The sequence below is a fragment of the Magnolia sinica genome, chromosome 16 (assembly GCF_029962835.1).
Source record: "Magnolia sinica isolate HGM2019 chromosome 16, MsV1, whole genome shotgun sequence".
In the NCBI taxonomy this organism is placed as follows: domain Eukaryota; kingdom Viridiplantae; phylum Streptophyta; class Magnoliopsida; order Magnoliales; family Magnoliaceae; genus Magnolia; species Magnolia sinica.
The window spans coordinates 59,564,248-59,635,903 of NC_080588.1; the positions used below are offsets into that span (position 1 = coordinate 59,564,248).

A 71,656-nucleotide genomic window follows, 5' to 3' on the forward strand; every position below is an offset into this window, starting at 1 on the left:
CAATTGGGCTGAATCAAATGCACCATTCATCCATTGTTAGATATCATTATAGTGCATGAAAAAATGAAGCATATCCAAAGGATCATCTGGACTATACCACAAATGACTTTGGTGATAATAATTTTCGTAGTTAAACTTTTTAGTGGGCCACCATAGCATTTATTTTCCATCCATACTGTTCATAAGGCCACAAGGACCTGAACAGGAAAGGAAAACAAATATCATATTGAATCAAAACTACTGTAACCTAAAGGTGTTTCAATGGTGGGCGTTCAACACCACTGTTTTCTGTAGGGTGGTCCACTTGATATTAAATCTGCCTTATTTTTTTCTTCTCAAGCCTAAGGACAAGCTTACCAAATGCATGGACGGTTTGGATGAATCACATATAATAAGGTGGGGTCCACATAGGTGGCTGTCCACCAAATGAATAAACGGTTTGGATGTAATATAAACATCAGTGGTGGGGTCCACATTAGTGGCCCACCAAAGGGTTGAATCTGCTTATTTTTTTTTCGAGCCAAAGACAAACTTGCCGGATGAATGGACGGCGTGGATACAAATATACATCAAGGCGAACTCCACCCGTGCAGATGGTGAATGGACGGCGTGGATACAAACAATATCACGGTGGGCCACCCGTAAAATGGATGGACATCGGCTATTACGCTAGCTGCAGACGTCAGCTGCAGAATACATACATATATATTATATTATAATATAACTTAATATTGCATGAACTGTAAAGAGCCACCGTCCAGACCCCTGGATATTCTGGACGGTGCTGATCTAGCGCCTAAATCATGGTGGGCCCACACGTAACAGTGGCCCATCATAGCTTTTGATATAAGACATTATATATATATATATATATATATATATATATATATATATATATATATATATATACACGTGTGTGTGTGGAAGGTGGAAGTGTCAACGTCCAGCGTCCAGAGACGCTGGACGGACGTCCTGGTGGATGAAACACATCCATCTGGTGGCCCCACGCTGGCAAAATAGACGGATAGTGTAGGTATAAAAACACTTATATCAAGGGTATGGTCACCGTCCAAATCTGCTGGACGGTGCAGATGTAATAAATACCTCAAGGTGGGCCCACATCAGCGTGGCCCACTGGTTTAGGACCAAACTGATATTTGTACTTTTCCTTCGTGCAGTCCTGCTGGACGGTGTGAATAAAACACCAGCGTCAAGGTGGGGGCCATGTACACGTGGCCACCAGCCACGCACATTGAGGCGGCCCCATGTATGGATGGCATGGATATAATACATACATCATGATGGGGTGCATCAGGGTGGGCCGCACATATCAAAAGAGAGGAAGAGAGAGAGAGAAAGAGAGAGAGATGGTCGTGAGAGGGGAGGGACCCCGCCACTATGGGCCCTCCCTATACATGAATACATCAAGATGGGTCCTACATATGTGGGCCCTCAAATCATAAAATCAACAAATAAGAGCACCCACCTTTGATCTCCTCGGACTTTTCCTTCCACCGATGCAATCTAGAGCTCCAAGGGTTGGATTTTAACGGTTGAGATGGACTTTGGAGGGTGGGGATGAGAGATAGGAAAGTGGGCCACACCAAGGTTCTCCATGGAAGACATGGACGTTGGAGTTGCTTGTTTTTGGAGAATGAGAGAGAGAATGAGAAAGAGAGGGGTGATGGGAGAGAGGGATGGTGGAGTGACATGAGAGGTAAGGTGCTTGTTGACTTTTTAGGGTTGCTTTTGTACTTGGGCATGGTGAGAGTAATGGGTTGAGTGATGGGTGTACTTTTGACAAGTGAAGTGATTGATGTGATGGATTTGATAGATTCTCTTGTGATTTGCAATGCGCGCTATTTCCTCGAACTGAACGCTGGCCCACATCTCCTGGTCGCCTCGGCGCGCGAGGCGCGGCATTGGAACCGCAGTGACGGCGCGGTCACAATGATACAAGTCTTAAGCCGAGCCGACTTAGATCGACAAGATGCAACTCAGGGTCGTGCGCAAATGTCGATTATAGGTCGCAGGTTGCCAGAATTCGACCGAGAGGACTACGGAACGGTATGGGCTAGGATACGGGTCTTACATGGAATCCTAACTTCAGCCCTACGCGAAATCTCTTGCCATCATTGAGCATGGGCTCTAAGATGGCCACCAAAGAAGGCTTGAACTTGTTGATCAAACACTTCAACATGGTGATGGTGGGTTTATTTCCCACTCCAAGCTAGTGGTGGATACGCTCAACTGTTTATGATGGTGGGCACCAACAATAGTGCGGAATTCTCGGCGGTCTACGTCGGCCTTTCCATTTGTGTTAACATGGGCCTATGGAGGGTCATAGTTGAATCCGACTCCAAGCTGGTGGTGGAAATGCTCAACCGTGTCTCGCAGGTGGGGTGGAAGTGGGTACATTGGTCAGCCCGCATCTCTACCCTTAACGGGAGGGGCCTTTTTCGATTTGCCCATATTAAGAGAGAGGTGAACGGCCCGGCAGATGGCCTGGCTCGGCTAGGCAGCAAGCTCCAAGGTAACTGGTGTTTTAATGCTATGAGGGACCTCCCCCATGATATTATGGGCAGGGTGCTGTTAGATAACATCAGGTTGGGAGCCATTAGGGTGATGGATCATGTATAGCTTCCTTTACGATAGGTTGTCCAAAAGTTTTTATTTTTTTGTGGCTCTTGGGCAACCCGAAGTACAATCTCTGTATCTTTCTTTGTTGATATGAATCCCAGGCTATGCTTAGCCTGCTTTTTGGAAAAAAAATTCCCACTCCCCGGTCATTCCATATGAGCATACTATCGATGGGTGCTTTTCTTGGACAATGGACCTCCGTGTTTGATTTTGATTAATTTTTCTTTCAATAAAGAAATAGGTGTTGTGGAAGCTCTGATTTTATAGTGCCCCATCTTAGCAGATAGCCTACTTGATCTTCTGTAGTAGGCTATAGGGGATAACGTGGTAGAAACCACAGAGTTCCTTATAGATTGAGGGAAGGGGGGTTGCTCTTGAGAGGGGGCATGGCCAGTTGGAGCATCTGCTCTGAGAGGAGATGGTTGGTGCCAAGGGAAAGGAGAGCAGGGGACCTGATCCTCAACGAGGGTAGGGTTGGATGGCAAAAGGTGGGTATGGGATAGAGGTGAGAGTGTGGAAGGCAGGGGAGGGATGGGAGAAGGGTGGGGGAATCTGTTGAAAAAAGGAGATAGATCCACAGCAAGGTGGACTCCCCTGCTCTCCACACCCTTACGGGCTTTCACCAAATACCAGACGACACCATCATACTCACACTTAGTGCCCAAAGTTGTATAGCTTGTCTTTAGAGGGCTATCACCATAAAAAAGGGCCTTAAGTAGATTTGGAAGGAGTTGCTGGTCAAGCACAAGGGCCTTGTGTAGATTTGGAAAGAGTTTTGGTCAAGCGCGGGAAGCCTATTTGAAGGGGGCGAATGGATTCTTTGGACTGATTCCTAGGGAGATAAGACAGGGAATGGATCTTGGGGGGCTTTTCGGTGAGGGGGAATTAGGACAACGAAGTTGGTGCGAAGTGCTCTGTAACTGGGTGCACTGGGGAGTTGAAGGGAGTGTATAAGGCACCTGGGATTGGCTCTCAGGATTGATGGGAGTTGTTTGGGTCCTATCATCAGAACGCACTTGGTTAGCCATAGCCTCGGCCACTGTAATTGGCGAAGTTGCGGCAATTATGTTGAACGGATGGGAGGGGTGAGATTGGAATGTCATCTTGGATCGGTACAGTTACTAGACTTGGAATTTGGGGTGAAGTGCGGGCAACAGGGGTGGTTGAGGCATTTTGTCGAACAAATGGAGGGGATGGGATTGGGGACAATTCCCGGTTAGGAGCAAGTTCCTGAATTGGAGAATTGGGTAAACTAAGGGCAACCTGAGTGGTTGATGGATCAAATCTAACATGAGGTAAGGGGAGGGTTGGCCCAATCTCCTCGTTTGTAGGTTGGCTTGAAATTTGTATAAGATGGCACGGGGGGATAGCTGGGTGATAGAAGACCTTCTCCACCCATTCCTTCATTGTGAGCTGCACCATAGGGTTAGAGGGCCCAAGAACCCCGACAGATTTCGAAAAGGGAGAGTCCAGCAGAGCTCAAAATGGGAACTCTAAGCCAGACACAACTAACTCTAGGTTTGTTTATTTCTCTACTGATCCTAAGCTGCTGCTTCACAGAAGGATTTCTTATATGTTTGGCCCCTCATATTTTATGGCTGTCTTCTAACTGACCCAAATAGCTGGGACAAGGCTATGATGACACTGATGGTCGTTTTCTACTTGTGCCCAGATCTCAGAGCTTGGTATCTATCCTGCTGTCGATCCTCTTGATTCAACATCTCGTATGCTTTCCCTCCGTATTTTAGGACAAGAGCACTACAATATTACTCGTGGTGTCCAAAAGGTTCTCCAGAACTACAAGAATCTTCAAGATATTATTGCAATTTTAGGAATGGATGAGCTCAGTGAAGATGATAAGTTGACTGTGGCTCGTGCCCGTAAAATTCAAAGGTTCCTGAGTCAGCCATTCCATGTTGCTGAAGTGTTCACAGGTGCTCCTGGAAAATATGTTGAATTGACGGAATCCGTTGCCAGCTTCCAGGTAAGGAATAAAGAAATTTTGCCTCGTTGAATGGGCATTTATTTTCAAGTTTTCTTTTTCTATCTAGAATATGAATATTAAGAAATTTGGACCAGTGGAAGATTGGCAGATAGCATTAGCGTATCCTCATCCTTCTCTGTTGTCTACATTTAACGTATATATTGTTCTAAAATGTTACTTGTAGAAGCATTGTAATTTCATTGTATGTGCATTATAGAGGTATACAATTACCTATAAGACAAAAGGAAGAAAAAAGAAGAGTATAAAGTTCTGATGTGGCTCTCTTCGATAGCAATGAAAAGAATGTCACTGCTAAATTTTGTGATGATGGGTCACACCAGCAATATTGCAAATGTTAAAGTAGCTCCAAGTCGGGTCCATACTCCATCATCACCATGACTAGTCATATCCATGGAACATTTTTCTCTCAAAGTTCGGAGTTACTCGGGTAGGATTTCTTGTTAAAAGTGGTGTCTTAATTGCCTTTGAAGATTTGTAGTTGGCAAGCTAAGTGACTATTGAACACAATGTAGGTCCCGCCTGCATTGCGTTCTGATGGTGGCAACAATACCTTTTATGTTTAGTGACACTTAGATTGTAGCCAAACCTGATTTTGGCCACAATTATTTAGTTCTGTGACCGCACCATCCACAATAGGGCCTCCAGATGAATGGACTGAATGTACGGATATTAGAGTGCTTGATGACTAGCTTAAAGTATACGAGCTTTAATGTTAAGCTTCAGTGACACTTTTGTTGTAGCAATTGCTTTTTGACCACACCTGACAGTAGCCAGTGTAGGCCTGACAGATAATGAGCTTTTATATTGGCACTTTGTGTTGGATGCTTTGCATTCCCAATTTATTAGTAAATTATTAGTTAGTGTGTTGGCCACAGACAAGTACTTGCCTTTCACGGACTTGTGTTGAATCTAATTATTTTCCTGGTCAAATTGTTTCATACACAGCATACAGATTCTATTAATTTAACACTTGGCTCTTCACTTCTTATCATGTCTTTTAATGCACATGGTTTTGTCATGGTTGACAGGGTGTTTTGGATGGGAAATTTGATGATCTTCCCGAACAGTCATTTTACATGGTGGGAGGAATTGAGGAGGTCATCACCAAGGCTGAAAAGATTGCCAAGGAGTCTACGACCTAATGGGCTGGTTTTCCTGTTTTAATGAATAATTTGATTGATAAAGTCAAAGCCTGTATCCAAATTTGCATTTTTGAGGTCACAGCTATTTGGCTTTCCATTTTCGTTTTGACAGGATTGTGTTAGTTTCAGGAAAAGAGCGATGGCTGGCCCTCAGGGGCGCCTCTTTTTTATGTGAATAAAAAAGAAGCGGACATGTTCATAAGTACTTGTGTTGGATCATTGAATCCCTTTCATATGCATTGGCTTCTGGTGCCTTTTTTGTTTTGTACCAGTCGGTTGGATGTTTTATTGGTGTAATTGTTTTTTTAAGCATAACTGATTTCTGTTGACAATTTAGACAATGCAGAGAAAGGGCTGGGGCTGGGCCACCCGGTGACATCTATTGCAGGTGAACGGCCCAGCTAGTCAATCATGTTACTATCAGCTTCCATTTGAGATATGCTGAAACCTTCTGTGAAATTTGTTATTACGTAGTAGGTTTAGCAGGGAGGTTTGCATCTTTTTCAAAGTTGTGATCCATCCTTTCATGTAATGGCCCATCTCAGGATGGTCTATGATCATCAAGATCTATTGTGTTGAAATCTGATAGATTCCGACCGTTGTTTCAAGCGAATGTTTACCTTGTGAGGGTATTGAAACTCTGATAACCTGGCCAAGTGGTTCATCGAGGTTGGACCTTACCTTACGGATGAGATGCGTGCATCACCACATGTTGTGGAAGGAAAAGTGATTTTCTTATCTTGATTTGCAGTTGGGTGATGGTGATAGCTTGGCTGAACCAGATGGTCCAATGGGTATCTTATGCCTGGCATTTGTTGTGACCGTTGTGTAACAGCAAACGCTGTCATGAAGCAGCCAAGCTATAAAAATGTGTGAAGTCCAGATGTAAACATACCATGGTGTTTTCTTTTCAAAACGTGCACTAGATGAAACTGTTGTATTGTAATGCTGTTACGCACTTAGCCAACTAGATCATTCATCTTATAGGCTATGTTTATCCTTTCAACCTTTGGTTTCTCCCATCATCTGCACCGTGGAATCCAATGTGTAGGCTATGATTTAAAACTTGCATTGATTGGATATTCGTAATTGTCTGTTTCCGTGGTGTAAATTAGGCAGGTTATTATCATATATTAAATTATTGGGGGTATGCTCAGGCCCTTTTTATGGTAGGGTGAATGGGAGATCAGATTACCTTGTTAACTAGTGTCGGGGCTTGGGGTCCTAAACATCACCTAAGGTGGGGCCTGGATCAACTATAAATCACCCAGTTTACAGGTCCAATCATTAAATGGGGCCACATATGCATAGAAAGAATGGATGATTTAAAGACACTTTGGGTGGCTCCTATTTAATTAGTTTGAAAGCACGGTTAGATTTGCAGTAATGTTCCCATGCTTACTTAAAATCATTTTATATTGTGCGACTCTGCATGGAAGGGAGCCCCCCCCCCCCAAGAGATTGGCCCATTTCAACCCTTTGGTCACATTATTCCTTAACCAATAGGGTCGGGCTAGATCAACCACGATCATAGCCAGGTTCATTTCAACTCCTGTCAGTTCCCTGGAGCGATTCAGTTGTTACCACTAATGGGGCTACATTGATGTACACGATGTATATCCACGCCATCCATCAGTTTTTCCAGCTAATTTTAAAGGTATGGTCTGAAAAACATAGCAAATTCAAATCTCAAATGGACACCACCACATGAAACATTGATGATTGAATTCCCATGATTAAAAGCTTCCTAGGCCCACCATAATGTTTTGATAAGGTCACCATAAACACAAACATCAGCTTGATCCAAAACTTTTGTAGTCCCAAAAAGTTTTTAATGGTGGGCATTCAAATCCCTACTGTGTGGTCCATTTGAGATTTAGATCTGCTTCATTTTAGGTAACATGTGCTCAAATGAGCTGGAAAAACTGATGGACGGCGTGGATATACACCACATTCATCAAGGTGGTCCCCACGGTCAGGGCAACACTATCTAACTAACATGTTACCCTGGTCACACCTAATCCACTCCCTCCAACACTATCTAACTAACAAGTCACTCACCACTCCCCAGATCCATTACTCAGAATGGAATGGCTCTCACACTCTCACCGGCTCACCTCTCGCTCTCCCCTCTCCACCCTCATGCCTCCTCCATGTCTATCCTGAGCCCACGACTTAACCTGCGCACCCGCCGAACCTTCTCCTCAATCTCCGCCGCTGTCTGCCAAGACACCACTGTCTGGACCCAAGCCCCTCTCACCCTCATCTCCCCTGCCGCCGAGTCTCTCTTCCACGTCAGCATCGACGTCTCGGATTCTCCCGATCTCGCTGCATCCCACTCGCGGCCCGGGCAGTACCTGCAGCTCCTTGTCCCTGATGCTGCCGAGCCTGCCTTCCTCACCATCGCCTCACCGCCTTCTCTCGCTGCTTCGAAAGGCGAGTTCGAGTTCCTGGTAAAGACCTTCGCGGGTTCCACTGCCGAGCTTCTGTGCGGTCTCCAGAAAGGAGATGTGGTCGAATTGAGTCCGGTGATGGGGAAGGGATTTGACGTCGATGCGATATCACAGCCGGAGTTGTTCCAGACAGTGCTGATCTTCGCGACTGGGTCCGGAATCAGGTATGTCAGATTGAAAACCAATCTGGGTTTTGTTTATGGAAAATTTCAGATGTACCTCTGTATTTGTTGTGTAATTACACTGATATCCCTACTTCTCTTCCAATTAAAGATGCACACCAATTTTTTCGAGATAATTACTTTTCTATACATTGATAAATCAAGCAAACATTCTATTCAAGATGAAAATTTGTTCATATTTTACTTCTAATTACTCTCCCCTTAACGTTGCGGGTTGAATGTCCACCATTGATTTGTTCTCTTTGACGATCTTGGTGATCTTAAAGGTTTGAAAATATTCCATTCCAGGGAGTATCGTGCATGACCGACCTTAGTGGGACCGGTAATGTTGGTGGTTTTGATCACTGGGCCACTATCTCACTTGTACTAACTAACAACCCAAATGGTGATATACATACTCTTTGTCCAAGCATTATATAATGCAATACAACATAGGACACAAGATTCGGACCAATTATTTTCTACAGGGCCATTGAACACAAATCAAACTAGTCCTGATTGGGGTGTATCTAAACACATGGAACAGATGAATGGAATTGAAACCCTCATTATTTTATCTCCAATGTGCCATGGTTTAAAAATCAGTGTTTGGACAGGCCCTTTCATTGGTGGTGTACAAATGAACACTAAAAGATGGAAATCAGAAACTGCTCCCATTAAGCAAGGAAATGTCAATTTATTAGATGGTCAGGATAATCCAATCATAGGAAAATTTATATAGGGGCCAATTAAGGGCTGAGCCTACAGGACGCTTGGTTCAGATCATTATACGCATGTTCCGCATGTGTGTTACACAATCTAGAGGCACAAAAATGTTATGCCTTCAGAGGCAGGTAATCCGCTAGTAATCTGCTCGCAGTTGATGGTGACATTGATCGCCAGTGGGGCGTGGGCTGTTTCTTATTTAATTCTGTTTGCAGTCCATTTGAAGGTCACTAGTTGGATGGTCATGATGATGCAAAAGGTGTAACTTTTGGTCCTTGACCTAACCATGGTGGACCCCCTGAAATCAATTGTCCTGCTCTTGTACTGGATGGCACATGTTCTGACAATAACATGGCATAATTGAGCAATACCAAGGAGTCTTTCTAGGGTGCATGCACCTGTATGTGTGGCTACAAATGGAGATGGCATTTGAACCGTGAGTCAGGTGATTCACACTATGTAGATGGCCTGGCTCAAATAAGATCAATCCACACTTCTGGATAGCTGAAAGCGTTTACTGAATGTGGATCAGTGGAAATTTTTTTAAAACAATCCATTTTAGTATTAGCCCACCTAATGAGTAATGAGGTAACTGACCAGGTTTTTGTGCCAGGTCACCTATACAGTGGGGATTACCTGATGTTGTCCTGCAAAGATGAAAGATCAGCACATGTGGTCATGTGGCCAGACACGATCTGTACAATGCATGTGTAAATTTGGACTTTGGGCAGCCATCCATTTCTCTCAATACATGTGTGGTCCATCTGATAGCCAAAGTGGCCTAATTTTTGGGCCATGGTACTGTCACAGAAGGCTGGCTAAATGAAGAGCTTGCACGCACTTGCCGCTACAACACATTTCTAGAGAATTAGATCCAACATCTCAGTAGCCATCTTCAGCCCTACCCACAACACCGGGGTGTTGAAAAAGGGTATTTTAGTCAGAAAATAAAATATTTGCTTGACTAACTATCTTGGAAAAAATGGTGTATAAATTTAGTTAATAGCACAGTGTCTGATGCAATGAGCAGGCATTCAATAACCTCTTCAGTCATTCTTGAATAGTTAATTCAGTAGCTGACATAACTATCTTCAACTTAGAATTTTGAGAGTATGTAATCACACGCCTCATTGGAATCTTCATTGCAGAGTTCCAAGGATCCATATTAAAGTCGATCTATAAACTGTTGCTGAAGTCTTTCTCCCTTACCAATTTGTTCTTCCTGATCAATATGTATCCGCATATGGCGTGAAAACGGGCACTGTATTATGAAGGGTTCTATTTTTCCACCCTTTTCCACATCAAATTTCAAGTTGAATAAGAATTGGAAAGTCCTGCTGTTATATCCTATTTAGCATTTGGATGGAGCCCTTATCTCATCAGTCCACCACTAAAAGAGGCAAGATCCAGAGTTCTAGACTGTCTTGTCAACATTTCCAAACACCATTACATAAACTTCATCTGGATTAGCGAGAGTACATGATGATTATAACGAGGCAGAACTAAAAGCTCATTTGGAGGTTTCCTGCTTATCGACTGCAGTAATGTCATTTCCTGGGTTCTCTCATGGGTTCTCAACCATGGAGGTACATTCATTTTCCATGTGATTCATGACATACAAACATATCCTCCAGACTAAAGCTGCTTTTTTGCCAAGTTCATGAAGAGGCTAACATGATAGCTGATACTTTAGAGAAGAGAGGGTCTGTTGAGAAGTGTGGTTTGTATTGGGGAATCTTTTCCTTGATGTATCCTTCTCATCTTCACATCATTCTCATCATCATAGAGTTGTCCTAACTTTTAGGTGTTGGGGTTCTGATTTCTTGCCAAAATTTAAATGATAGCTGCTTACCCTACATCAACCCTCCTCTATCCAAGCTGGGACTAGATGACGCATTGCTACCTGGTAGAGTTATTCATAAAAGATTTCACCATTCATAAAAGTAAAGGGGCTGATATGTATTTCTTATCTAGTGGGCTTATAGTGTTTGAATAGATAAGTGGGCATGTCTCCAACCTTTTCATTTTGTAACATGTTAGAATCCGACACATGGAATGTAACTGTTCTGTTTCATCCTTTCATGATCTGGTTTTTATTTATTTCTTGTTGGCAGTCCAATCCGGTCCCTTATCAAGACAGGTTTCAATGCTGATAAGAGATCAGATGTACAGCTTTATTACGAGGCTAGAAACCTCTAGAGAATGGCCTATCAGGTTCGGAAGATAGAATTCAACATATTATAAATTTATTCCTCAAATATTTACAGATTTCTGCAAGCCATGAAAAACTATATATATATATATATATACACATGTTTATTTATTTACAGGTCTAACATAGGTTCTTGCACTTTTCTCTGACAATAGGATAGGTTCAAGGATTGGGAATCTTCTGGTGTTCGAATCGTACCCATATTATCACAACCGGATGATAGATGGAAAGGTGAAAGTAGCTATGTACAGGTAGTATTTTTAATCTTTTAATTTATTAGTTGATATCAACATTTGGGCTCTACTTATAAGAAGCAAATCATAATTTCTACATCATTCTAATTATCTTTGAGTAAATATCTGCAGGTTGCTTTTGCTAGAGCCAAACAAATATCCAACCCTTTGTCCACTGGTGCAGTTCTTTGTGGGCACAAACAAATGACTGAGGTTTGTCTCCTTTTTGAATTAAAATGCTTCTGTTGGTAATTCCAGTTAGAGCTTGCCTTAGTAGTTGCAGTACTTGTTCGATATGTCTTTTGGTTTGAGGTGTTCACCAACAGGGTCGTTTGTTAGTAGTTTCAAAAGTTAAGTGACCTACCAAGGTCCATGATTTGTTATGGTTTAGGAAGAGAAGTCTTGCGAACTTCTTTGTGTAGCTTGGTTGAGATGGATTCAATTTGTTGTTATGGATAATTACCGCAGGAGCTCAATTGCTACCTTCACCTATAGCTAACTCATTTTGAACTTTCTCACCATGGAGTTGCTGTGTACTTGTTTTAAGAAATTGAAAGATCAATTTGATAATTTACATACCTGTTGCAGTGGCATGTTCTTTTTTCTCTAGGGAAGCATGCTGTCAATGTGTTCAAGTACTTGAGCTTTGGTATAGTTGCCTAGGTATGTAGTCTCATTCCAGGGGTGCTCAAATTTGGGCTGACTATACTTTCTGCTAGATGGCATCATGAGATACACTATATGGTTGTGTTGGTGGAAGGTTCCATTAACAGCTAGTGGCTGGCGAAAAACTCTAAGGCCCTGTTTAGGGTCATGGAATGAGACTATGGATTTGATAAATCCATGAACTTGTCAAATTCATAGATTTGCATTGCGTTTGGAATTGGCAAATCCCAAAATCCACTGTTCGAAAATCAAGCAATAAATCCTTGTATTTGAGAGCATTTATGGTGATGTCAAAGCATTTATTGCAATGGAATAACTTTTATTGCTTTTAAGCAAGTCTCCCATTTTGTGGATTTGCAAAGTCTTTAGTATGTTGGGGGATTTGGATTTGCCCCAAATCCATGGATTTATGTGGGTGTGGTTTTGGAAATCCACGAATTGACAAATCCTCATCAAAACACCAATAGAGGAGATTTGAAATCCATCGATTTTACAAATCCCCACCTCAAATCCCTCACTTAAATAGTTGTTTGTGTTGGGGATTTGCCATATCCATGGATTTTCGATATTCACACCTCCATAAATCCGTGGATTTGAAGCAAGTCCGAATACCCAAAAATACTAAGGGGCTTTTTGGAACGTGGGATTAGGTGGGATGGAATTGCATTTGGTCCCATGCAAATTCCATCCAGTGTTTGGAAACGACAGGAAGGATGGGAGTAATTGAGGTATCATTTCATCCAGTCCCAATAGTAGATACTGTAGGATTTCTGGTGGATTTCGAAATCCACTACATATATGGGCCCCATGTTGATGCATGTGTTTTATCCACGCTGTCCATCCATATGCGTCATTCCAATGTGACATTTGAGTTGGATATGCATATAGGTGACTAGCATCAGTTGTGAAATCTGGTCCATTGATTACAATTCCATGGTCCACCAAATGTCGGTTTGTGTATGGTGTTTTTTGCAAATGAAGAATTTGATCCCAAACGGGGGATTGGACGGTCAAAATACCATGGTATTTCTAGACATGCAATCATTGTGCAATAATGGTGTTAATTCCATCTAATGCAATTCCATACCGATACCATTTAATCCCTCATTCATATGCCCATAATGAAAATAGGATGCCCACAAACTTGTGTCAATCCAACCATCAAGTGGCCACCATGTGAATTTCAAGGTTTTTGGGTGGTTGTCTAGTCTTTTCTATCATGTGGCCCACATGATGATTAGATCAATGTGATTTTTGGGTCATCCTAGTTTCGTGATGGGCCAACCCTGTTGGATGAATTGGATGTCATACATACACCATGATGAGCCCCACGTGCATCTAGTTGCACTGTTTTTCATCTACAACTCACACATGAAACCTTCCCTTTAGTGCCTGTTTGATTTTCGAATTACAGAGGTAATTCCAGGTAAATGGGTAATAATTATTTTCCCCTGTGTTTCCGATTGATTTTCCGAGGTGATTCGACCGCCGCCTTTCATTTATAGCACTTCTCACCCCACCCGATGAAAAAAAGTTAAATTGTGGGGCCCACCTTGATGTTTTTGTATTATCCACACCGTCCATCCCTTTAGCCAACTCATTTTAGGGCATGAGCCAAAAAAAATATGTAGATCCAATCATCAAGTGGACCACACTACTGGAAACAATGGGAATTGAACTCCTACCATTGAAAGCTTCTTAAAGACCCTGGAAGTTTTGGATCAAACTGATATTTTTGTTTCCACTTTATCCATGACTGTGTGACCTTATTAATGGGTTGGATGACAAATAAACATCACTGTGGGCCCTAGGGAGAAAACAACTTTCAACCATTGACGTTTTAATGATCCCTATTTCCTCAGGTGTGGTCCAGTTGAGCTTTTTATTTTCCTCAGTTTTGGGCTCATGCCTTAAAATGTATTTTTTAAAAGGATGGATGGTGTGGATAACTCATATATATCATGGTGGGGCCCACATATTTAAATCAGCAATAAAAATGTTTGTATGGACCAATTTTCGAAACGTAATTCCTGTCAACTTTCAAACAGGTGTAGTAAGCAATAATCAGGTAATTCCCTGTATTTACCAGGGGAAATCAAAAATCAAACACCCCCTTATGGTATTTCCTTGCAATAAATTGCCTGCCATTGCATTAAATGCTCCCCAAATCCATGAATTTCTAGTTTGGTTCCCAAACAGTGGACTTCGGACCAAGCCAAATCCAAATCCAATGCAAATCCATGCATTTGACAAGTTTATGGCTTTGCCAAAGTCAAGTTCTCGTGTACTGATCCCAAACAGCATCCAAGTGAGTCCTTTAATATCTTATAGATGAGACTTTGGTAGAAAATTTATTGGAAAGTCTGGGTAATTTTAATCACAAGTGCTTTGAATCTACACGATAACTGCTGTGTGAACAACGTTTGTAGACATGAAAATTGCTCACCCCAACCATCCCAAAAATGACATCTGATCCTGATCCTTAATCTTGCATCGATATGCATAGCTTTTGAGCCAATGATCTAGTGCCTCATGAGGTGCACCACATGCATCACCACAACCGAAAATATACCTCCACTACCTGCATGTGATTACCCAATGCTTGAGAGGGAGGGGATAATGAACTTCTAATCTTGATAAATATAAATTGTTCCCTGAGGAAAATGATTGCTGCCGATCGCTTATCTCATATATTCAGCTAATTCTATAAAGTGGCATGAACACCATTTTTTTCGCAGTATGAATTGAGTGTTAAGTGCCGATATATTCTTGCCAAATTTTGATGGGATGCTACTGGGTTTAACTATTTGCTTGTTATTTTGTATTTTCTTACTTTATTAGCTTCATTGCTTCACTGGTTGGAGTCTGGAGTTCCCTTATGTGCTACCTCACTTTTGGCTACATTGGCATTTAGTCCCAGAACATTTCCTTTTATTCCCTAATTTAACTAGTTTTTGCCAGCAAAGGGGAAACATAAAACACTTTGGTTCAACCTATGAGTTGTGATGGAGAGTTAAGACAAATTGGACTTAAATAATCAATGCACAATCTGGAAAATGATAGTGTATCCAATAATGCGTGTAAAACCCTTCTCACAGCCAATAATCCCGCGTGGTTTTCAATTTGTTCTTTTTATTTTTTTAATCTAACTGTGCCGGCGGGAGTTTTGCCCTCTCATTGCCGATCAGAAGTCTTGCTAAAGGAGGGGGGTTGCGTCAGGTTGGCAGCCGACATCTTCTGCCACTATTATCATAATTCCTGACAGCAGAACAGGATTTGTGTAGCCAACCCCAATTAGTTGGGTGAGGCTTAGATGATGATGATCTGCTGAATGTTTTGGTTCTTTATAAAATCTCTGATAACTAAATTATATTTTAGTTCTTCCATGTGATGGCTTTTCTAAATTTTAGTAGCATGGTTTTGTTGGTCAATTAGGTGCGAATTATTACTTTTGCTGACTAAGGCACTAAAAGAACTTTTACTACTTGCCTCTTAGAGCTGCTGGTGTGAATGAAAAGGACTGAAATAAATTTCAACTGCTTTTAGTACTTGACACATCGGAAAATTTAGTGCTACCTTCTTCCGATGATTTTGGGAATCCAAATTTTGAGAATTCATGTTGGTAATATCTGCACTTTGGCAGGACGTTATATCTGTTCTCACCACAGATGGAGTCTCAAGAGACAAGATATTGATGAACTTCTAATTATGGCTGGTATGCATGCAGTTTATGTGTTGTGTAGCATTCTCAACAAACAATTGGAATCTAATTCTTTCATTTCCTTGCATGGAAGATAAAGCATTTTTTATTTTGATAAATGTCATCTACCTTGGGATCATTGTTCGGAAAAGAATAAGAAATAAAAAAGATCCTTCATTTTGGGGCTCTTTATGAATACATTCTATGCCTCTACAAATCAGTTACACCCTGATCCATAGCTCAAGTGGTAGACTGAGTGAAAGATACCTTGTTTCAACACTGAGGTCTTGGTATCGATCCCTAGTGGGGGTGGCTAACAGTGAAGTGTGAACTAACAGTGGGGTGTACTAACAAGCTAACAAAAAAACAAGTCTACAAATCAGTTGGGGAGGAGGTTCTTTCGTGAAGAAGTTATTTATTTATTTATTAATTTAATGATTCTAAACAAATTATGGGAATGAAAAACCACCCCATGATTTGTAAACCAACCCTCAGATTCTTCAATGGAAATGCAGAGACTTCCTCAACTAATTATGTGCTGCTCATTTGCATCTTTGATACTCCATGAATATTGCAACACTTCCATTGCTTAAGATTTCTCAACTTCAGGTGTCAGGCCTGAGTATTGGTGGATACTATGAATGAATGTGGTTGGCTGGTTGCTTGTTTTTAAGTTATAATTGGTTCTGAAATTTTGCTACTTCCATTAATATTTGAAGTCTTATTTATTGCATTAGATGTCCTTTCTATTCGGCATGGAGTGGTCATAAATTTTTTTTGGATTGACCAGAGTGATTGCGGTTTAAAATATTGTTGGATATATGTAAATAAGGGCATTTGGAACTGCGAGTGAGATGCAAGAAGTAAAAGTCAAGGAAGATAACTACCTCCAATAATAATCCAACTCTACCATAAAAGTAGCCATGATGCAAATTGACTTCAAGCCTACTCAAATAAAGGATGAGCCCTTTGGATATTGGTACTGTAAAAGTTAATGGAGTTCAATTGAGGATGAAAAGAGTAGGACATAAAATGTTATGTAAAATGCTATGTAATAACATAACAAAACCAAATGATGCTAATATGGCTAAAGCTCTCTTAGTTCTAACTCGGATTGACTCCTCCCATTTCTTGTCTTCTTGGTTAACTCTCACAACTCTTCTTCATCTTCTTACATCTATTTACCCAAAGTTTTTGAGGATTAACAAATTGAGTCATAGCATCAGTGTTCACCAAATTGGTCCACATCATTGGTTTCGATCATTGTGACTTTTAGACATGGCAGTATAGCGAACATTTTCCTTGTAGTCGAGAATGGCACGTGGTTGGGAAATCAAATGACATGGATGAAAACTGCTGGAAGACCTGAGTTACTACTGAACTGTCACTCTAAAAAGTGAATTACACAGCTTTTGTGCTAAGATGGTATGGACGAATATTATTTTATTGTGCCTGAGAGGTCTTTGGAAAGCTCTTGAGCGCCTTGTATGAGTGCAAACATGAATTACCCTAGGAAAATGGAGGTCAATAATTCCTGTCAGTATTGTTTTTTTTGGAAGACAGATCAACATACAAATGGTGTTAAGCTTTAAAAAAAACACATAAATGGTGTTATTTTGAGGAGCTTTTTCTAGATATGGTGGAAGGCCATGTTCATTAAATTACTAGAACAGCGATAGCTTTCTCAAGAAAGATGAATTAGGATCTATTCCTTTGGTGGACAGATGGAATGAGGTGATGAGTTAGATGGTAAATCAACATGTATTCTTCCCCTTTTGATCTTCACAAGTTAATTCAATTATCGTAGCATTTTCTTTTCAAAGAAAGATTGGCGGTTGAAGGCTACCATAGTAAATGAAGGATATGCCTCACTGGTTGCACATTGATGTTCTAAATCAGTGTCCAAAAGCTGCTCCGATCAATTGTTGATTAACTGAAGCAACTTGGTTTTGGCCTAACCAAGCCTAGTAAAATCTGATCTGATTTGGGCCTGTAAATTCGTTTGACTTAGGTAGGTCAATCGTGACTTAAAGGCAGTTGACTTGACTTGGGTGCATTCCATTCTGAGTCCAAGTATTTAAACATTGACATGGCATTTGTGCTATAGCTGTACGAAGAGTGACACAAAAGTGGCAACGGATTTGGGTGCGAGAGCGGGGAAGCATCAGTTTCAGAATGTTGGCAAGTATCAGCAAGTTGGAAGTGGGAGCTGGAATTGGAAGTATGATTGAAAGTGGGAGTGGCACCCAGTTAGAAGGATCATGCAACTAAGTCCCTGTGGCCTGAGAGGTTATTAGATCACATTTGATTCGTCGTGTTTGTTGAGGTTTGTTCTATTGGTTCTTGTCTGTGTTGTGCATAGGTTATTTTGCCTGTCACATTAAATGGCTTTTGTATTGCTAATGTCAATGTGAGATTAATGTTGATGTTCTTATAAGAATCATGACATTATGTCAGGGTATCAACTATCATGTGTGTATAAAGGTTGATTTTCTATTACATAATAGGGCTGCAAATTGGGTTTGGGTGACCAAACCCAAGTCTAGATTGGGTTGTTAGGGTCCTCAGGTGGGGTTAGGGTTGGAAAACTTCGACCTGAATTGAAATTTGGTGGGGTTCGGGTTGAGTTGTTTGTTGGATATGGGTCTCTAGGGCCCGCTCGTGAGCAATCACTAGTGGGTGGGTCCCACAGCTAGAACTCAGAAGATTCTTGGCCGAATATCCATTTTCTAACCCTCTTCTCTGGAACATCAAATTCAAACAAGAAGAGGATTGAGATAAGGCAGAGAGATTAGTTGTGATAGGGATAAGCCCTATCGCATCCAAACTGCTCCCATATCCTCTCCATCCCTCCCTCCCTTTATAAAAAGGGAGGCATTGCCTCGGTATATGTATCCCTGTATAAGAGAATCCCAGATAGAATTTTAAGAAGAATAATGAGTCAAACCATTGTCCATTAGGTTGCTTCTAGATGGTCTGAACTGTTGATCGTGTCTTAGGACTATCCTGACTGTAAAATCAGAGAGGTAATTAGATTCTTTTCAATCTTGTAGTAATTAGGCAGATCACTGGGCATGAGCCGTCCATCTTCGACTTTGCGAAGGCCCCAAAGATTGTGTAGATATTCTTAGATGTTGTGGGCTTACCCATCATATGTGAGGATATGAGATGAGTCATGACTCATGTCTGATGACTTATGTATTGTAGTCCCAACATATGCCTGGTATAGTCTATTTCACGATGTGGATTGTAGCCATTTGTGTGGACTTGTTACCTACAAAATGCTTTGATTTGATTTAATCATTGCATTGTGCAAGTAGCCAGTCCTGTAGGTGACTTTGTGTCCTTAGCTATCCTCTTGTATATATGAGGATGGGATTGAGTATTGCTATTTTAGTGTACAATGATGAAGGTCCCTAGATTGGTCGGATTTCGTTACGCTAGGAAAGTGGCTTGATCGATTTTGAATTACAGATTTGTTTAGAGAAGATCCTGTGACAACTACATAAAGTTTCTAGAATTATTAATATGAACTTGAAGACATTTGTGTCGTAGTATCGAACACCCCCAAACAACAATTTTCAACTCCCTAAAGCCTCTCGCTCTCACTCATGATGATACTCTCAATCTCTCTCAACTCTCTTAACTCTCTCATCACTCCAATACTCTCATATTCTCATTCTCTCTTTAACTCTCTTGCTCTCGTACCCTCTCTCATCATTCTAATACTCTTATATTCTTTCTTAAGCGTAAACTCTCTTACTCTCTCTCTTACTACACTAATGCTGTAATCTTTCACACAATTTTGAGTATATGCAATTAATGCATTCATTTGATAGGAATCTGATTTGATAGGTTTTCCAATTATTGATACAATGGAAAATACAAAAAAAATTCAATAGATGCATTCAGAACTCTGAATTACTTATATAGCGAAGTCATCAATCTTATCACCAATTAGATTCCCCAATATAAAAGTATTTATCAACTTGCAACACAACACAGGTGACAAGTTATTAAAGATAATCCACTTGTATTCTTTACCACCATCAAACTTAAAATATAATTTGCTTTTGGAATTTGAGTATTATCACATCCTTATATTTCTATGGCAAGCTAAGCCGAAAGTGTGTGGAATGAGGTTCTCCTCCCGTTCTACCCACCAGATGGTCTTTCTTGATTACTAACACACTTCAATGGACTTCTTGTTGATATTTATGCATGCTGGTCACTATGGTCCAATCCACCTTTAATAGAAGGCATGCTATGTGTGCTGAATTGCCTAGGCACAATTGAGAGTAGGGGTTGAGAAATTCATGATCAGCCTGTTACTAATATACATCCTTGCTATTGGAGCCACAAGAGAGTATGAGCAGCTTAAGAATTCAACCCACTACTTTGTAATAGTAGAATGATGTTAGCAACTTAGCATTGATTTTTGGGCCTTTTGGATCACCACCCGCATTATTGCTTGATTGGATAAAACCACAACTTTATTTTAGCTATGACCACTCACATTTTAAAGGTGTTTTAGAGGACCCATAGTGTATCAAAAATACCTAATGTGAAGAAAATAAAAAAACCGCCACATCCATCATTTAAAATGATGAAAATGGCTTGTAAAAGTTAAAATTGATGAACTTATCATTCTTTTGAGAACTACACTAACAGGCTATGCCATTCCAATTTTTATAAGGGCATTTTTCTCATTACATGAGTGACTCGACAATAACAGTTATTTATTTATTTATTTAAATTTTTTAATTTAATTTAATTTTTTTAAATGAACGTGGACCCCTCAAAAGCACCCTTGAAGTGTAGGTGGCTATATGTATATTCAAAATAAAGTGATGCTGATGCTGCTAGTAGCCAGTTGTTACTAGTCGGTGTTGTGGGCCCCACCATGATGTGTGTTTCATCCATGCTGTCCATCCATTTTCCAAATCATTTTATGGCATGAGCCCAAAAATGAAGTAGATCCAAATCTCAAGTGGACCACATCACAAGAAACAGTGTTGATTGAACACCCACCATTAAAAACTTATTGGGGGCCACAAAAGTTTTGGATCAAGCTGATATTTCCCTTCATCCAGGTCTGTATGACCTAATCAACAGGTTGGATGTCAAATAAACATTACAGTGGGCCCTAGGAGGTTTTTAATGGTGGACATTCAATCACTACTGTTTTCCTGTGGTGTGGTCCACCTGAGATTTAGATCTGCCTCATTTTTGGGATCAAGCCCTAAAATGATCTGGAAAAATGGATGGACGGCGTGGATAAAATGCATACATCATGGTGGGGCCCACAGAGCACTGACCAGTAGCCAAACCGCGTCCATAATATGGGTGGTCTTATCCTTAGGAGACTGTTCCTAGCCATGTATTAGACCATCAATTGAAATATTCTATGTATTTTCTCATCTGAACAACTTCTTTTGTGCATGGTATATCCAAAGTGGGTTCCATCATACTGTTGGTCTGGATTAGCGAACCATGGACTTGTGTAATAAAAATACAGATCAGTCTTTAGAAATTGTCATTGGGCACCGTATAAAAATGTTCTCACACATCCTTAAGCCCAGTTTTGAAGACACCAAAAACTGAATTCATCTTTGTTAAGTTACCAACAATTATGTATTAGAGATGTTTAGTTAACAACAATTATGTATTAGAGATCTTGATCTCTAATACACTAATGAGTTCAAGAATTACTTATTAGAGGTCAAGATCTCTAATACACAATTAATTACTGTTAATGTAATTGAGACAAATCATTTTTAGGCGTATACCAAGCAGGGCCTTACTGTTGAAAAATGAGATACTTCAAGATTAAAAAAGATATTTTACTTGTATTTCTTGCATACATATTTTGACAGTGGCATATCTTTCTTGCATACTTTGAAAATGAGAATAACTCTTTGACTGTAATCAACTCATGTAATAGACTATTAGATAGCACTTGATTGTAATCAACCTATGTAAGAGTCCATTACATTGTGCATGTGGGAGTTTTGTGCTCTCATTGCTGGTCCCCAACTTGGATAGAGGAGGGTTGCATCAGGTTAGCAGCTGGCCTCAAACTTATGCCATAACTTTCATCATGGATCTGAACAATATGACCTTGAAAACGAGAATGATCACGCAGAGTGCACTACATGGTAATTATTATGGTCTTGAGTTGTCATGGAGCACCTCGAGTGTGTGGATGACATCTAGCAAATGATCCCAACCATGATGACCGGATGACCTAAAAATTAGCCTGATCTAACATCAGGTGGGCCACAATATACAAAACAATGAAAAATGATAGGCGAGTTGGATGGCATACACACCACAACAGGCGTTGCATTTATCTTGGAGTCTTCTTGATGGTTGTACATTATTCTCTTATGGTGTGCCCCACCCGATACTTGGATTGACTGAGTTTTGGGCCATACCCACTTGATGATTGTATCGACTTGTTGGCATGCACATGCAAAATGGGCCACAATAACTCAACTTTCTAACTATTATCATGGAGTGAAACTATATGCAATTATTCTATATTAAAAACAAGTATAATTTATAATATAGAGATGAGTTCATTTGTGATGATCCTCATTGCCAAGTAGGTCTAACTACATTTCATGTGCTACAATGAAAAACAGATGAAATCCACAGCTCAAGTGGAGATACCTCGTTTCAACACTTGAGGTCTTGGTATCGATCCCTAGTGGGGTGGCTAACATGGCGTGTGTGTACTGACATGGGTGTGTACTAACAAGCTAACCCAAAAGAAAGAAGAAGAAGAAGAAGAAGAAGATGAAATCCATACGTAAGATATCTTTCAATTTCACACACCAGATATCATTATACACAGTCAATTCATGATGATTAACAAATAAATGTATTATACCTATCCTTAAATAAATGTTAGTAAACATTTTTATAGTATGCATTCGATAGACATAAATAGAGATTTATTTCTTCATTTGCTTTGATTAGGGGATCAATGAGTCAGGTATGGGTGAGGTTAAGGCTAACCTAAAGCTAACATGTTTACTAAACATGCCAAGTCAGGTATGGATGTACCCCAGAAGTTGGATGGAGGGATTTTCCTGGGGTTGGCAATGGGTCGGGCTTGAGTCTGGTCAAGGGCCACACAAAGCCCAATCCATTTAGTAAATTGTCCCAAAATCCAGACCTGAGCTTGACCTATAACCCCCAAATGTCACAAACAGGCACATCTCAACCCAAATTGCTCATTGGGGGCGATCCAAACTGGCCTAGCTACCACACTTGCAAATACTGGCTTTCAATCTCATAGGTACTAGCCCTTTTCTAGATTAAAAGAAAGACATTTGGTGGATGCCTTGCCCGAAGTCTAGCCATGGGCAGATTCCATTTGGATGGGCACAAAGGACAGAACTTTGCTGTACTAAGCAAGTAACTGATTGCATTTTCGAGACTGTCCTTTTCATCTCTATGGGCCATTTTGAGAAATTTCGTTTTCATTGTTGGACCAACTGAGAGATTCCATTTGGATGGGCACTACTTAGGATAAGATGGAAGGAAATGTGCTTGAAGAACATGTTAAGTCCTAGTGGATGTTTGGATTGGTGGAAAATGGGATTCAATGGAGGAAAGGACTGATTTCCTCTGATTTGACAGCTCCCCTTTTTTGGGAAAGCCAAGAGTGAGGAAATTGGTTTTCGTTTCCTCATAAAGGTAAATAATTTTTGTAATTGTTTCTCTTGTAGATATTCACTGCAGCAATCTGCTACTGGTGCAATTCCATATGTTCTTATCCTTCTTAGGCCATTTCAATGTTTTGGACATTTTTCTTTCCATGTCATTGTTGTGGTTATGCCCCTGAAAGTCCGCTGATATTTTCTATTTGTGAAGTTTCAATTATTTTTTCCCCTTAATTGGTTGATATATGGCCTTTGTGAATCTTATTGGTCTCCAACTCGCAATTTCAAATGTTCACCTTGTTTTGAATTTTCTGTGTAATCATGGTGGAATCTTTCTTGTTTTTTGTTTTTTCTTATTTGTGGAAAAAACTGGTATAAAGTGGCTTCCCTTGTGTTATTGATACTCTATTGCCATTCTACTCCTTTAGCCACTTGTTTACTTCTCGAGGTTGATGGCCTTGGCTGTGGATTGCCTACTCGGTTTCCAAATGTACCCATGTTGTTGTGATTGTGCAATTTTTTTATGTGATTCTTTTGCAGGTTCTTCTACTTCAACATCTGCAGCTGTCTCCACTGAAGGTGGAGCAAAAATCAGTTTTTCTGGTTCTGTTGCCACTACAGGTGAAGTTCTTGTTTTAATTTCTTTTTAAAGGCACTCTTGGATCTCTACTGACATTGCTTACTCTCGCAAGCATGCTTCCAACCATTACAAGAAATTAGAGGTAATCTTTATTTCATGCCTTTGGGCACATGATTGAATTACAGGTATCTTTGTTTCATGCCTTTTGGCACATGATTGAATTAGAGGTATCTTTGTTTCATGCCTTTGCCATTTGAGTTCTTTGCCCTATCAGGTTGTCTTTGATTTTATTTTATTATTTTTTTATGCATGACTTAGTTTTTGAGAATTCTGCATGCCAATTGAATTGGATCGTAGCTAAACCTTGGCTCAAGTAATGTTAGGGTGGAGCATAGGCTAGGCTTCTTGTAGTGAATATCTTGTAGCTATATAACTTATATTTGCATTGGTGAGAAACTATTCGTGGACCTGCAGATCTTGGACATGTCGACTGTTTATTCATTACAATATTTGACAGTTTGAATGGGAAATGCCAGAAGGAACTCGAGACAATTGGGAGGCAATATCCGTTTAAACCTTTGAAGCTCAATTTTCTTTGCCATTATAAGTTTCGAAATGTTGAATTTGGTCTATATTTTTATTGTCTCCATTGATCATTTTTTGTTTGCCTTTGTTATAACTTGTATATGTCTGTTAATTGAATTGTATTGGCATCTAATTTTTACACACCTCACTCTTGAATCTGAACATTTGGACATCTTTTATTTTCCCCATATGGATGTATGGCGTGGATAAAACACATGCATCAATGTGGGCCCACAGATGTGGGATCTTCACTCTGACAAAATGTCCTTTAGTTTCTTTAGTCCCGCTTTCCAATGCTTGTGTAATTTCAGATTGGATGTCTTTACTCCTACCTTTGGCTGTGGAAAGAGTTTGTGTAATTACCAATATGGGTGCAAGTAAGAATTTCTTATCATTCACTGAGCTTGCAACATTTCAATTACATGATATTGATGAATAGTTGTTTGTTACTAACATGTCTGGATCTTTTTCTTGGAAGTGGATCTACATGTTGCATAGGTAGCTATCCTAAATATTTTTTGTTTATAGTCTGAATTTAGTTTTTTGTCTAATTAGCTAGCAATCAAAGGCCTCAAATGTATTTTTTAAATAACTTGTTAGTAAAGAATCATTTTGATTTGGATTTTTGCTTCTTCTTTTTGGTTTTTGAATTGTTGCAAAAGAAGGCTGCAAAACAGAGGTTTATTTTATTTTTTTATTTTTATTTTCAAGTGGTTCGATTTAGGTTTTCTCTAAAACAGAGGCCCTTTGTCTATTTTATCAGTTAAATGATTGTTAGGCCATGCTATATCCATGATAGGTCTGCAATTTAACTGCTATGCATAAGACTATGCCGTTCATGATTCTCCACCATAGAAGCAGTCGTGTTTTCCATGCCAACCTGGAATTTGTAAAACGGACCTGCTATCTGGTGGAACACATGTATACATCAAATGTGCTATGAATCAAGTTTTCTTAACTGTCTATTCTTGTCTACACATGAGGAGCACATGATTAGCTCATAGACCCGAGTTTTGGGCCAGCACATCTAAATTGTGGCTCCACCCGATGAACAGTCAAGATCTCAATCATGTGTGGATCAAGAGTCCCATTGGAAAATTCTAAAAAAAAAAAGAAGAAGAAAAATGAAAAACTTAGCCAAGCAAGTAAGAAGTAGTAATTAATTAATTATTTTTTTTTCTACAGGTTTTTGTCGTCCTACCAGGAAGTGTCTTGAGCCTGATCATGTACAAGCTCCATGGATTTCATTTTTTTTTTTCTACTGTTTATCTTGGTAGGCTTGAATTCATGTGAGTTTTCTTCAATTATTCTAACCAGAATCTTGTTTTCTCCTAACACTCCAATTTGTTTTATTTAGGTAGTTATGATATGGAAGACAATTGCAAGAGCTTATGACTTAGCTGCTCTTAAGTATTGGGGACTAGCAACTCATATCAACTTCTTGGTATGTTTGGGTGGCGATGGGATCTGAAAATTTGAGATTTTGATTCATTTGTTTCATGGCATTCGGCATTGGAATTGGGATGGTGCAATTGGATAACTATTACAAAGAACTTGAGGAATGGAGAACATAAGTCCTTCAGTAGACATCATATGACCCCTAAGTAGATTAAAATCTCATTTTTCCATATACTAGCCAATGTGGAATGAATAAGTTTTTATAGAAAATAGCTTAGTAAAAGCCAAGTTCAAAAAGCCTTTTCAGCAATGCCTCAAATAGAGCTGCCTTGTTGTCTTCTAAACCTTTTTTAGCCTCTGATATTCCGGACAAAAGGATTCCCAACGAGTTTGTGCCACTTCTTTATGGACCATGATTTGGAATGCTTTCCTCATTCCCCACCCTCTCAAGTAAGGCTGTCAACAGGTTGGTTTCAAGTCAGGTCCAAGTGTATTCATACCTGGACCCGCATGAAGTGGTTGTGCTTGGGTTGTTGCTTTCAGTTCCAGGTACTGTGTTTAAACCCAGATCTGGTTGGGTTTGGATACCCTCGTCTTGGGACCCTCTATTTGGTTAGGTTTTGGGTTTGGATACCCTCGTCTTTGGACCCTGTATTTGGTTAGGTTTTGGATTTGTTCTAGTTTAGAGCAATCTAGATTTAACCATTCATGTATATTGTTTCATTCCTTCATGTGATATACTCGGAAAACTATTGATTTCATCATTAGGTATTTAAAGATTTTCAACTTATCATGTGCAATATGTTGATTTATAGTATGTCAGGACCAATATGATTTTAGCAAGCATCCATGAATCTAGGGTTAGGATTTTTCAACCAAAATGATTTTGGTATTATTACATATCTATATTTGAGTCCCATAATTTGGTTTGATTAATTTGTGTTAATGTACCCATCTTAACTAAACCTGATCCAATTCAAATTATCATATGAGACCTGACATGACTCTTTAAAAAAAAAAATCAGGTCTAACATTGTGGACCTCTGACTAACTTGAATTTTAAATGGGTAAAAAAAAGAAGCAAAAAGAACCATGATCCATTTAAAACCGGATCGGTAGTGACCCTGATCCACTTTGGACTGCTTGAATGTAAACAAATTTTGTGGGAACGCTGTTTGGAGCATTAATTCAGTTTACATCAGGGGAATTCTATGTTTTCCTTGCATTTAGTTTTCATCATTCTTCAATTGACTGATTTTTTATTTTTATGTTGCAGAGTCCTTTAGTGGTGGTTCGCCCTCGAATAATTACAGAAGACGCACAGGAGAAGTTATTTTTATAGCTGTCGGATGTGCAGGTAGACTACTGATACTCGCATACATTTTCTATCTATGGTGGATGAAGGATGCACCTGGCCATATGCGAGTGCACATAGACTCACCAAGATTTCTATTTTCAGCATTATTGTAATTGTAATTGATTGAATGAAGGATTGTAATTGATTCATTATTGAATGAATGATTGTAATTGAATGAATGAATGATTATGCAGGTGGTAATTGAATGAATGAATGATTATAATTTTTTTTTTAAATGTAGGAAATAGCTGGTAATCTAACAACCATAGGTGTTATTAAATTCAGCATATTGCTACGGATCCAACACTACTTTTAGATACCAATATTATCCGTAGCTATAGGTACTTTTGGCTACAGAAATAATTGTTGTGGATTATATTTGTAGCTATTGTAATCTATTACTACAGATTAAATCCGTAGCCATAGGTTTTACACCTATTGGCTTGGCACCTAAGACGACGATTGTGTTATGGATGAAAACCATAGCCATAGGGCTATGGCTACGGATTAAATCCGTAGCCTTTTCCGGGTTTTCTAGTAGTGTTTTTCATAGTCGCTCAATTCTCCAATTAAAGTTAAAATAACCCTTTTAGCTTCGGTTGCCTCAAAATGAGGCTAAATCAAGTTTTTAGCCTTCATTGTTTCCAACTGAGACTAAATTCAAATTTTAGCCTTAGTTGCCTCCGATTAAAACTAAATATATTTTCAACCTCTGTTCTCAACAATCGAGGCTAAATTCAATTTTATAACCCCACTTCTTAACAATCGAGGTTAAATCCAAACCTCAGTCACAAATTATAGGTAAAATTTTTAAAAATTTTAAAATCTTTGTTTAAACAACTCATCTATTCATCAAGACAAAACAATTATGAAAACACAATACCAACAAAATAGTTAACAACCGTCTATTTGAAGTTTTCAAAACAAACTCAATCAATCTGTTACACAACATTAGGTTCCACATATAACACAAAGTTATATAGCAAGATTTAGGTATGACTTTTGCTTGGCTAATGAACAGCTACAGCTTACTTAGTTGTCCGAAAGTGTCTACAAAGAAAGGGAACTTGCCATTACCAATAATGTATAGTAAACCAAACTAAGCAATTTTAACAGTTTGATCTGACCGAACAACACCCGACAAAACCTCAGCTTAATACCTGCTGTTAGTTTAATTAAACTAGGTGCTAAAAAAAAAAACTCAAATAAAAAGGAAGACTGCAATCTTTCAACCAACATACCGATAATCTTTCAACCAACATACCGATAGCCTGCAAAGCATATGATTTAGTACCCACCTTTGAGATCGTTGATCACATCATAAGGAATGGGAGTGACCATCTCTAAGGTGGCCCCTTCAACCATGAAACCTGGCTTGGGGGCCTCTGGTTGCCGCTTTGTGCTGATGACCTCCCCTCGCGCCTTTGCCTCCACCTTCAGCTTGTCGTTCTTCAACTTACGCAAGCGGAATTCCTCGGTGCACCTTTTTTATTCAAAAAACTATTATATTCATGTAGATGTGACTATACATAGCCTGGGTGGGCCTGTTAGCAAAAATGAAAAGAAGGCCCACTAGAGGAAAGGAAAAGAAAACAAAAGAGAGTGAGAGAGAGAGCTGCTAAATCTCTCTCAAGTATCCTAATCTCGCTCGATCTAGGAAGATCAAACCTCTGATGACAGGAGGTAGCTCAGTCATAGACCAAAAAAAATTATGGGACTGGACGCTACTACCCTTACGAGCAAGGCCGTCAGCCACCACATTAGTTTCTCTAGGAGAATAGGAGATAATCACTTCCCCGCCTTCCATAAGGGACCTTATCCTTGTCTAGTACTAGTACCACACAGACCATGCTGGGGTGTCTTTTTTGTTGAGGGACTCAACCACCGATTTGGAGTCGCTAGCTAAATCCACTTTGGTGTAACCAAGACCCACGCAGCAGGATAGACCTTCCCATATCACCCTAATTTCGACCCTGCCATTTGAACCGAAGCCGTAGCCAATTGAAAAAGCAAAGACAAAATCCCCCGCATGGTTCCTACCTATCCCTCCACCCCCTCGACGGGCCTAGGTTACCGAGGGCAGAGCCATCCACGTTGATCTTAATCCAGTCGACAGCTGGCCGTATCCATCTTACTATTCAGAACAATTTGACAGACGACACCGCTCCATGTAGCCCCAACCCATCAAGGGTGCTAGCGTTGGATCAACTAATTAAGGTTCTTGGAGGAGGAAGATAAGGGACTAAAAGCCTTATCCAGCGCATGATGTTGGAGATGACCTTGACCGCGCAAGGCACGGTGCCTTCCCAACGAGCTGCATTTGTGCTAGCCAAAGTTCCCAGAAGATCAGGGAAGGCAAGAGACCTCCAAGGGATTGGAATCAATCGGACATGGACGCTGCTGCCCATCAAGTCGAAGCCCTGTTGATCGCTGACATGTGAGATAAGGGATCTTTAAAGAGAGCTTCAAAGTGTTCCCACACCTTTCTAGCTAGGTTGCTCGAGGAGAAGATATGATCTGTCATCTTGATATCAGGCAAGAGGGGAGGGAGGCAGCAATCACATTCAGAAGCCATAGCGACACCCTTAGCTTGAGTTCTGGAATATACCGGTACTGTATTGAGGATGATTTTATAGGAGAGAAGGGAGACTTTTGGTGGGAGGTTTGGGTGCTACACCCATTTTGACCACGCCTTCCTCAACCCTGACTGTTTAGAGAGGAGCCAGGCTGAATGAATGGTGAATTCTCCCGTCGAAGAAACAGCCCAGATACATTTGTCTTCTGCAGATGAGGTGCAGATTCCCTCATCCGAGATGTGATCGAACACTACTTGGGAACAAACTTGGCTTGAGAGGGAGCACGCCACCCCTTTGGCCCAATCCAATCATGAACTTGAAAGATTGATGGGGTAGTTCTTGAAGCTTCCAATCTTTTAGGGGGCCCAGACCAGACCAATCTTCATCTCAGAAACTACAATTGCCACGACCAACGAGCCAGCGGGTGTGGGTAGATAAGATTGGGAGAAGATTGCAGATTTTCTTCCACAATGGCGATGCACTCCTCACGCAACTAGAACCCCCTAGCATTGGCATGTCGTTGGGATATTTCTCCCTCATGAACGCTGCCCAGCAGCTGTCACTGCCCCTACATGCGATAGTCCAGTCACTCTTCAGCCTGAACGCTTTCAAAATGCTCCTTAAACTTTTGACCCCCGACCCGCCTTCAGATTTGGGCATTGTGATCGACGTCCATCTGACCCAATGACATTTGTTCCTATCTCCTTCCCATCCCTAAAAGAAGGCAACAAAAGCTTTTTTCAGATCCCCCAGCAAGCTAGCTAGGATGTCAGAAGCTGCCATAGTGTGGATTGGAATACCCGAGAGTACATGATTTAAGAGAGTTAGACAGCCTGCCTGTAACAACAGTCCGCATATCCAACTTGAAATTCTGCGGGATATCTTTTCTAGAACAGGTTGGAAATAAGCTTTTTGGGGTCTACCCCTTTAGATAGGAACTCCGAAGTAAGTGAAGGGGGCAAACCCTCTATTGAAACCTAGGATGCGCTGTGCAGCTCTGGCGTGCGTGTCTGATTGGCTGGACAAGAGAACATGGCAGCTCTTATGTGTGTTAATTTTTTAGTCGAACGATCTCTGGTATTGGGAGAGGAAGGAATTTATACGCCGAAGGGAGGCGTTGTGCCTATTCAAAAGTAGAACCGTGTCATTGGTGAACAACATATGGGAAACAAGAGGGCAGTTTTTGCGAGACGGGCAAGGACGACAAGAACCACTGACGATCAGCCTTTTGTATCCTCTGTTAAGGACCTCTGCCACTATAATGAAGAGACCCAACGAGATGGGATCCCCTTGTCGAAGGCCCCTTGAGGATTTGAAGAAACCACACGGTTCCTCGTTTATGAGGACCGAAAGTCAAGAGTTCGACCAACATTTTTGGACCATTTCGATCCATGGACTGCTGAAGCCAAATTTGCGAAGCACTGCCTTGAGGAGCCTATCATAGACCTTTTCCATATCCAGCTTGATGAGGATATTGCCTCCTCTAACTTTATGGTCGATGTCTCGGAAGGTCTCTTGAGCCAGCACGGAATTTTCTGCTATGGATCTACCCTTAATAAATGCTTCTTGTTCCACTAAAATGATTTTGAGAAGAATTAATCTAGCAAGTCTATCAGTAATTAATTTAGCAAAAATTTAATAACACAATTGCAAAGATTGATGGGATGAAAGTTAGAGAATTTATCTGGGGCTGGGGACCTTAAAATGAGGCAAATAAGGGTTGAAGTGAAGGCCCTAGGGAGGGCTCCGCCACAGAAGAGGTAATGTGTAGCAACCAGGATGTCCTGGCCCACAATCTCCCAACATTCTTAGAAGAAGGTCCCCGAAAAACCATCAGGCCCTGGAGCTCCATCTGTTGGGATCCCCTTGACGGCCTCGAGGACCTCGTCTAGTGAAGGGTCTTCCATGAGGGCCCTGTTGTCCTCCGTTGTGATATAGGAAGGGATGACGACCATGATTTCTTCCAAGTTCCTTGCGGTTCTGCCTGCATAAGAGAGGAAAAGAAATCGATGGTGGTCTAGCCCTTCTAGCGTGATCAGCTGCTTGGCTATGAAAAAATTTAGTATTCCTATCGACTTCCTTGAGCCATTGGTTCCTGGACTGCTTTCAAAATATCTCTTTGCAAAGCTCTAAATGGGCCAGGTTTTTCTTGGCCAGCTGGAGGCGCTACTAGACTTTGGATGATCTGATCACTGTGCTAACGATTCGGCTGAACTAAACTCTGCCTCCGCCTTCTTCGAGTTCTGAAAAATGTTCCTGAATGTATCTCTATTCCAACTTTTCAAAGCGGCTTTGACATTCTTAAGTTTTCTATGAAGGATTTGCATCAGATCCCCTGCAATATCAGATATCTAAAACTTGCGAACCAGGTCCTTGAACGGGTACTCATGAAGACACCACATTCTCTGAAATTTGAATTGTTTTGGGAAGTTCAGGGAGTTGTTGGGGAAGGAGAGGAGCAGAGGAGTGTGGTTTGAGTTCAATCTAGATAAATGCCTCACTTGGAAAGATGGGAAAGATTCCAGCCAATCCGTGTTGTAGCAAGCTCTGTCAAGCCTGGCCCAAACTCTAGCCTACTCTCTTTGATTGTTGCACCACGTAAATTTGCCGCCCAAGAAACTAGCATCGATCAGCCCTTTCTCGAAATCCGTTGATCCCTGAGTGTCAAAATAATCGAACCCTCTCCTCTCTGAGGGGCTGAGAACTACATTGAAATCTCCCGCGACTACCCATGGGAAATTACTGTTCTGGGCTATCAGGTCCAGCTGATCCCACAGCGACTTGCGAAGGATTTTGCAGCATTTAGTATAGACGAATGAAGCTAAAATTAGCCCTGTCCTGCCCGAAGCCCCCATCATAATCGATAACATCTGGTTGGATGAAGATATCAGGTCTATAGAGATGGAGGAAGTATGGAAGATCCACACTTTCCCTCCTTCTAAGGATTTGAGATGGAAGAATGGAAGCGAAGCTTTAAGCCTGTACGCACGCGTTTCACATCCTCTAACATTGGTTCCAAGATAGCTACAATTCCTGATTTGAATTGTCGGATTAGCCGCTTCAGCATTCTAATGGTGGCAGAATTTCCTATTGCTCGAGCATTCCAAATAAGCAGGTTATCCATTAGACAATTTAACCGACATCACTTCTCTGCACTTTAGTTTCCTGAGTATCCCGTTCCAACCCCCATGTGGAGCAGAGACATAGGAGGGATTACGCTGCCTGGTTCGGACTAGCCCTGACTGCCTTATTTTTTTTTTTTTCATGTTTTGGTGTCTTATTTAACTCAAAGATGGGCCCTCTATGGCATTGCGGGTTGACTGAGTTTGGATTTCTTGTGAGTTTGAGGTGGTACCCTTGTCAGGAGGAAGCTGATTCAGGGGAGGAGAGGTAAGGGCTCCAGTGGAAGCCGGACCTCTAGCTGACTGAGCAGGCACAAAGGGTTGTGAGGCCTAAAATCTGACATGTGGGCTGTTAGAGTGGATATGTTTGGGTGAAAATTTTCCTGGTTGCTGGAAGGCCAAAGAGGGGCAGACAGGTTGGGCCTCAGGATAGGTATGGAGGCGAAAGGAGGCACGAGAGTTACTGCAGAAAGGTTGTGGAAAATGGTGAGATGTCTACAGAGAGTTGCATGTCACCAACAACTTCTCATCTAAAGGATGCTCTTAGGGGATAGGAATTCCATGCTACCATAGCAGTATCGTCTGATGATTCCTTAAAAGAGTTATCCATTTTGAGCAGGCTGTGGCCTACCAAGAGGGCTTTACAAGTACCCCTATAGGAGCTAGTCTCCAAGAGAGAGGGAGCTGGGTTTCTGTTCAATATTGGAGATGTTGGGATCATCGTATCCAAAAGGGTCTCTTCTGTATGAAGGGCGAATGGGGGTGCAAACATATCTCTTCGGCATGGTATGAAGGACTGGATCTAAAGGGATATGGTTCCTTGAAGGGTCCAGGCCTAAAGGCCCCCTTGTCGATGTTCCCGGGCCCTGAGTTACCAATTGGGAAAGATTTGGAGAGTGGATTCAGGTAGGGGTTTGTGGTCTCTCAGGGACCCGAGCATAAACATCATTGGTCATGCTAGTGGGGGGCAATATCGGGCCCATATGGGTAGGGCCATGATGTGAGCCTGGGTAGGTTTTCTGTAGGGCATTTGCACAAACACCTAGGGGGTGAGAAGAGGCGTTACCTAGATTGGTTGGAATGGTGTTGGTTTGGATGCTGTCATCGGGCAGGGGTGTTGCAGCTATCTTAGTCATTAGTGTTGGGGGATCGAGAGGCCGCAACAGGTGACAAAAACTCTCTCAACCCAACTTCTAGAAGAGTTTTCGGCTGGAAGGAGTCTCTCACGGGCATAAGCTTCGGCTCCTATCGCAACAGCAGGCGGTTCGAGAGATCCCCATATCGGGTACTCTGTTCCTGCTACAATCAGAGATTTGATTTTTTGTATATCCCCTGCCTCGATGCGGGATGATCTTGACCCTTGCCCCAATATGCTCAAACCCGAGGACTGATCCTCTCTCAACCTCTACAACTTGACCATATGTGTTGCCTAGCCCGATGAAGACTAATTCTAGCCAGGCGTGTGCGGGGATCCCGTAAAGGGTGATCTAGATGCCGTTGGAGACGGATGACGATTTCGAACTCCATGCTTCGAGTTTGGAGATACCCATCTTGGATTGCAGCGAGTAATCGGAGTAGAAGGAGATGAGATCCATCCTAGTTTTGAATACCAGCAGGAAACGATTCATAGCTATTCTCGTAACGTCGACTGTCAAGGCAGCGTATTTAGATTGAGCTAGGCCTTGAAGGAGACGGATGAGCGGGACTCCTCTGTCCACTGCATACCCTACCAAAGATAGAGCAAGGTGTTTTAATTTGCTTCAATTCAACCTCCTTGCAGTCTACCATAAAGTTCCTTTGCAACCGACGCAAAAAGTTGACTTTTAGCCTCAGCTACCTAACAACCAATGCCAAAAGTACCAATTGAGGTAAAATAATACACTTTTAGCATCGGTTTCTCACCGAGACAAAATGTTAGACTTTTAGCCTTGGTTTCTCACCAAGTAAGATGAAATGGTAAACTTTTAGCTTAGCTTCCTTTGCAATTGAGTAAGTAAAAGCCTCGGCTCCTTAGCAACTGAGATGAAAAAGTGGGCTTTTAAAGAAACTGAGGAAAAAAGTGAACTTTTAGTCTTGGTTTTTTAACAACTGAAGTTAAAAAGTGAAGTTTTAACCTCGGTTTCTTACTAAATGAGGCAAAATAGTGGACTTTTTTTAACCTCAGTTTCTTATCAACTGAGGTGAAATTGTAGAATTTTAGCTTTGGTTTTTCATCAATTAAGGTGAAATAGTGAACTTTTTACCTCGGTTTCTTTACAACTGAGACAAAACATTTAGACTCTGTTTTTTTCAAAAAAAAAAAAAAATTATTTTTTTATTTACCGATCGAGACTAAAATTTTGTGAATAAAGGCCTATTTTCTTGTAGTGAAACGAGCTCCTAGCATGACCACCTCATAGAACGAGGTCATTTGGACCAAAAAGCCTTCAAGATTCTTACTTAAGAGAGTAACTTAATTGTAAACTAGAGTTTTCTACTAAAACAAAGGTATAAAAACCAGCCCCTTTGTCTTTGGTCCACATAATTTCCAATGACTCAAGCTCACAAAATAGGTGGAATTTCTTTCTCCCTAATGGATTGCGTGCTACAACTTTTAACATAATTTGTAACGTGTAAAACTTCTCCAGACACACCATGACTTTTGTAATAGATCCACACTGTTCATTAATTTTTTCAAATAATTTTAGACAATGAGCTAAAAACTGAGGTATATCCAAAGCTCAAGGAGACCACACCACAAAAATCAGTGGGATTGAACAAACTGCAAACCTTCCTAAGGCCAACTGTGAAGCTTATTTGCCATCTAACATGTTCATAAGGTCACCCGTATCAGGAGAAAGGTAAAACACAAACATTAGCTTGATCAGAGCCTTCGATGGCCCCAACAAGTTTTCAACGTAGTGTCAATGCCTACTATTTCTTATGATGTGGTTTACTTGAGCTGGAAAAATGGATGAATAGTATGGATCTAAGAATTACATCATCTATCATCGTAGGCCCACGTAAATTATGGACATCGAGAAATTCCATTGGGAGAGAGAAGAAAACCAAAAGTGTTTACATACAGAACTTTCGTGGGCCCATCATGATGTATGTATTAGATCCGCACCATTCATCTATTTTTAATAACTTTTAGGGCATAAGACAAAAAGAGAAAATTGAAAAAAAAAATGAAAGAAGAAGAAGAGGCATATATAATGCTCAAGTAGCCCACACTACATAAAATAGTGGGAATTGAACGCCTACCATCCAAAACTTCTTGGAGCCATGGAAGCTGCTTTTCCTTAATCGATGGCTGTCTGACCTTATGAAGAGGTTAGATGGCTAATAAAGCTCACAGTTGATAAACCTCACACATGGACCCTAGGAAGGTTTCAACCTTAGTTGTTCAATCCCCATTGCTATATGTGGTGTGGTCCACTTGAGTTTTAGATGTGACTCATTTTTTTTCCACATGCTCTAGAATAATCTGAAAATTTTGATGGACGGTGTAGATCTAACACATATAGATCATTTTTAGCCCAGAGAAATTCCACACGGTAAATATTGGGTTGTGCGGTATGCAGTCTATTCTCCATATTAAAAATAAATAAATAAATAAAATTCGGCCTTTAACAAACAGGCGTTATTGGCGATGATGTGGACGACACTGAATTTTTCTGTGCCCTCAACACAGACTATCCGGGACGCGGATTTCCTGCGAAAGCCTTTCGCATGAAGTTCCTGCGCTTGGAATCCAGGTGTGGCCCACTGTCATATTTGTGAGAAATCCTCTCCGTCAATCCGTTTTTTGAGTTCATTTTAGGATGTGAGGCAAAATATGAACCGTATCCAATGCTCAAGTGGGCCGAAAAAGTGATAATTGAACGTCTACAGTTGAAATATTCGTGGGGCCAAAAAAGTTTTGAATCATGGTATTATTTGTGTTTTCAGTTCATCCTAGTACAAATGACGTTATTAACGGTATGGATGGTATTTAAACATCACTGTCGAACCTAGGGAGATTTCAACAGTCAAAATTTCCCTAACCACCTTTTCCTTTAGTAAGGCCCACTTGAGTCTTATATCCTACTCAATTTTGATTTCGTATCTTAAAATGATCTCACAAAACAGATAGACGGAGTGGATTTCTGAAAAACATCACGGTGGACCCATCTAAGTTTCAAGGGCAGGAACTTCCTGCGAAAAGCTTTCGCAGGAAATCCGCGTCCGACCATCCGCACCCTTTATAAACAACGACGAATGGAAAAGGCCGGCTACTTGACAGCTAAAGGAAGACGACATTATATCAATGTGTGCAATGGATATTGGTGAGATTCCGATACTAACAACAGTTGTGAATGTGAAAATCGAGGCTGTGCATCCGGTGATCCCTACCGTACGTGTGAAAAGCATAAAATTTGAACCGTCCAGTCATTTGGTGTGGGCCACATGCGTGTCAAATGTAGACCATTGCTCTGAATCTTTATAGCAATCCATTTCATCCACATGTGGGCCACCAGATGACTAGACCAACGCACCGTACGTAACAGACATGATGGGTTGACCTGAATAATGACATCGATCTTTCACACATGCACCATGGTGCCGACCTTGGAAATGGCCATCAGCAAGATCCAATTGGCCCAAGTAGCCGTTTCACTCTCTATAAGTACATGCTCAGCTTCTTGGTTTCCATGCAGAAGTCACATTCTTGAATGATGAAGACTTCCATGGCCACTCCCCCACTCTCTCTTCCATGCATGGCTTCTTCTCTTCATCACCGTACATCTTGTGCCATCGGCACTAGCCGCTCGGTCCACTTATATTGTCCATATGGACAAATCAGCCATGCCCAAAGCATATGCCAATCACCACCATTGGTATTTGGCCACCATCAAATCTCTGAGTCCCGCTACTGCAGGGGATAATGAATTGAGGCTTGTCTACGTATATGGTAATGCCATCAATGGTTTCAGCGCCGTCCTCTCTCCTGAGGAATTACAAGCTCTCAAGCAATCACCAGGCTTTGTATCTGCATACAAAGACTCGACAGTCACAATGGACACAACCCACACATACGAATTCCTCTCTCTCAATCCGTACGTCGGGCTATGGCCTGCATCTAATTACGGCAAAGATGTCATTGTTGGTGTGATCGACACTGGTGTTTGGCCAGAAAGCGATAGCTTCAACGATTTGGGTATGACCGAAATTCCAGCAAGGTGGAAGGGAGAATGCGAGCCAGGAGAAGCCTTCAATACTTCCATGTGCAACCGTAAGCTCATCGGCGCACGCTACTTCAACAAGGGCTTGGTGGCAAACCAGCCTGGTCTAAACATCTCCATGAACTCAACGAGAGACACATATGGGCATGGGACCCACACATCATCAACGGTTGCTGGGAACTACGTTCCAGGTGCATCGTATTTTGGTTATGCCAAGGGAACTGCAACTGGTGTTGCTCCTCGTGCTAGGGTGGCCATGTATAAGGTCCTCTGGGATGAAGGAGGCTACAAGTCGGACATCCTCGCAGGAATGGACCAAGCGATCGCGGACGGAGTGGACGTGATATCAATCTCGATGGGCATTAATGAGACCCCCATGTATGAAGATCCTATCGCCATTGGGTCATTCGCAGCCATGGAGAAGGGTATACTAGTCTCATCTTCGGCAGGCAACGACGGGCCATTCCTTGAATCCCTACACAACGGAATTCCATGGCAATTGACTGTTGGCGCTGGCAGCATTGACAGGAAATTCGTCGGAACGTTGACTCTAGGCAATGGGTTGACCATCATTGGTCAAACTCTTTTTCCCGCCAATGCATGGGTGGTGGATATGCCATTAATCTACAACGAGACCTTCAATGCATGCAATTCGTCGTCATTGTTGTCACAAGCCGAAGGATCCATTGTCGTGTGTGAAAACAACGGTTCGGTCTTCGAACAAATGCATGCGGTTTCTCATTCAAACCTCACCGGAGCTATATTCATATCCGACGAAGATGACCTTGAATTCGCATCTTTTTCATTCCCAGGAATCATAATTAACTCGACCGACGGCAATAAACTAATATCATACGTGGAGAATGGCAATAATCCAACGGTATCATTGAAATTCCAACAGACCATTGTTGGGACGAAACCTGCGCCGTTCGTCGCCGAATATACTTCTAGAGGTCCTTCATGGAGTTGTCCTAGTGTATTGAAACCAGATATCCTCGCCCCTGGTTCAAGAGTGTTGGCAGCTTGGATACCGAATGCACCAGTGGCACGTATTGGGTCCGGTTTGATCTTGTCGAGTGACTTCAACATCATCTCTGGGACATCCATGGCTTGCCCACATGCATCTGGAGTGGCTGCATTGTTGAAGGGGGCCCACCCTGATTGGAGCCCAGCTGCAATCCGATCGGCCATGATGACCACAGCAAATCCTTATGATAACACTCACAATCCTATCTTGGACAGTGGGAATGATTACAGACCAGCCACTCCGCTCGACATGGGGTCTGGCCACATTGACCCTAACAAGGCGCTGGACCCTGGTCTTGTCTACGACGCGGATGCACAAGACTACATTAATCTCCTTTGCAAAATGAATTACACCGATGAGCAGATCTTAACAATCACTAGAACTTCTTACCAATGCTCGAAACCATCATCTGATCTCAATTACCCATCGTTCATTGCTTGGTTTGGGAACGTTTCTTCACAGATCCGACACTTTCAAAGGACGGTGACCAATGTAGGAGACGGTGCATCAACTTACAAGGCTGAGTTGACGGTCCAGGAAAAAAGGTTCTTTGTTAGTGTCCAGCCTGATACACTTGTGTTTCGAAACAAGTATGAGAAGCTAAGCTTTAATTTGACTGTCCAGAACAGTCCAGAGAGGGGAGAGGTAGTTTCATATGGATTTCTTACATGGGCAGATGATGGGAAGAAGCATACAGTGAGGAGTCCTATAGTGGTTGTTTAAGATCATTCGACGAGGTTGAGTAGGATTTGGAATCATCACCAATAAACATTTCTTGTTTTGGATTTGTATGTCTTCTTTTTTTCTTTTTTTCTTTTTTTGGAAAGATTGGAGCACACCTGAAATAAAAAAAGGTGTACTATAGTTCTTTCCTTTGAATAAAGAGATGCCCTTGTTATAAAAGACTTCATCAGGATTTGATGGGTTTTGGTAAAAATAAAAATAGTATGGTCTTAAGAGTCAATCCTATAACCTATTCCTCCATCGAGGTTACCTTTAATGACTACTCTAACTGCTTATTTTTTGTTAATAGTCGATAAATTAATTTATTAATTTGATTAATTTGATTCACATAGGTCTCAAAAAATCAGGGTCATTACAACATCAACTTGCATTCTCAAGGCATCCATATCATAATTAACGAAAAGTAAATTCTTATTCCATTACGAATTTTACTGCTGTTTCTATCACATGGTCCTTAAACAAACCAAATAAAGTTCAAGTTTTTTTTTTTTTTTAAAGGAAAATAGTATATCACTAAAACACGAGGGGATTTGCAAAGTTTTCGGGTGGGCATCACAAAATGGCCGATGCCTCACCTATCATGTAGTGAGATGGAGCTAAATCTCCCTCAAGTAACCTAAGCCTACTTCATCCAAAAACAGAAGGCCCTTAAAAATTTCAGGGAGATCGGACTGGGCGCTAAAAAAAGTACTAGCTTGAGAAGCGTTACCTCTCCTAACCAGATTGTCTGCCACCACATTAGCTTCCCTTGGAGTGTGAACCAAGGAAAAGTCTAATCTATCCCTCAAAGCCCTGATCCTAGCACACTAGTACCTCAAAGACCAAGATGGAGTTAAGTTATTCGAAAAAATTCTCACACTGGATTTGGAATCACTAGCCACCTCAATCTTAGAAAAACCCAAATTCGCACATCTCATAAGGCCCTCCCATATGGCACATAACTCAGCTCGAGAGCCGGACCCCTGTGCCATAGCTGGAGGAGAACATAAAAATAAACTTTCCTTCATAATCTCTACCCAGGCCTCCTCTGCGCGATGGCCCTGGGTTCCCCAGAGCGGACCCGTCGACGTTGATCTTAATCCAGCCTCTCCTGGGCCTCGGTCATTTAACCACAGGAGGGGATGGTAGCTTGATAGATGGACCAGCTATGTGCAGCTGCGCGAGAAACGAGCTGAACGGCCTGTTGAGAGATGTCGGAAGGGGGAGGGATGGACCGGTCATCTCAATCCAGCAGTGAACCCAGGAAATAACCATTCAAGAAAAGAACACTTTGTTGTCAAACCTCGCCCTGTTTCTTTCCAGCCAAATCTCCCAGAAAATGAAGGAAGGCAGGAGAACGTGCGGGAGAAAGAGCTGATCAGGCGAGGTAGGGGAGATGGGAGCCCACCACAGGGTAGCTCTTTCCAACGCTGAGTGTCGAGGGCTGCCGTTGACCCTGAAGAATGGTTGGAAGTGGCACCAAATTTGCCTAGCCGCAACATCATTGGAGAAAAGATGGTCAATCGATTCCACGCTAGGCTAATGAGGAGTGGGGCAACAAACACATTTAGGGGCTATATGAATGCCTTTCACTTGAATTCTAGCCTCCGCTGGGACTGCTCTGTGGATAATTTTCTAAGAGGAGAGATTTTTAAAGGAATTAGGGGATGCCAAACCCATTTAGCCCAGGGGTATTTCACACCAACTGGCCTGAGGATTTCCCAGGCTGACTCAATTTTGAAATCGCTAGAAGAAGAGGGAATCCATGTTCTTCTCCCATCCTCAGGGGAGGTGCAGACACCTTTCTGATCAACAATACGTTCCATTATCTTTGACGACAGGAGGGATCGGGCTCTACCTAGGTCAATCCAGCCTTGGGGGACAATGAGATCGCGGACTTGTAGCACTTGAGGAGGAAAAGGATGCTGGTTCCAAGGAACGAGTGGGCCCAACTCCAACCAGGAGTCCCTCAAAAAATTCAACTCACCTTTGCCAACAATCCAATGAGACTTGGCTGCAACGAGCGGAAACAACGAGCATTCCTTCTTCTAGATTGGTGAAGCCTGATTAGAGACGCATAAGCCATCCACGTTATCAAGATCAGTAGCATTCTTAGCCCTGACAAAAGATTCCAAGCAGCTGGCCCTATCAGACTTGAAAACATTCTAGGCCAATTTCATTCTGAAGGCCGACATCACACAAGCAAGGTTCATGATCCCCATGCCCCCCTCTTTCTTGGGACAAGATATGAACTCCCACTTTAGCCAATGGAACCATTTGCGGATCCCATCCTAGCCCCAAAAGAAGTTTGCACACACTTTATCTAGCTCCCCCAGTAGAGTTAAAGGAATATCTGTTGCTGCCAACACTTGTACTAGAATACTATTCAGTACGTGGTTGATAAGAGTGGTGCAGCCCGCTTGAGACAGCAACTTTGTCTTCCACCCTGAAATTCTAAGCTGAAATTTCTCCACCAACGGACGGAAGTGGGCTCTCCCCTTGAAGATTGGAACGCCTAGGTAGGTAAACAAGGCCAACCCCCGCTGAAAACCCAAAGTTCTTTGGATAGCTTTGACCCGGTATAGGGATTGGGATGCTGAAATGATGAAAAAACTCTTATTGCTGCTGATTTTCTGGCCTGATGCAGACTGGTACGCCTTAAGGAATTATGCAATTTTCTTCAACATCAACCTCCCCCCGTTTGCTAGCAATAAAGTGTCATCTACGAAGAGTTGGTGAGAGATGGGCGGGCAGGACCTGCGAGTGGCATAGGGAAGACAGACCCCACTCCTAAAAAGGTGTTGGAAACCTCTGCTTAGAATCTCAGATGCAAGGATGAAGAGGCTTGGCGAGATCGGATCTTCCTGGCGGAGGCCCCTAGACGATTTGAAAAAATCACAGGGCTTCTCATTGATCAAAATAGAGAACTATGAGTTCACCCAACATTTTTCTACTAAATCTATCCAGATAGCATCAAAACCAAACTTAGAGAGGGCTACTTTAAAGAAACCCTAGTTCAGACGATCATAAGCTTTCTCCATATCCAACTTTATGAGGATATTGCCCCCTCTGACTTTTCTGTCTATATCCCTAAAGAGTTCTTAAGTGAGAGCACAGTTTTCAGCTGTGGCCCTGCCTTGGACAAACACACCTTGCTCAGGGGAGATAATCTTCAGCAGTATCCTGCTAAGCCTATTAGCAATTAGTTTAGATTTTTTTTTTATAAATACAATTATATAAACTAATTGGCTGAAAATTTGAAAATTTCTTAGGGTCCACTAATTTGGGGATGAGACAGATTATCGTGGCCATGAACACCCTCAAAAGGTGGCCTCCTCTAAAGAAGGAAACTGCTGCTTGGAAGATATCATGGCCAACCATCTCCCAACAGCCCTAGAAAAAGGCTCCAGTAACCATCCGAGCCTAGGGCCCCATCTTGAGGGAGGGCTTTGACAGCTGAATGGACCTCCTTGATGGTTGGCTCTTGCATTAGCTCCCTGTTAAAATCAGCAGAGATCGTCGTGGGGGAGGAGTTAAGGATGCCCTCATCCGTAGAAATCTACTCTACCGTCATCAGTGCTGCAAAAAACTCCACTACTGCTTGCATGATGGAGGCCTAGTCCGCAGCTACCTGGCCATTTGACAGCTCAATATTCTGGATGATCGCTCTCCTAGCCTTGTCAAAAGCCATGCTAAGGAAAAAGACTGGTGTTATGGTCGCCCTATTTCAACAAGTTACACCTGGATTTTTGCTTCCAGTAAATCTCCTCGCTCAGCTCTAGCCCTGCCAGCTTCACCTTGGCCTCCTTTAGAGACTTAAGGTTCTCCTGGGAAGATGATATAAGCATGGCATCTTCTGCTTGAGCTAAATCCATTTCAACCTGCTTCATGTTGTCGAAAATATTTTTAAAATTTCCTTGCCAGGATTTTAAAGCGTCCTTAACATTCCTCAGCTTACTTTGCAGGGTGAAAAGAAGATCTCCCACAACATCCGACTTCTAGACAGTCCTAATCAGTTCCTGGAAAGAGGCATGGTCCAACCACATTCTCTGAAATCTGAAGGGCTTCGTGAAAGCACAAGCAATCGCCGGGCAGGAGACAAGGAGGGGAGCATGGTCAGAGTTAAGTCTGGGCAAGTCCAAGTATTGTTGCAACAAACTCTGTCCAACCTTGCCCAACTTCTCGCCCGACCACTTTAATTGTTACACCACGTAAACTTATTTCCAGCAAAACCCGTATCCAAAAGACCTGCCTTTTCCAAGCCTTTGGTGAACTCCGCTGCGCTTTTAGAGTCAAAAGGGCCTGAACCTCTATGCTCTAAAGGGGCAAGGACTGCGTTGAAATCCCCTGCTACCAGCCAAGGTAGGGAAGACCCAGTTGTCAAGCCTAAGAGCTGGTCCCAAAGCAGCCTGCATCGCATTATGGAGCACTTGGTATAGATAAAGGAAATAAGATACCTGGTTGGGTTGCCATGGATAGAAACTAAGCAAGAAATCATCTGAGAGGAGACCATAACTAGATCCATAGAGCAAGACGAGTGGTGGAAGAGCCATACTTTTTCTCCCTCCTCAACATTTGACTTGGAGGAGTGGAATCCTAGCTTCAGCCCTAGGCGAAATCTCTTGCCATTATTGAGCATGGGCTCTAAGATGGCCACCAAAGAAGGCTTGAACTTGTTGATCAAACACTTCGGCGTGGTGATGGTGGGTTTATTTTTCACTCCAAGCTGGTGGTGGATACGCTCAACCGTTTGTGATGGTGGGCACCAACAATAGTGCGGAATTCTCGGCGGTCTACGTTGGCCTTTCCATTTGTGTTAACATGGGCCTATGGAGGGTCATAGTTGAATCCGACTCCAAGCTGGTGGTGGATACGCTCAACCGTGTCTCGCAGGTGGGGTGGAAGTGGGTGCATTGTTCAGCCCACATCTCTACCCTTATCAAGAGGGGCCTTTTTTGATTTGCCCATATTAAGAGAGAGGGGAACGGCCCGGTAGATGGCCTGGCTTGGTTAAGCAGCAAGCTCCAAGGCAACTAGTGTTTTAATGCTATGAGGGACCTCCCCCATAATATTAGGGGCAGGGTGCTGTTAGATAAAGTTAGGTTGGGAGCCATTAAGGTGATGGATCATGTATAGCTTCCTTTACGATAGGTTGTCTAAAAGTTTTTATTTTTTTTATGGCTCGTGGGCAACCCGAAGTACAATCTTCGTATCTTTCTTTGTTGATATGAATCCCAGGCTATGCTTAGCCTGCTTTTTGGAAAAAAAAAGTCCACTCCCCGGTCATTCCATATAAGCATACTATCGATGGGTGCTTTTCTTGGACAATGGACCTCGACATTTGATTTTGATCAATTTTTCTTTCAATAAAGAAACATGTGTTGTGGAAGCTCTGATTTTATAGTGCCGCATCTTAGCAGATAGCCTGCTCGATCTTCTGTAGTAGGCTATAGGAGATAACGTGGTAGAAACCACAAAGTTCCTTATAGATTGAGGGAAGGGGGGTTGCTCTTGAGAGGGGGCATGGCCAGTTAGAGCATCTGCTCTGAGAGGAGATGGTTGGTGCCAAGGGAAAGGAGAGCTGGGGACCTGATCCTCAACGAGGGCAGGGTTGGATGGCAAAGGGTGGGTATGGGATAGAGGTGAGAGCATGGAAGGCAGGGGAAGGATGGGAGAAGGGTGGGAGAACCTATTGAAAAAAGGGGATAGATCCATAGCAAGGTGGATTCCCCTGCTCTCCACACCCTTACGGGCTTTCACCAAATCCCAGACGACCCCATCATACTCACAATTAGTGCCCAAAGTTGTATAGCTTGTCTTTAGAGGGCTATCACCATAAAAAAAGGGCCTTACGTAGATTTGGAAGGAGTTGCTGGTCAAGCACAAGGGCCTTGCGTAGATTTGGAAGGAGTTTTGGTTAAGTACGAGAAGCCTTTTGAAGGGGGCGAATGGATTCTTTGGACTGATTCCTAGGGAAATGAGGTAGGGAATGGATCTTGGGGGGCTTTTCGGTGAGGGGGAATTGGGAAAAAGAAATTGGTGTGGAGTGCTCTGTAACTGGGTGCACTAGGGAGTTGAAGGGAGTGAACAAGGCACCCAGGATTGACTCTCAAGGTTGTTGGGGGCTGTTTGGGTCTTATCATCAGAACGCACTTGGTTAGCCATAGCCTCGGCCACTGTAATTAGCGAAGTTGCGGTAATATGTTGAACGGATGGGAGGGGTGAGATTGGAATGTCGTCCTGGATCGGTACAGTTACTAGACTTGGAATTTGGGGTGAAGTGCAGGCAACAGGGGTGGTTGAGGCATTTTGTCGAATAGATGGAGCGGATGGGATTGGGGACAATTCCCGGTTAGGAGCAAGTTCCTGAACTGGAGAATTAGGTAAACTGAGGGCAACCTGAGTGGTTGATGGATCAGATCTAACATGAGGTAAGGGGAGGGTTGGCCCAATCTCCTTATTTGTAGGTTGTATTGAAATTTGTATAAGATGGCACGGGGGGATAGCTGGGTGATAGAAGACCTTCACCACCCATTCCTTCGTTGTGAGATGCACCACAAGGTCAGAGGGCCCAAGACCCCGACAGATTTTGAAAAGGGGGAGTCCAGCACAGCTCAAAATGGGAACTCTAAGCCAGACACAACTAACTTCCAAACCAGATGGATATCAGTCCCTAGTTGAAGCTGCACTTTAACTCTTACTCCAATTTGGACTAAACCAAGGGATGTGCACCTGTCCACCTCTATGACCTGCCCAAATGTATTGCCTAATCCAACAAACACAGAATCAATCCAAGCATGGATAGGGATTCCATATAGGGTGAGCCAAGTACATTCTTGAGTTGATGGCAGGGAAGAATTCCAAGCCTCCACACGAGATAACTTCATTTTGAGATGCAGGGAGGAGTCTGAGTAGAAGGAGATGAGCTCGACTCTTGACTTGAAGGATAATAGGAATCTGTCCAATGTGATTTGGGTAATATCCAGTGTTGAGGCTGTGTATCTGGAATCTGCTATGGTGCAGGATAGGTGGATGAGTTGGACATCACTGTTACTAGCATGGGCTATTAAAGATAGCGAAAGGGCTCTTTGCCTGCTCCGAATATCATCCAGGTTCGCCGTAAACAAAATGGATGTCATATCAGGAGAGGAGTGAGCTGAGGTCTGTTGGAGGGGACGTTTTGGAGCCGATTGTGCTGGGGATTTGGGTGAATAATGCTTAGGGAAAAGGGGTTTTGGGGGTTTGAAGAGGGTTTTCTGAGAGAAGGGGTGGGGTGGGGTTAGTGGGAGATTGGCTCCCTGGCGGGGTTAGGGTTTACTGATATAGGGGTTTTCCTAGGCTTAGCCATCTTTACCGTCAGCCTCCTCCCATCCACCATCCGCCCGTTCAAAACACCAATCATAGCGTAAGCGTTGCCTGAGTACCGGAATTTGACGAAGGCATATCCTCTGTGCTGCTTGAGATTCACAGCCCAAAGGGGGAAGACATCCACGATTCTACCATACTTGTCGAAGATCTTGTACAGATCCTCGTGGTTTATATCGAAGGTGAGGTTCTTGACGAAAATTGAGAAACCACGCGCTCCTCTGGAACCCTCACTCATACTTTTTTTTATGATTTCTACTAGACTTCTTGGTTTTCAGACCCTATCAATTCTAAAGTGAAGTTTTGAAAAGTTTAAGTATTTATCCTTTCATTGAATGTATTATTACATCTTTCAAAAAGGAAATCAAACTTAACTTAGAAAATATGAAAAATCAAATAAATGTCTTCCACAAGCAACTTACAGAGTAAACTTAATAAGGGTAAAGGTAAATTACAAACACAATCCTTAATTTTATTGAATTAGAAAAATATTAAAAAATTCTCAATTTACGAAAATCACAATAAAAATCAAGCCTACGGAGTTAAATTTACCTAAACGATGTTAGGGAATGATCTACTCCATTTGATAGAGGAATGATCGCCATCGACATCGCCACCCGATCCATGTTATAGAGCATCGAACGCCAGCTCGAGCATCGAGACAACCTACCCGCTCCGAAGTGACGAACTCGAAGAAATCCAATGGTCGGGATCCGATCTTGACATCCTCGGGTGTAAAGAATCAATCAGGACGGATTGAGAAACAGTTCGAGAAGCGTTGGAGAAGATGAAAGAAGGAGATCCAAGGCTTACCTTTGAAGATCGTTACTATAAAAATGCGATAGATGAAGAGGCTTTGGGCATTTTCCATTTGAACATTTGCATAAATGAAAGGAGAATCGAATAATCCTGGACTAGTTTTTTCCTCCACTAGGGTTTTGCATAATGGAATGCAATGAGAGCGGTGGTGCTTAATCGAGTGAGGCAAACCATGCATTTGATCTTATGTAGGTCTAGTATGATGTGTGTGTGGGGTGCAAATTGGGTACTGACCCCTAGGACCTAGCTAGAGATGGGCAATCCTATTAGGGGCTCTGTGGGGCCCACTATGATGAATATGCTCTATTGATGCCATCCATCCATCTTGTAGAATAATTTTAGGTCATCAGACAAAATGGAAGCAGATTGACGGCACAAGTAGACCACACCGCAGGAAGCATTGGGAGGCCCACCATGATGTATGTGTTATTTCCACATTGTTTAGCCATTTGGAGAGATCATTTTAGGGCATGAGCCAAAGAACAAGGCAAATCCAAATCTCAGTTGGACCACACCATGGGAAATAGTGAATGGAACGTCTACCATTAAAATTTTCTTGGGGGACACTACTCAAATTGATATTTGTGTTTTCTCTTCGTCCATGTATGTGTAAACTTATGAACAAGTTAGATCTCAAACAAATATCACAATAGGCCCTGGGGAAGGTTTCAATGATGGGTGTCCCCACTGTTTTCTGTGGTGGGGTCACTTGAGCTTTGGATTAGATATGTTTTTTTAGGGGCCACCATGATACATGTGTTTTATCCAAGCCGTCCATCCATTTTCATAGTTTATTTTAGAGCACGAGCTTAAAATGGAGGTAGATCAAAGGCTTGAGTGGGCCACACCACAGGAAGTAGCGGCGACAATGATGCCCACCATTGAAACCTTCTATGGCCATCGTGATGTTGATTTGCCAATCCTGCCTGTTCATAAAGGTAAGAAAGACTTGGATGAAGGCGAAAAATAAATATAAGCTTAATCCAACAAATTTGTAGCCCCACAAGAGCTTTCCACCAGTAGTAGCTCCATCCCCATTATTTCCTATAATGTGGTACACAAGGCTTAAATTTGCCTCATTTTTTGGCTTAAGACTCTTAGCCTCAGTTCCTTAGCAACGGACGCAAAATAGAGGACTTTAAGCCTCAGTTCCTTAGCAAATCAAGTGCCCTTGGTTCCCTAGCAACCGAAGCAAAAAAGCAGACTTTTAGCCTCTTTTATGCTCAGTTCATTTACAACCGAGGAGAAACTGTGGACTTTTAGCCTCGGTTTCTTAACAATTAAGGCTTAAAAAGTGGACTTTTAACCCCTGTTTCTCATTGAACTGAGGCAAAATAGTAAACTTTTAGCATCAGTTTCTCACTAGCTGAGACATAATGGCAGACTTTTAGCCCGAGTTTCTCACCAACCGAGATAAAATAATAAACTTTTAGCTTTGGTTCCTTAGTAAAATTTTTTTTAAAAGAAAAAAAAAGGGACTTTTAACCTCAGTTCCTTTGCAACTGAAGTAAAAAAGTGGACTTTTAACCTTAGTTTCTAAACAACTTAGGCTTAAAAGTGAACTTTTAACTTTGGTCTCTTACTAACTAAGGTAAAATAATAGACTTTTAGCCCCGATTGCTCACTAAATGAGGCAAAATGACAGACTTTTAGACTCACTTCCTCACCAACTGAGGTGAAATGGTAAACTCTTAGCCTCACCAACCGAGGTAAAATAATGGACTTGTAGCCTTAGTTCCTTAGTAATCGAGGCAGAAAAGTGAGCTTTTAGCCTTAGTTTCTTTGTAACTGAGGCGAAAATGTTGAGTTTTAACCTCGGTTTCCTAACAACTGGGGTTAAAAAGTGGACTTTTAGCCTCAGTTTCTTACCAATTGAGGCAAAATAGTGGACTTTTACCCTCAATTTCTTACTGAGGTAAAATAGTAGACTTTCAACCTCAGTTTGACACCAACTAAAATGAAATGGTAAACTTCTAGCCTCGGTTCCTTTGCAATCGATTAAAAAATGTGGACTTTTAGCCTTGGTTCCATGAAAAAGCAAGCTTTTAGCCTCGGTTTCTTTATAACCAAGGCAAAAAAGTGAACTTTTAGACTTAGTTTCTTAACAATTGAAGCTAAAAAAGAAAAAGCCTTTTAACCTCGATTTCTTTCTAAATGAGGCAAAATAATGGACTTTTAGCCTTAGTTTCTTAACGAGGTGAAATGGTTGACCTTTGGCCTCGGTTTTTCATCAACTAAGGCAAATATATATATATATATATATATATATATATATATATAGAGAGAGAGAGAGAGAGAGAGAGAGAGAGAGAGAGAGAGAGAGAGAGAGAGAGAGAGAGAGAGACTTTTAGCTTCAGTTCCTTTACAACCGAGACAAAAAATGAACTTTTAACCTCAATTCATTAGCAACTGAGGCTAAAAAGCATATTTAGCCTCTTTTTTTAAGAGGCTAAAAAATTGTGGCTAAAGGCCTATTTTCTTATAGTGATACGCACTCCCTACCATGACCACTTCACAATATGAGGCCATCTAGACCAAAAAACCCTTCAAGATTCTAACTTAATAGAGTAACTTAACTGAAAACTATAGTTTTCCACTTAAATAAACATATTAAAAAAACAACCCCTTTGTCGTTGGTTTTCTATTAAAACGAACGTATAAAAAACAACTCCTTTGTCTTTGGTCCACATCATTTCCAATGACTCCAGCTCACAAAATAGGCCGAATTTCTTTCTCCTCGATGGATTGGGTGCTACATAACACAACTTTTAACGTGTAAAACTTCTCCAATTCCACTATGACTTTTGTATTAGATTCATACCGTTCATTAGTTTTTTCATATAATTTTAGACCACAAGTTAAACAAATGAGGTATATCCAAAGCTCAGGGGACCACACCACAGAAAGCAATGGAATTGAACAAATTATCGTTGAAACCTTCTTAAGGGCCAACTATGAGAATTATTTACCATCTAACCTATTCATAAAGTCATTGTTACCCACATGAAAAGTCATTGTTACCCATATGAAGGTAACACACAAATATGAGCTCAATCAGAGCCTTTGGTGGCCCCAATAACTTTTCAATATGCGTCAATTCCTATTGTTTCATGTAATGTGGTCCACTTGAGCTTTGGATCTGCCTTGGTTTTCGGTTCATATCCAAGAATGATCTAAAAAATGTTTGAATGGTATGGATCTAAGAAATACATCATCATGGGCCCGCATAAATTTCAGACGTCTAGAAATTCCACTACGGATAGAGAAGAAAACTAAAAGTGTTTACATGTGGAACTTTTGTGGGCCCTATTGCGCAGCATGCCAACAACGCAGTGAACCGAGATCCAATCTCCGGTCTCACCCACAAGCGATAAACAGAAAGAAATATAAACTAGAAATAGAATTAAAGCATTCCAAACAAAACCACAAGACAAGATATACATGGAAAAACCCCAAACAAGGGTAAAAAACCACGGGTGCAAACTTCCACTATGAAGAAAACGAGATTACAAGCAATATACTAACCTTTTCCCTTTGGATGTATAAAGAAAACTTTTTGCTCACACTTTAGAATAACTCCCAATACCCTAGAAAAGCCCTAGGGACTCGTATTTATAGTTTAGGCAACTTTCCTTTCACACCTCTACAAAAACCGACTTAAAAATCCACAATCCGTACAAAATCCGGAAATGAATCTATGTAACCTCGACTGGTCGAGCAGGGTCCTTGACCGGTCGAGCACCTCAGACCTCAAAAAACATAACTCGCTGGACTTTGAATCGAGCTAGTCCTCGACTGGTCGAGTAGGGCACTCGACTGGTCGAGCAGCCCTGTCCATATGTGACTCCACATCTCAATAATCTCTCACTTGGAAACACATCGCCATAAACCTTTGTCTTTTATATCCGGAGTGCATGACCTCCTCATCTTTAAGCCTGAAGACCAATCAAAGCTGAACAGAGCTTTAGCTTCTCTCGTATGACCGCCTTAGTCAGCATATCCGCAAGATTCTCACTTGTATGAATCTTCTTCAGAGAAATCGATCCATCTTCTTGTAACGAACGTATGAAGTGATATCTGATGTCAATATGCTTGGTCCTTGAATAAAAGGCTAAATTCTTAGTCAAGTGTATTACACTCTGACTATCACTGTACAACTTGCAATCTGCTTGCTTCTGACCCAACTCTTCCATGAAACCTTGCATCCACACCATCTCCTTGCACACTTTTGTAGCTGTAACATATTCTGCATCCGTTGTACTGATAGATATTATCTTCTGTAACTGAGAGACCCAACTGACTATAGCACTTCCAAGAGTAAAGACATAACCTGTAATGCTTCTTCTGCTGTCGATATCTCCTGTTAAATTTAAATCTACGTAGCCTTGTAGCTTGATTTTCGATCCACCATAACATAGCCCTATATCCACGGTACTTACTAGGTATCTAAGGATCCACTTCACAGCTTCCCAATGTTCCTTCCCGGGGTTGTTCATGAACTTACTAACAACTCCCACTACTTGAGCAATGTCTGGCCTCGTACTCACCATAACATACATGAGACTCCCAATAGCTGACGCGTATGAGACTTTAACCATGTAGTCCCGTTCCTCAAACGTCTTTACACCTTGCTCCTTAGAAAGCTTGAAGTGGTTGCCTAATGGAGTATTAACCGGCTTAGCACTTCCCATATTGAATTGATCAAGTACCTTGCTATGTACTCTGCCTGTGACAAAACCAGTTTCTTGTTTTTCCTGTCACGCTTTATCATCATACTTAGGATTTATTTTGCAGCTCCTAAATCCTTCATGACAAATTCTATAGACAGTTGTCTTTTGATATCTAAGATATCCTTCATACTTGAACCGACCACAAGCATATCATCAATGTACAGAAGAAGGATGATGTACGACGTATCAAACTTCTTCAAATAGCAACAGTAGTCTGTATGACATCTCCTATAACCGCTTCCCGACATGAAACTGTTGAACTTCTTCTACCACTGCATCGGGGCCTGCTTCAGGCCATATAGACTCTTCTTCAGTCTACACACTTTATTCTCTTTTCCTGATGCCATGTATCCTATCGACTGATGCATATATATCTCTTCTTCAAGGTCCCCCATGAAGAAAGGTTGTCTTAACATCTAGTTGTTCTAGATGTAAGTCCTCTTAGCCACTATACTCAAAACCATGTGAATCGTAGACATTTTCACTACCGGTGAAATTATTTCAGTGAAATAGATACCTACCTTTTGTTGAAAACCTTTCACAACCAATCTAGCCTTGTACCGTTTCGAATCATTGTGCTCCTCCTTCAGTCTGTAAACCCACTTGTTATGAAGAGCTTTCTTACCCTTAGGTAGATTAACTAACTCCCATGTACGATTAGACTCAAGAAAGTCCATCTCATCATCCGTGGCCTGCTCCCACTTAACCGGTATATCTGACTGTAATGCCTCTTCAAAACACTCTAGTTCACCATTATCTGTCAGCAATAGATAATGTAAGGAGGGTGAGTATCAAACCATGGGTCTCCTCTCCCAAGTAGACCTCCTCACAATCGGTGTCTGTGGCTCTGCCTCATAATGCTCCTGTGCATGATCATCCTATGGCGCTGTAACACCTGTGTCCAACAACTTTTCCAACTATACGAATTCTTTCTCATCGGTCTTGTTTTGCTACACATTGTCTTTATGCATCACTTTTTCATTGAAGACTACGTCTTTATTTCTGATGATTTTTCTATTTTCTGTATCCAAAAACTTGTAGCCAAAATCATGCTGCCCGTAGCCTATAAACGTGTACCTCCTGAACTTCACATCCAGCTTGTTTCTATGCTTTGCATCAATGTGAACATATGAAGTGCAACCGAATACTCTGAGATATCTAAAGTTCACTTCTTTCCCAGTCCACGTTTCTTCTGGTAGCCCACCATCCAATGGTGTTAGGGGACTTCTATTGATGAGATATGCGGCAGTATTCAAAGCATCTGCCCAAAATGTCTTAGGCAATCCTACATGTAACCTCATGCTCCTGGCGCGCTTAAGGATGGTCCTGTTAATGCGCTTAACCACACCATTGTGTTGTAGTGTCCCTGGAATCATTTTTTGATGTTTGATTCCATTTGTTGCACAATACTCCTCAAACATCTTATCACAATACTCTTCTCCATTATTAGATCTGAGACATTTTACTATTTTACCTGTCTCATTTTCTACCATTACTTTCCACTTCTTAAATACATCAAATACATTAAATTTATGCTTTAAGAAATAAACTCACAGTTTTCTACTAGCATCATCAATGAAGGAAACAAAATAATGGGAGCCACCAATAGATAATACCTGTACTGATCCCCACACATCAATGTTTACAAGCTCCAACAGATGTGTCTTTGGAGCGCGTCTTGTCTTCTTAAAGCTCACCCTCTTCTGCTTTCCATATAGGCAGTTCTCGCAGAATTCCAAGTCAATAGATTTCAGCCCTGGTAGCTTCCCTTTTAATAATAACACTTTCATCCCTTTCTCACTCATTTGTCCCAACCTCTGATGTCATAACTGCTCATTCATTCTAGTTGATGTGACTGTGAGTGAACTATACGATCCTGAAGTCACATACAAAGTTCCTTTCTTCTTGCCTCGAGATATCACTAAGGCACCTTTTGTGATCTTCCAGGAATCACTGGTGAAGGTCGTCACATATCCGGTATTGGCTAACTGTCCCACTGAGATCAAGTTCCATGTCAAACTCGGTACATGTCTGACATCCTTCAATTTCAAAACCATTCCATCTTTTTGATTTATATAGACATATCCCTTTTCAACAATACTACAGGGCTCATCATCACTCAGGTAGACTCTCCCGAAGTCACCTGACACATAATCACGCAGAACTTCTTTACATGAAGTGGAATGAAATGACACACCTGAGTCTATGACTCAAGACTCATTCCTCGCATCAAGAGATAAGATCAACACCTCTATGTCACTCTCTTCAGATAGATTCATTGAATCCTTCTCGCCTTGAGAGCTTCCTTCTTGTTTCTTAAGCATCCTGCAGTCACATTTCATGTGTCCCTTATTCCCACAATGCCAACATCCGTCTTCATCTTTCGGTTCCTTGGACTTCTTCCTTAACTTAGAACGTCCGTATTTATTGCCTCATTTGTTCAGCGATCTTCCTCTTAATTCAAAGTTTAGAGCATTCCCTAAATCCCCTAAAATTCCTGATGTCTTTCTTCTAGATTCTTCGTTGAGAATTAGATCGGCTACATCATTGAATTTCAGCTTTGTCGAGCTCACAGCAATCACCAAACCATCCCAACTGTCTAGCAAACTGGACAAGATCAATAACGCCCTGACCTCGTCCTAAAAAACAATGTCAATGGATTCCAACTAGCTCGTGACTGTATTGAAGTCATTTAGATGTTCAGCCATGCTCCCACCTTCTGACATCTTCATGTTGAATAGCCGTTTTATGAGATGAACCTTGTTAGATGCTGAGGGTTTTTCATACATCGTAGCTAGGGCTTTCATTAATTCTTTTGTGTTTTTCACCTTGGATACGTTGAAAGCGACACTCTTAAAGAAAGAGAGTCGGATCGTTCCTAAAGCCTTCCGATCCAATAAAAATCATTCATCATATGTCATCTTCTCTAGTTTCTTCTCTTTTCCTTCTAAAGGAATATAAAGATCCTTCTGATATAGATAATCCTTCATCTGCATTTTCCAGAAGGCAAAGTTTGAACCATCAAACTTCTCAATTTTAATCTTCCCTTCTTCCGTCATCGCTCCCAATAGAACTAAACCAATAGTTCTGATACCAGTTGTTGCGCAGCACGCCAACAACGCAGTGAACCAAGATCCAATCTCTGGTCTCACCTACAAACGATAAACATAAAAAAATATAAACTAGAAATAGAATCAAAGCATTCCAAACAAAACCATAAGAGAAGATATATATGGAAAAACCTTAAACAAGGGTAAAAAACGACGGGTGCAAACTTCCACTATGAAGAAAACGAGATTACAAGCAATATACTAACCTTTTCCCTTTGAATGTATAGAGAAAACCCTTTGCCCACACTTTAGAATAACTGCCAATACCCTTAAAAAGCCCTAGGGACCCGTATTTATGGTTTAAACAACTTCCCTTTCACACCTCTGCGAAAACCGACTCAAAAATCTGCAATCCGTACAAAATCTGGAAACGAATCTGCATAACCTCAAAGGTTATAAACCCACATATTGTGGTGAGCCTCATAGGTAGCCCAGTAGTTCAACTATGTAGGCAATTTCACACTTAATACAAGTGAGTTGGTGTTCACTCCCCAAGTATAGGGTTGTGATGTAGTAATAAACTCGGTGAGACCGAGGTCGAATCCCAAGGGACTGAAACCTATACATTGAAACCAGGTAGAAATAGAACTAGCCTAAGATGCAATCTAAATCAAATATAAATTGATGAATAATGGTGAGAAATTAATGTAGAACTTAAGGAATTCAGAGCAAGAAACTAGGGATTCAGAGGATCCACTTGTAGAGATCAGGGAGATCTTATGCCTGCATCAAGAATCATGGAAATCAAACTGAACTTACTTGATCTAGTCTTCACGAGATGAAAGGTATATGAATCAGAATGGATTCCATCATCAAACCATGCCCAGGAGACAAAGCAAACAACAAAATTAAACTAATTACCAACCAAGTCAACAATGCATGAAAGTTAGGAAGGATACCGCCATCCGACCATGCCCATGAGACGATAGTGAACAACAGGGCTTCCTGACGTCATAAACATAAAAAAGGAGGAAGAAATACTCAAAACCATCGTAGATCTATTGTAATTTCAGTCACAACAAACCATTAAAAATAACTGAAAGTATTCATTTTAATTTGAACAAAAATCAACATTAGTCAGTCTAAACAATAGGCGCAAGTAAAGTCTCTCCCATCAGACTATAAGCTTCACCTCTTAGCCCTAGCTAAGAGGTTTAGCCAATCACGAGCATGATTAGGCTGAATTCAAAATAAACAAGAGAAGAGGAAGAAAAGAAAAAGAGAAAACCAAGCCCAACCCAAGCCAGCCCTACGTCCACACCTGCCAAAGTCTTCTCTCCCCCTTGCAATTGTCCAAGCCTGCCACCGAGCCCACGTGCAGCCACCCCGATTTGGATCCCGGTTCCCCTCCCCGTTGCACTCTCTCTCTCTCTCTCTCTCTCTCTCTCTCTCTCTCTATAGAACTCTAGTCGGAGCAGAGTTTCCGCACTCTATGCGGAAATTTTTCGTAGCAGCGGGGTTGGCTGGGGCTTGCGTATCAACCTTTATGCAGTCAGTAAGTTACACAGCAGCCGGCGGAAAAATGCAAACTCATTGCGTTTGGTTTGAGTTTTCAGGATGGTGGTCATCCCATCTTCCATTCTGACTTCATGGCTGGGGTCAGGACCACCTGATCGAGCGTGTGGACGGTCCGGATTATCTATGTGATCAGCGATGGTGGCCCACCTGGATCGACCACAACCTCTGCTGCAGAACAGAGCTCGGGCAAACGCTCGCTGTGAAAGTCGGTGGGCCTTTTGTCGGTGTCTTTATGGAAATCCACTCGGATCATTTGATTCACATCGAAAAACTGGTCGGACGTGGTCCGTTTTGGATCGGATCCGATGTGGCCCACAGAGTTTTTCATACTACCGTCCGTCCCCCGTTTGGATGGCTGAAATTTGACACGAGCTGTCTCTTAACATTCCGCCAGCTAGAATATAGTTAGAGGGCCCGTGGCACTCCAATAGACGGTCCAGATTATTCAAATGGAGGATAGGTGGGGCCCACAATCATCATCCGGCGGTCCAGCGGTGAGGACACTGTTTCCTTGCGTGAGACGGATCGAGTCAAGGCAGCTTTGACTGCCTTGATGTTTTGGTGCAGCGCGGGAGTGCATAGTAACGTGCACTTGCAAGGAACAAATGGGGTCCACTATGATGTATATGTAAGATCCGATCCATCCATTTATTTTGTCAGCTCATTTAATGAGTTGAGCCCAAGATTGAAGCATTTTCGGATACCAGGCGGGCCCCAAATCACTGATTTATGGGCTGATCTGTCCGTTGGGCCACTTTCAGAGGGATCCAATGGCTGAAATTTGACGTGTACGGTTAGTTTTTGGACCTCGAGCCATGTATAAAGTTTCGAGCCAAACAAATGATGGAAACCCAGTGATCTTACATTCTGGCTGACTTTCAGGCCGCTTGAGCTTCAGTTTCTCGATTTTCGCGGATCCCTGGCATGTAATTCCATCGATCTTGGTCCCCTGAAGTCCTATCCAATGCCTTGGTGATGCCAGAGTGTTAAATCCATGTTTTTAACGTCCTTTCTAATCCATGCTCGTAGATTCACCTTGCATCACAACATGATTAAAATAAGGCGTTACACAGTATCATGCTCGTAAATCCAGCTACTAAGTGGGGTCTAATGTGCAATATTTGATCCTCAACAGTAAGTGTTCAATCAATACTGTGCGGTCCAATTCAGATTTGAATCAACCTTATTTTTGGGTTCACACCATAAAATTGATCTGGAAGAATGGATGGACGGCGTGGATAAAATGCATACATCATGGTGGGGCCCACAGAGCACTGACCACTAGCCACTTGGCTACTGGCAGCGTCACTAGCCAAACCGCGTCCATAATATGGGTGGTCTTATCCTTAGGAGACTGTTCCTAGCCATGTATTAGACCATCAATTCAAATATTCTACCATCAATTGAAATATTCTATGTATTTCCTCATCTAAACAACTTCTTTTGTGCGTGGTATATCCAAAGTGGGTTCCATCATACTGTTGGTCTGGATTAGCGAACCATGGACTTGTGTAATAAAAATACAGATCAGTCTTTAGAAATTGCCATTAGGTACCGTATAAAAATGTTCTCACACATCCTTAAGTCCAGTTTTGAAGACACCAAAAACTGAATTCATCTTTGTTAAGTTAACAACAATTATGTATTAGAGATGTTTAGTTAACAACAATTATGTTTTAGAGATCTTGATCTCTAATACACTAATGAGTTCAAGAATTACTTATTAGAGGTCAAGATCTCTAATACACAATTAATTACTGTTAATGTAATTGAGATAAATCATTTTTAGGCATATACCAAGCAGGGCCTTACTGTTGAAAAATGAGATACTTCAAGATTAAAAAAGATATTTTACTTGTATTTCTTGCATACATATTTTGACAGTGGCATATCTTTCTTGCATACTTTGAAAATGAGAATAACTCTTTGACTGTAATCAACTCATGTAATAGACTATTAGATAGCACTTGATTGTAATCAACCTATGTAAAACCTATGTAAGAGTCCATTACATTGCGCATGTGGGAGTTTTGTGCTCTCATTGCTAGTCCCCAACTTGGATAGAGGAGGGTTGCATCAGGTTAGTAGCTGGCCTCAAACTTATGCCATAACTTTCATCATGGATCTGAACAATATGACCTTGAAAAGGAGAATGATCACGCAGAGTGCACTACATGGTAATTATTATGGTCTTGAGTTGTCATGGAGCACCTCGAGTGTGTGGATGACATCTAGCAAATGATCCCAACCATGATGAGCGGATGACCTAAAAATTAGCCTGATCTAACATCAGGTGGGCCACAATATACAAAACAATGAAAAATGATAGGCGAGTTGGATGGCATACACACCACAACAGGCGTTGCATTTATCTTGGAGTCTTCTTGATGGTTGTACATTATTCTCTTATGGTGTGCCCCACCCGATACTTGGATTGATTGAGTTTTGGGCCATACCCACTTGATGATTGTATCGACTTGTTGGCATGCACATGCAAAATGGGCCACAATAACTCAACTTTCTAACTATTATCATGGAGTGAAACTATATGCAATTATTCTATATTAAAAACAAGTATAATTTATAATATAGAGATGAGTTCATTTGTGATGATCCTCATTGCCAAGTAGGTCTAACTACATTTCATGTGCTACAATGAAAAACAGAGGAAATCCATAGCTCAAGTGGAGATACCTCGTTTTAACACTTGAGGTCTTGGTATCGATCCCTAGTGGGGGTGGCTAACATGGAGTGTGTGTACTGACATGGGTGTGTACTAACAAGCTAACCCAAAAGAAAAAAAGAAGAAGAAGAAGAAGAAGATGAAATCCATACGTAAGATATCTTTCAATTTCACACACCAGATATCATTATACACAGTCAATTCATGATGATTAACAAATAAATGTATTATACCTATCCTTAAATAAATGTTAGTAAACATTTTTAGATTGTTGATGACAAATAGTATGCATTCGATAGACATAAATAGAGATTTATTTCTTCATTTGCTTTGATTAGGGGATCAATGAGTCAGGTATGGGTGAGGTTAAGGTTAACCTAAAGCTAACATGTTTACTTAACATGTTAAGTCTTTTAACCCAAACCCGATTGATAACCCATTGCCTTGTGGCCTGATCCCACCTACTTAAAAATTCATCAAACCAACCCATTTAATTGTAAATGGGTCAAGCTTGATCGACCCTGCTTGACCTGGCACGATCGCACTTGTTTTAAGAATGGTATATGGGGCTAAGGGTATGCTGGTACAATCCAATTAGTAAACACATACCAAGTTAACTCCATCATGTGAATGTATCTACCTATTGCCATTTGTCTATTAATTTGTTTTGAATTTTCAGTCGGGATGCATTCGTTCATTTGGCCCATTGATAAGCTATATGTTGGTTTGTCAGCGGGTCGGTTAAGGGGTACCCATACCGGCTAGTTCGTGCTGTGGTTCGGTCCCACAATGTCTAAGTGCTAAACTTGACATTCTGTACCTGGGAACTAGTAAGGATAGAGTGTTAATAGATTTGTGTTGGGTTTGTTTCAAGTTTGGGCATGGGTACAAGTCAGGTTGATCCAACGATCATGTGGGCCACCGCTTGAATTTAGAGGTTTTTGGGTGGTTGTCAATTGTTTTCTATACTGTGGCCTGCCTAATGATTGTATAGGGCTGATTTTTGAGTATTACATCATCATGGTGGGGCTTAATGCTCAATTAAATGAAGTATACACGCTACAAGAAAGCGTACCTTAGCCGACTGATGGGGTTACCGTTTGCTGGCGGCTGGTTTTAATAGCTGCGGGTGAAGGGTCCTATAAGAAGGAAAAAAAAAAACCCAACCTTCATTTCCGCCCTTTCATCTCTAGCCGCGTGCCGATTCTCCCTCTCCGGTCCCTCAAGCTCTCCCTCTCTACTCGCTCTTCCTCCCTCTCCCTCTCCCTCTCGCTCTCCCTCCCTCTCCGTTCGCTCTCCGTCTCGCTCTCCCTCTCCTTCTCGCTCTCCGTCTCGCTCTCCCTCTCCTTCTCGCTCTCCCTCTCACTCTCTCTCTCTCTCAAAATCCTAGTCATCTCTCTCTTTCTCTCTCTATCTCGTCGGTCCTCTGCTGCAGTTCAGTTTCTCGATTTTCGCGGATCCCTGGCATGTAATTCCATCGATCTTGGTCCCCTGAAGTCCTATCCAATGCCTTGGTGATGCCAGAGTGTTAAATCCATGTTTTTAACGTCCTTTCTAATCCATGCTCGTAGATTCACCTTGCATCACAACATGATTAAAATAAGGCGTTACACAGTATCATGCTCGTAAATCCAGCTACTAAGTGGGGTCTAATGTGCAATATTTGATCCTCAACAGTAAGTGTTCAATCAATACTGTGCGGTCCAATTCAGATTTGAATCAACCTTATTTTTGGGTTCATACCATAAAATTGATCTGGAAGAATGGATGGACGGCGTGGATAAAATGCATACATCATGGTGGGGCCCACAGAGCACTGACCACTAGCCACTTGGCTACTGGCAGCGTCACTAGCCAAACCGCGTCCATAATATGGGTGGTCTTATCCTTAGGAGACTGTTCCTAGCCATGTATTAGACCATCAATTGAAATATTCTACCATCAATTGAAATATTCTATGTATTTTCTCATCTGAACAACTTCTTTTGTGCGTGGTATATCCAAAGTGGGTTCCATCATACTGTTGGTCTGGATTAGCGAACCATGGACTTGTGTAATAAAAATACAGATCAGTCTTTAGAAATTGTCATTGGGCACCATATAAAAATGTTCTCACACATCCTTAAGCCCAGTTTTGAAGACACCAAAAACTGAATTCATCTTTGTTAAGTTAACAACAATTATGTATTAGAGATGTTTAGTTAATAACAATTATGTTTTAGAGATCTTGATCTCTAATACACTAATGAGTTCAAGAATTCCATATTAGAGGTCAAGATCTCTAATACACAATTAATTACTGTTAATGTAATTGAGACAAATCATTTTTAGGCTTATACCAAGCAGGGCCTTACTGTTGAAAAATGAGATACTTCAAGATTAAAAAAGATATTTTACTTGTATTTCTTGCATACATATTTTGACAGAGGCATATCTTTTTTGCATACTTTGAAAATGAGAATAACTCTTTGACTGTAATCAACTCATGTAATAGACTATTAGATAGCACTTGATTGTAATCAACCTATGTAAGAGTCCATTACATTGCGCATGTGGGAGTTTTGTGCTCTCATTGCTGGTCCCCAACTTGGATAGAGGAGGGTTGCATCAGGTTAGCAGTTGGCCTCAAACTTATGCCATAACTTTCATCATGGATCTGAACAATATGACCTTGAAAAGGAGAATGATCACGCAGAGTGCACTACATGGTAATTATTATGGTCTTGAGTTGTCATGGAGCACCTCGAGTGTGTGGATGACATCTAGCAAATGATCCCAACCATGATGATCGGATGACCTAAAAATTAGCCTGATCTAACATCAGGTGGGCCACAATATACAAAACAATGAAAAATGATAGGCGAGTTGGATGGCATACACACCACAACAGGCATTGCATTTATCTTGGAGTCTTCTTGATGGTTGTACATTATTCTCTTATGGTATGCCCCACCTGATACTTGGATTGACTGAGTTTTGGGCCATACCCACTTGATGATTGTATCGACTTGTTGGCATGCACATGCAAAATGGGCCACAATAACTCAACTTTCTAACTATTATCATGGAGTGAAACTATATGCAATTATTCTATATTAAAAACAAGTATAATTTATAATATAGAGATGAGTTCATTTGTGATGATCCTCATTGCCAAGTAGGTCTAACTACATTTCATGTGCTACAATGAAAAATAGATGAAATCCATAGCTCAAGTGGAGATACCTCGTTTCAACACTTGAGGTCTTGGTATCGATCCCTAGTGGGGGTGGCTAACATGGAGTGTGTGTACTAACAAGCTAACCCAAAAGAAAAAAAGAAGAAGAAGAAGAAGAAGATGAAATCCATATGTAAGATATCTTTCAATTTCACACACCAGATATCATTATACACAGTCAATTCATGATGATTAACAAATAAATGTATTATACATATCCTTAAATAAATGTTAGTAAACATTTTTAGATTGTTGATGACAAATAGTATGCATTTGATAGACATAAATAGAGATTTATTTCTTCATTTGCTTTGATTAGGGGATCAATGAGTCAGGTATGGGTGAGGTTAAGGTTAACCTAAAGCTAACATGTTTACTAAACATGCCAAGACTTTTAACCCAAACCCGATTGATAACCCATTGCCTTGTGGCCTGATCCACCTACTTAAAAATTCATCAAACCAACCCATTTAATTGTAAATGGGTCGAGCTTGATCGACGCTGCTTGACCTGGCACGACCGCACTTGTTTTAAGAATGGTATATGGGGTTAAGGGTATGCTGGTACAATCCAATTAGTAAACACATACCAAGTTAACTCCATCATGTGAATGTATCTACCTATTGCCATTTGTCTATTAATTTGTTTTGAATTTTCGGTCGGGATGCATTGGTTCATTTGGCCCATTGATAAGCTATATGTTGGTTTGTCAGCGGGTCGGTTAAGGGGTACCCATACCGGCTAGTTCGTGCTGTGGTTCGGTCCCACAATGTCTAAGTGCTAAACTTGACATTCCATACCTGGGAACTAGTAAGGATAGAGTGTTAATAGATTTGTGTTGGGTTTGTTTCAAGTATGGGCGTGGGTACAAGTCAAGTTGATCCAACGATCATGTGGGCCACCGCTTGAATTTAGAGGTTTTTGGGTGGTTGTCAATTATTTTCTATGATGTGGCCTGCCTAATGATTGTATAGGGCCGATTTTTAGAGTATTACATCATCATAGTGGGGCTCAATGCTCAGTTAAATGGAGTATACACACTACAAGAAAGCGTAGCTTAGCCAACTGATGGGGTTATCGTTTGCTGGCGGCCGGTTTTAATAGCTGCGGGTGAAGGGTCCTAAAGAAGGAAAAAAAAAAAAACCCAACCTTCATTTCCGCCCTTTCATCTCCAGCCGCGTGCCGATTCTCCCTCTCCGGTTCCTCAAGCTCTCCCTCTCTACTCGCTCTCCCTCCCTCTCCCTCTCCCTCTCGCTCTCCCTCCCTCTCCCTCTCCCTCTCCGTTCGCTCTCCGTCTCACTATCCCTCTCCCTCTCCCTCTCCCTCTCACTCTCTCTCTCTCAAAATCCTAGTCACCTCTCTCTCTCTTTCTCTCTCTATCTCCTCGGTCCTCTGCTGCAGTTCGGCCTTCCGTTGCTCGTGAATCTCCGATTCTCAGGTATGATGTAAACCTTTTCCCTTCTTGCTGTTGCTTTCTGCAATTTAGAATACCTGATTAGGGATTTGCATTGTCGAATCCTGAATTAGGGATTTGTATTGTCGAATCCCTTTTTAGGGATTTGCATTGTTGAAACCTTTTTTAGGGTTAGCATGCTTTTGTTCCCAGGAATATTACCGGATAGTTTCTAGTTGCATGTACAGGTATTTGAAGTTGATTTTTTTTTTTCCTTTCCCTTAAGGAATTGATGGATCTGATCAGGAATCAAATTCCTATGCCAGGACAGAAAGCTGGCCGCTGCAGAACATGTTGCTATATAATTTCATGAGCCCCGTTTGTGCAGACCGGGCTGTTAAATTTTTATGCAAAATGCCAAGTGATTGGGTGTGCACATGGGGTGTTCGATGAAATTCCTAAGAGGAATTTGATCGATTGGATTGCACTTGTTTCGATCATTATATTCAGCAAGTGTACTGAATAGCTCCTACTGCTCGGTGGAAAAGTGAGCCTATTAAAAATGCTTTTTGTTTTCTTGATTCGACAAATGTTTATAGTCATGGATGTGCAATTTGACCATAAATGCTAAGCCATTTGCAATTTCAGTGCATCATATATGATTGCTTTATTTTTCCATTTGATTTCACTTTGACTTGATTCATGATTTTTTTTGCTTAGTTTTAATACTTCATTGCTTTGAAGCATTGCTGGAATTTTTTGTTGTTGTCAATGTAGTGGCATGATGCTTGGTTTGAGGATTTAATTTATGGATCTTGGGCCCTTCATTTGCATTTAAGAATAATCAATTGTCCTATTTGTCTTGTGGGTTTGAGATCTGATAGATCTGATGGTTTGAGAATCTTTTACATTACTCGAATATATTCAATGCAGGTGCAGATGTAAGTAAATCTCCTACCATAGATGCCTTAATTGGCTATCAAATCCTTTTAGCCTAGACTTCCCCTTTGTTTAATTGATCACTTGTAATATTACTGAAAAGTCAATATGAAAAATGGCTGAAATCGGATTCTTAATAAATTCTTGCATTGATTGTATTTGTTGAAATTACTGTGAGCTAGCCCATCATCTTCCCACCAGCTATTTTGTTGTTGATGATTCTCCGTGTATAAGATCTATATCTGATTTGTCAATTTCAGTTTAGAAACTTCTGCTAATTTTCATTCGGATAGTTTGGATAAAAATTCCATATTGTAAAACAACATTCCTATTTTGATGGGGTTAGGTATGTGGAGCTCTTCATCTGCTTGATAGACTTCGTTGAATTGAGTATGTCTAACACAGGCAGAAAGTAATTTCGCACGAGATATTATTCAATGCACGGGCTGAAATTTGTACAGTGATGGGTTTTCTATACAAATGGGGTTGAGGGTTCAGCGGTCCAAACTGTTTGTACAACCATGTATTATGCACACTCAACAAACACTACAACTAAAACCTTAGACATCAGTGGGTCAAACCCCTAGCTAGACCCTAATTCACTCCCTAATTGCACAATGGCTTAGATGGGTGCAAACCAACTATAAAAAAGTTTAGGCTTCTTGTGACGATGTGGATGTGCAAAGTGCGGTGGAAATCCCTCATCTTACCACTCATCCATATAAATATTTTTTAGAATGTTTCCATATGTAATACATGATTTATTTTTAAAATTTATCTCTTATAAAAATAAAATGGCATGCAATCAAAAGTTTCACACATGGTATACACTAATTCAACTTAAACCAACTGAAATGTAAACAATTGTTGCTAGACCAGTCCCAAAAATAGACCATTGAAATATGCTCTTGATTTATTTTTTAAGTTCTCCAGTGACCAATAAATAACCATGTATCTGATTGCTAAATAAATAGATAAGGATAATTTCTTTATTCACATTGGATCCAATTTTGGACCCACAAATGTTTCAAGTATCCAATTTATAAGTTCCAAGTGCCAGGGTATCATGCATCACACTCTGTCAAAGAATCAGAGCTTTGGCCAAAGTGAATCTGCTTTTAACTTCCTATTTTTTCTTATTCTTTTGAACTTTGTTTAAATCAGGAAGGACTCCAATGGGAGAGGTTACACCACTTCAGAAATATGATTGTCTGGTAAACCATGAGTTGAACCCTGAAAGAAGTACTATATAATTCACTGCTGTTCCACCCTGACACTATTGTTGTGCCACAATCTTCTGTTTCAGTGGAAATTGCTTTCTGTTTGTCTTAATCATCGTTCTTCGACCGCATTTGTATCACTTGAAGCAACGTTGGATTTTCGGTTTCTAGTTTCAAAATTGAAAATCCCTTAGTATTATAAGGGTGGATTTGGATGTGGTCTCTGGAATACAAATGCTTTGCAACTCAAAACTGGCAGTAATGTTATATCACTCCCTATGGTAGAGCACTTGCCGATTGACAGAAAAGCAATACTAGGAGCACTCCATGAGGTTCCAAATCCGCTTCCCAAATAGTGAGCTTTGCACAGTGCTTTTTGATGTCCTGAATATTGCTAGGATTGTTTATTGTTCTTTTGGCGTTGTTGATGTGCTGTGATTTCATGATCCTCCAAACTACATTTGATCATGCACAAAAATCATCATTCTTCTTTTCATATTGGGAGGATAATACTGAAAGAATCTAAACCTGTTTTTCTGTTCTGTGATCTCAGGTTGCTGACACATCAGAGTTATTGGATGGATGGAAGTGAAGGTTGAATCAAAATAATTCCTTTTCAATATAAATGTTCTACCATTTTCCATCAACACACTAGAGTTATACGATATAGAATCAAGTCGCTGCGCAATCTTACAAAAATCTCATGAATCATGTGAAATTACACTAGAGGTTTTCTGATCGGAATGAGGATCCAGTTAAATGTTCAATAGCTATTTCCCCCTCCACTGCTGGTGGGCCATGCGCTAATGGTTTGCCCTCCATTAAATGGGTCAGAACCTGTTGGTTTGGGGTTGTGTTTTAGAACAGCTATGCTCATTCGAATTGATTTCTACTTGATGAAGAATTTATGTGACGACACTATGGGATGCACCTTGAATGAAATGCACATTGTCATCGGTTTACCCACACTATGGGATGCACCTTGAACTCATCCATGCATACATAAAGGTCCATTCACTTATAGGAAACTGCCGCATCTCATTTGGATAGCATTGATTAGAGAAGAATGAATCCTTTGCAATCTATCATCTATTGGGTTATACACATCACTACAAGAAATTCACTTTTGTTGGCTGGCTTTAATTATTATCTTTTGAATCATAAACTAATGTCTACCAGTTGTGTGGCCCATTGTCTAATAATCTTCAGCAAATGAATTAGCTGTGATCATCTGCAGTACATGAGCCCACTGGATGAACATGTACTCAATGTACAGTGGGAGACTACAACTTTGGGTAGTTTGATGAACTACTAAACTTGCATCCTCTTAATTATCAGTTTATCACTGCAGATTTCAACATCAAAAGCATTCCAATTCAGTCTTTCTTCATTTGAATCTCTTACCTACAGAAAGCGAGAGATGGGTCTTGATTACATTTGCATTTCATGGGCTTTTCAGGAGTGAGGGCATTCTGCATGGCAGATTTCTTTGTAGCAGATGTTGGTGACTGAATTTTGTTCTTCTTTTAACTATCATCTCTTTACAAAATATAGATTCTATCTTATTGGTTGCTTGAAATGCTTTTCAGTCATGGGTTCCACTTGAGTATCATGCTATCGACAGCTTACCATGTTATGTTGAATGAGCAACAGCTTACCATGTTCTAGCTCTTTGCTTTTGGATAATGTTTGTGTATAAACCTTTACGAAGGGCTTCGTGTCCAGAAATGCGATGCCCTGGTACTGACTAGCTCCTGTATGTAAAATGCTGCAAAACATGGGAAATTTTCATTATAATGATGATGATTATGATGATTTATTTGCTATTGCACCTGGTTATGGCAATTGGTTTGGGTGTTTATATAGAAAGTAATGCGAGATTCATTTTTGATGAGTTTTGTTGATAATAAAGCCGTGGTTTTTCCAATGGATACATATTTTTCATTGAACAGGTCAAGAAAACGGTTTACACTATGTTGCATGTTGGTGATGTGATTCGATTGGGCTAGTAGGTAAACATTTTTCATTCTTGTTTGCCTTTGATGTAGGAATATTTGGTTTTAGCCTTTTGCCTCTCTTCCTTCTTATTAATTTTTGTAACATAGTAATTAAAAGATAAAAGAGATCTTTAGTCTTTTAATTTATATCATTCATTTGATTCCATGCATTTTGTAGAAATTCAACTGTTTGTATAGTGAAATCAAATTCTGTTCCCAGACAGGCAAATCAGGAACTCCCAATTGGTGCATTCATATGCCTTTTTTCAGGGGCAATGTCTTAAAAAGAAGACCAGTCACCAAACTCTTTCCAATGAAACATGTCTAAATTGGATTGGTTAGACAAAAGAAAGTGTGAAGTGGAAATTGGAAAATATAATTCTAAGAAGTTAAGAACAGAAAATTTGTAACCAAGTACAATTTCAGTAGAAAAAAACATGTGATTTTCTAAAGTTGACTCAACCAAGTTTCTCCTGTTTACCAAAATCTTTTGAATATCCAGTTGAAGATAGTCTCAAGAAAAAAGCATAAAAAGGAATTTAAAAAAAAAAAAAAAAAACAACAACAATTGAAGATGAGTTAACAAGTGAAGAATAAATCCAACATATCCCTTTCACTGCTATTAAAACTGTTAGTATTGAAATAACTACTAAGCTTTTCCCCTTTTCCACATTACTTCAGGTCTTGACCTTTTATATTCTTTATGTGTGAGGGAAATTATAGGGATCAAAATTTTCACATTACTATGCTTTTCGACTGATTGAAGTACGGGGGAAATTTTTCATGACTTACAATGTTAAATTGTATTGATCGATTTTTTCAAGTTCATGATCTGACTCACCAACTTACATTCAATTTTTCCAGCTGCCACCCCACATTGAATTACTAGTTGCAGCGGTCACACTAATCAATGAACCTGACAGCATATATGGGATCATCCAATCACACAAGGTGAATTGTTTTATCAATAGTTGCATGAATTTTGTTTTCGTTTTGTACTGCCACCCCACATTATTTCTTCAAAATGTTAGCAAGTATGAACAGCTAGGAGGCAGGAGCAGGAGCACAAATCAAAAACACAATTCAAAGTGATAGTGGCACCTGGGTAGAAAATTTTGCAGCCGAGGTTGTGCAGTTTTTGTTTTTTAGTCCAGCATGAGCATGCATATCTCACATCTTTTATTATTCGCATATCTCACATCTTTTATTATTCTTTTTCTTTTTAATAATTTTTGATAAGAAAGATTTTCTCTTTTGCTACGGATTGTCGGTTTATATTATCCCTATAGTTACGGATTTAATCCGCAGCAAAATTTAAAGAGCGACCGTGCCAGTGGGCTACGCATCTTTCGCTACGGATTTTATTCGTACCTTTAGACCAATTTTCCAGAACAATCGTCAGTAAAGGTCCTGACCGCCGGTAAATCCTTTACCGACTGAGGCTTTAACGGCTGTTAGCTGACCGTGGGCAAAGGATTTGCCAGTTTTGACCGCCGGTAAAAGCCAGTTTCCTTGTAGTGACATGACATAGTGGGCTCCGGTGAAATAGGTGAATAGGTAAGATAGATAACAATTGAATATCATGTGAATAGCTTTTATGCCAAAATGAATAAATTTACTAACTTTACATGCATGGGGCCCAGTGAGTTACAAAGATATCGGATATCTCTAACGAAGTTGGAATAAGGTTACTCACAATAAGACTTATATAAGAATCAATTGTAAAATAAGGTTATCAATATGGGACTTATACAGTAACGTGCCTCCTAATTATTAGTATAACCTACTAATCCAGTAGAACCTGCCTTGACACGACTGGGCCTGATCCGTTTAGTAGTATTTGAGTACCCAACACGTATCAGCATCCAACCTGACCTGATTTTCAAATGGTTTTGATTTACTAGTATCGGCTCAACCTGATTTATATAATCAGACATAAAAGAATACAATTAAACCTGTTCTTTCATAATTTGGGTATACCAAATACTGCCAGTTTGGGTAACAACTAATAAACCTAGTTATATGGATGGGTTTCGGTTAGGTAGGTTACACGTGAGCTTTATCTACTTATTTTTAGTAGCCATCTAATACATTTTCCATTTAGCTTGAGCCCAACATGCCTTGGAAATCAATCACATAAGTTGAATGTTGAATCTATTACGACCCCAGATTTGATATTTTGGTTTACTCCAATATCTTAGTACTTTTCTATTTTTAATTTTTAAATTCATTTATATATAAATGAAAAATCATATATTAGAAAGTGGAGAAATGTAGTGTAATATCCTGCCACAGGAGCATGTTCGACAAATTAAGAAATTTGTCATGAAATACGTATGCTATGAAATGCGAGACCAATTGTCAATAAAATTGTCATGAAATATGTATGCTATTAAATGCAAAGTTTTTCATACATTTTCTATTGAGCCTCAAAATGAAAGGAGAATCTCACTAGTACTGGAGTGGACAATCTCTACTC

General features: G+C 41.0%; 4 protein-coding genes and 2 long non-coding RNA genes across 10 annotated transcripts; 5 read left to right on the top strand and 1 right to left on the bottom strand.

Moving 5' to 3' along the window:
* The first annotated feature begins 3,026 nt into the window (after nt 1–3,026).
* On the top strand, nt 3,027–5,989 carry LOC131228874 (ATP synthase subunit beta, mitochondrial-like). Its single transcript, XM_058224722.1, has 3 exons — nt 3,027–3,128; nt 4,313–4,624; nt 5,674–5,989. Exons 1-3 carry the CDS (start codon nt 3,027–3,029, stop codon nt 5,785–5,787), a joined length of 528 nt encoding a protein of 175 aa, XP_058080705.1. The 3' UTR covers nt 5,788–5,989.
* A 1,948-nt stretch (nt 5,990–7,937) lies between these two features.
* LOC131229242 (fruit protein pKIWI502-like) lies at nt 7,938–15,991 on the top strand. Its single transcript, XM_058225142.1, has 5 exons — nt 7,938–8,404; nt 11,242–11,341; nt 11,495–11,590; nt 11,705–11,785; nt 15,882–15,991. The coding sequence occupies exons 1-2, from the start codon at nt 7,941–7,943 to the stop codon at nt 11,324–11,326; spliced, it is 549 nt and encodes a 182-aa protein (XP_058081125.1). The 5' UTR covers nt 7,938–7,940; the 3' UTR covers nt 11,327–11,341; nt 11,495–11,590; nt 11,705–11,785; nt 15,882–15,991.
* Nucleotides 15,992–23,064: 7,073 nt separating this feature from the next.
* On the top strand, nt 23,065–26,412 carry LOC131229243 (uncharacterized). Of its 3 annotated transcripts, XR_009163236.1 has the most exons (4): nt 23,065–24,333; nt 24,377–25,153; nt 25,962–26,049; nt 26,134–26,412. It is a non-coding gene; the product is annotated as an uncharacterized LOC131229243 (long non-coding RNA). The 3 variants fall into 3 exon arrangements; XR_009163235.1 differs by having other exon boundaries at nt 25,962–26,412; XR_009163237.1 differs by having other exon boundaries at nt 25,058–25,153; nt 25,962–26,412.
* A 7,252-nt stretch (nt 26,413–33,664) lies between these two features.
* On the top strand, nt 33,665–40,797 carry LOC131228875 (subtilisin-like protease SBT3). Its single transcript, XM_058224723.1, has 3 exons — nt 33,665–33,715; nt 33,849–34,135; nt 37,936–40,797. The coding sequence occupies exons 1-3, from the start codon at nt 33,665–33,667 to the stop codon at nt 40,184–40,186; spliced, it is 2,589 nt and encodes an 862-aa protein (XP_058080706.1). The 3' UTR covers nt 40,187–40,797.
* Nucleotides 40,798–47,465: 6,668 nt separating this feature from the next.
* On the bottom strand, nt 47,466–47,789 carry LOC131228876 (serine/arginine-rich splicing factor SC35-like). Its single transcript, XM_058224724.1, has one exon. It carries the CDS (start codon nt 47,787–47,789, stop codon nt 47,466–47,468), a length of 324 nt encoding a protein of 107 aa, XP_058080707.1.
* Nucleotides 47,790–64,968: 17,179 nt separating this feature from the next.
* LOC131229633 (uncharacterized) lies at nt 64,969–70,297 on the top strand. 3 transcript variants are annotated; one of them, XR_009163496.1, is made up of 3 exons: nt 64,969–65,066; nt 67,734–69,192; nt 70,042–70,297. It is a non-coding gene; the product is annotated as an uncharacterized LOC131229633 (long non-coding RNA). The 3 variants fall into 3 exon arrangements; XR_009163497.1 differs by lacking the exon at nt 64,969–65,066 and having other exon boundaries at nt 67,713–68,680; nt 68,770–69,192; XR_009163495.1 differs by lacking the exon at nt 64,969–65,066 and having other exon boundaries at nt 67,689–69,192.
* Nucleotides 70,298–71,656: the final 1,359 nt, after the last annotated feature.

What these genes read in the sequence shown, in the direction of transcription:
- LOC131228874 (XM_058224722.1), top strand. Translation starts at nt 3,027, where the DNA reads ATGGCCAGTTGGAGCATCTGCTCTGAGAGGAGATGGTTGGTGCCAAGG. An exon ending in GTAGGGTTGGATGGCAAAAG is followed by an intron (nt 3,129 to 4,312) that starts GTGGGTATGGGA and finishes ACTTGTGCCCAG; the next exon opens with ATCTCAGAGCTTGGTATCTA. An exon ending in AATCCGTTGCCAGCTTCCAG is followed by an intron (nt 4,625 to 5,673) that starts GTAAGGAATAAA and finishes CATGGTTGACAG; the next exon opens with GGTGTTTTGGATGGGAAATT.
- LOC131229242 (XM_058225142.1), top strand. Translation starts at nt 7,941, where the DNA reads ATGTCTATCCTGAGCCCACGACTTAACCTGCGCACCCGCCGAACCTTC. An exon ending in GCGACTGGGTCCGGAATCAG is followed by an intron (nt 8,405 to 11,241) that starts GTATGTCAGATT and finishes TCTTGTTGGCAG; the next exon opens with TCCAATCCGGTCCCTTATCA.
- LOC131228875 (XM_058224723.1), top strand. Translation starts at nt 33,665, where the DNA reads ATGGAGGCGAAAGGAGGCACGAGAGTTACTGCAGAAAGGTTGTGGAAA. An exon ending in CAGAAAGGTTGTGGAAAATG is followed by an intron (nt 33,716 to 33,848) that starts GTGAGATGTCTA and finishes CATTTTGAGCAG; the next exon opens with GCTGTGGCCTACCAAGAGGG. An exon ending in GATTTGGAGAGTGGATTCAG is followed by an intron (nt 34,136 to 37,935) that starts GTAGGGGTTTGT and finishes TGAATGATGAAG; the next exon opens with ACTTCCATGGCCACTCCCCC.
- LOC131228876 (XM_058224724.1), bottom strand. Translation starts at nt 47,789, where the DNA reads ATGAGTGAGGGTTCCAGAGGAGCGCGTGGTTTCTCAATTTTCGTCAAG.